This window comes from Vigna angularis, chromosome 8 (assembly GCF_016808095.1).
Source record: "Vigna angularis cultivar LongXiaoDou No.4 chromosome 8, ASM1680809v1, whole genome shotgun sequence".
Classification (NCBI taxonomy): Eukaryota; Viridiplantae; Streptophyta; class Magnoliopsida; order Fabales; family Fabaceae; genus Vigna; species Vigna angularis.
Window position 1 is genome coordinate 13,681,808 of NC_068977.1, and position 72,089 is coordinate 13,753,896.

A 72,089-nucleotide genomic window follows, 5' to 3' on the forward strand; every position below is an offset into this window, starting at 1 on the left:
GAAGGAGACGAGTATTGCACTTAAAGTCATCAAGAGACGCCCATCAAATCTCTTAAAATAAATGAATCCTCTGAGGAGTTTGATAATGAACAAGACTCCATGGAAGAAAATGAAGAAGAGGAGTTTTCATTCATATTAAGAAAGTTTCACTATATGTGGAGGAGAAAAAGAAGCACGATGTTAAAAGGCAGGCACATCAGGTTCAGCTCAAAGAACAAATCAAAGTATAGACGATTGGAGGAAATAAGCGTGATCGACAACGGTCCCCACTGTCTCCCCTCCTGACGACTTATCCAATGTCTCAGATATGAAGACCTCATTATTGAGGCATTCAATATGGCATTTTCTTTTGTTTTAGGATATCTGTGTTGGTTTTAACTTAGCTAAATTTTTTATTTTCTTTCAGTTATCATGGCATCCTAGAATCAAAGAAAAATGTCTTCATGGAGGATGCCAAAATATGTTCACCCCACCAGACGTCCAAGCCTGTTGAGGCGTCGACCAGGCCTCCGCTTTGGGGTGCCACTCCTGGCCAACCAGGCCTCCGCTTCAACCTCCTCAATTAGGCCACCTCCAAATTCTAAACAACAGGCCACTCGTCCCCCTCTGCAAACTGAGTCAGAGTAGGTTGTCCCCCTCACCGTCGTTTGTCCTCACGTGTAGGTGGACAAGGGAAGGAGGAAAACTAGCCGGGAGGGTGAAAAGTCATCCTCCTATAACAAGAGCCAAAAAGATTTTGGCCCATCTCGGCTGCTTGTTGGAGGGGTCCTCAACCCCGAGTTCTGCCTAAGACACAAGATCAACTTCCACCTGGCTGCTAATGACAACAACATGTTAGAACAAATGTTTTAACAATAGATGGCAGACGTAGCCCTCGAACTCAATGCCTGGTGTCACAACCGGGATCGCGACAGGGTGACTGGCAAAACCTTTAAAAATGATTAAAAAGGTTTGAAAATTAGAGTTTTGAGTCGCCACCGTAGTTTATTCTGGAAAAACTACGGAAAAACCATAACATAAAGACATGGTCTACGAAACAAGAAATTATGGATTCTGAAGCCGGTTACGCGTAAGGAAGGTATTAGCACCCTACAACGCCTGCCCTAAGGCAATACCTTTAATCAAATGTGCAAAGTTGATGTGGTTTTCGAAATGGTTATTTTCCCCAAAAATAACAATGCAAGACAATACAAATAAAAGAAATATATTTTTTTATTTTTAGGAAGCCCGACAAGGATTGACCTTGCTCCTACGTATTCTCATATGAGAAATCAGGGGTACGTAGTTCTTTTGAAAATAAGTTTGGAAAGATGTTTTAGAAATTGTTTGGAAAATTGTTTGGAAAATGACTAAGGATTTTTGGGAAGTGAACCTTATAAGGATTGACCTTGCTCCTACGTATCTCCACTCTTGATGGAGAATCAAGGATCACGTAGTTCTGGCATTCTTTTCATTTGGAAATTTGTTGATATTTTTTATTTTGGAATTTTATGATTTTTTTTGGGTTAAATATGTTTTTCGTCCCTTAAGTATCACACGAATTTGGTTTTAGTCACTACTCGAAACTTTGATGGTTTGTAGTCCTCATAGTTTTGAAACTCTTACTATTAGTCCTTAAAACTGGATGGCGTTAACTTTTAGTAAATGTTGCAAATGACGAGGCCACGTTTTATGTCAGCTGCCCTCTTCACTCTCTGCCGCGTTGGTTGTTTAAGTTTTGAAATGAGATTAAGTATGTTAACTGTGCATTTGGTTGAAGTGCACTTCGTCATCTCTTATAAATGAGATTTTAAGAAGTTGGGTTATTCTTCGTCATTGCAGTTGGGGGCAAAGAAAGTTGAGGAGGTACATTTCAAGGTTGGAGTTCGTCTTCTTGAGGAGGTAAGTTGATACGTTTTGTTTTGCTCTTCTTCGTGTGAATATAAGGATTGGGGATATATAGGTTTTGGGTGGGCACGAAAGCTGATGAAGGGATTTCTTTGTTGTAGTGAAATGAAAGGTGAGATTGGAGGAAATGGTTGGACGCAAAGGTCAATTGGTTCGGGAAAGTCGCAAAGTTGTGGATCATCTTCACGATTACCATCTAAATTGTGTGGTTGTGGTGAAACATTGTTGCTTTTGAAGGCAACTACTATGAAGAACAAACGAAGACTGTTTTATAGATGTAGAAATTGGGCAGTAACTGATTAAATCTTTCAGTTCATGTGCTGAATTTTGTATTAATCGTGTGTTATTTTGATTGCGGAGTAATTCAAGTTGTAATTACTTTGAATGGCATGATGAAGGAGTTTCTGAAATTGAAGGAAGCTTTGAAAGAAAATGTGAAGAACTTGAAATGTGTTTGGAAAATGAAAAACTTGTACTGGATCTAAGGAAGAAGAACGACAAGCTGAAAAGGAAATTAGAACAAGAGAAGAAAGTTGGGAAAATGTTGTTGTTGTTGTTTGTTTTGTCATGGGCGTTAACAATTTTCTTTTGTCTTATGTTTTTGTTGAAGATGAATTGTAATTAAGAATTGTGGTTGAATAAAATGAGGTACTTGAGTTTGTCTCCAAATTCTGCTTGACTAAATTCTCCAAATAATTTACTTATGTTGCCACTTGATGATTAACTTTTTTTCCCTTTAACATTCCACTGTTAATAGACTTTTGTTGTATGTTAATAAAGAAAACATTGGGCAGCATAAAACATCTGAATATAATAACATCTGAATTAAAATATCAAACAGAAAACAGAAACAAAGTTATCAGTATAAAACAAATTCATATTCATATAGATATTTAATATTGGAGCTTCATTGATCACCAAAATCAATCCTTGGAGAATCAAAGATAGTTCTTTAAGTAAATGAAAAAACTAGAAGCAGGCATTAAGAAACTACAGAGCCTTCACGCCTAACTAACATTAGCTGAAAACCTTCAGGAAATTTTCTATGCTTACAGAAGACATTAAGTCATCACTAAACATTTTTAAACAACCAATGGCAGATAGTTAACGCTTAATTTTTTCAGCTGTCTTCCACTTTGTACTTTTAAGAATTAACCAAAGGTAGCATTTTTAGCATTCTACTTTCAGTAATCCTATAGCTTTCTAAACATAATAATTTCACCCAAATAGCACTAGCAATGAATAGAAGAACATGGTCTCAACTCATAAAATTAATCATAAACAACTGCTCATGGTTCACCCACTTCCATCTCCCGGATCTACCTCCACTCAAAAATGCCACGTGAGTTTGCCTGCTAAAATTGACTAAGCAGAGTATCTGTAAATCTGAACTTGGAATAAATAAAGTTAACTTGGCATAATGCAAAGATGGAATACAACAAAAAGCATGATATAATATGAAGTGGTCCCATACTATTAAATAAGATAAGTAAGTTAAGTGGTCCTTTACCACTGACAAAAAATAGTAATAGCAGTACTAAAGTAAGTTAAGTGGTCCCTTACAATTACATATGATGGTAGATGTTAAAAGCAACCACTATACCCACTACTATTGTTCCCTAAGTGGGTGACTGTGACTTACAAAATACATTAAAATAAACGTTTGGCTACAATAAATCTTTAGTTGGTACTAGCTTGGGACCCTAGATGTTGTGTAGCCAGTAGTCGTGAGGATGTTCTTCTTCCACCTTGGTGACTTGATGCAGGTCCTGCTCCCCTGCAACTTGTTCCAGGTTGTGATGTTGTTTGAGGTCGTCCTAGTTGAGAAATCCCCCTTCTTGATGTTCCTTCACCTTGTGATGTTGATGGAGCTGGTTGTGCTTGAGAACCTCCTGTAGTGGAAGTTGCCCTTGTGCTGCCAGATCCTCCTACACTTGAAGTGCCCCTTGTGTTCTGTAAATGGAAGTAAGCGACATTGCACTTATCATAGTGTAAATAATTATGAATGTGTAAATAAGTGAAGTTGTAAAATAGTGATTTTGTACCTTTTTCTTTCCCCTTTTACATGTTCTTACATTATGACCAAATTCATTACAGCTGCTACACTTCACAACAAGATTCTTCTTTGACAATTTTGTATGACTCACATATTCATCAGTCTCCCTTCTTCTTAGTCTTTTAGGCCGCCTAGGGGGTGTTTTATAAATTGGAGGCAGTAGTGCACCAGATTCAGAAGTAGACCACAATTGTTTTCCATTGATTGGAACAATTTCAGGGCCATAACAAGTTTCATAAGCCTCTTTCTTGTAATAAGGATGTACATAGTCTTCAGGGTTTTCTACTTTGTAATTTATGGCAGCCATAGCGTTCCTGCAAGGTATTCCTACCAAATCCCAAAAGTAACAACTACATGAATGGTTACTTAAGTCAACTACAAACTTATCCATTGTAAACTCGTGAGTGACTTCAAATTTTGCAGCCTCTGTCCAAGTTGGAATCCAATTTCCACTCTTCTCTACTCCCCTATCAAGCCTATTTCGTGGTTTAGGCATCACAACTCCTGTATATGTTTTTGCTTTTTCTCTAAGTGTTGCAAACCTACTCATAATGTAAGTTCTAATCCATTCCATCATAGTTATGATAGGTTTGTCTCTAGCTTCCCTATCTTCACTCAATAATCTCACAATATTCACCAGCCTTTGTTTCAACCCCTTCCACCATAGTTTGAAGTCTGCATCATACTTAAATTCTTTAACTATTCCAATTGCTTCAAAATACGACCAACGATTTGGATCAAGTCCTTTGATCACGTGTATCTCTCCTTCAACATATTGTAGCCCCTTATTGGTAACAAACTTCCCCATGTGATGCAAACAAATGTCGAAAACCATTTCTAGACCTACATTCAAACATCAACGCTTTACGCACAAATTGGAACAACCATAACCGAAAAAGAAAAACAATAGCTTAGCTTACCTTTACGCTTGTCTTTCACACCCACCGTTTCTTTCACGAGCACCGCAAGGAGCACCACAAGGACCACCTTGATAGAATGCTTCGAGTGGAAGGTTTCGAGTACAATTCTTGGAGTACAATGCTTCGAGTAAAACTACTTTTCCCCAATTGAAAAAATAAACTTTGCCCAATTAAGAACCCTAATTGTTAATCTGATTTCAATCAACAACGTGTCAATCACTTAATCTCATTTCAAAACTTAAACAACCAACGTGGCAGAGAGTGAAGAGGGCAGCTGGCATAAAATGTGGCCTCGCCGTTTGCCACATCTACTAAAAGTTAACACCGTCCAATTTTAAGGACTAATAGTCAGAGTTTGAAAACTATGAGAACTAAAAATGATCAAAGTTTCGAGTAGGAACTAAAATCAAATTTGTGTGATACTTAAGGGACGAAAAACATATTTAACCCTTTTTTTGTATTTTTAAATTATGTAAAAAAAAGTGTCACGACATGGACAATAAGCTACATATGAATTAAATAGAAGATAAAATTATTTTTGTGATTTTGAAGAGTTTTGTATTTTTTTTATGATTTTTAACATGATTGATATAATCGAGAAAAATTAAGAGGACAAAAGAATCATACAAATGTTTACACTTATTTACAAGAAAACTATTTTTTAATTTTTTTATTTAATTATCAAGCAAATCCGAGACTTGACATGACAATCAAAATGATTATGAAAAATGTAATTATCGAGCAAGTCCGAGACTTGACATGAATATCAAAATTATTATTATGAAAGATGTAATTATCAAACAAGTCCGAGACTTGACATGACAATCAAAATTATTATTATGAAAGATGTAATTATCAAACAAGTCCGAGACTTGACATGACAATCGAAATTATTGTTATGAAAAAATCAATTATCAAGCAAATTCGAGACTTGACATGATAATCAATATTTTTGTGATTTTGTATTAAAGAAAAACGAAATGGTCTATAAATGAAAATGTAGAATAATAACCAGTAAACACAATTATGGAACAATAAAACAAATTTTAACAAGGTAATTCAAACAAAAAGAAGAAGATCTAAAGAGATAAGAACCTGGATGAGAAAACAAGAATAATCCAATCGAGATACAAGTGAAAAATGGAAGCTTTAGAAGGTGAAGATGTTGATATAAAGGAGAAGAGATGTGTTGAAGTGTTGGAGAAGAGATGTATTGTGTAAGAGAAGAATGAAGTAGAGTTTTGGAATGGAAATGAAGAGGTTTAGTGTGTGAGAGAAAATATGTATGAGGGTATTTATAAAGTTATTGATGGAGAAAGTTGATGAATAAAAATAATATAATAAGTGGTGAAAAAATTAGATGACATAAAATATAATAAAAAAAGTAAATAGTAAAAGTTATTTTTGAAAATAAGTGAAAGAAATAATATAAAAAGTGGGTGGAGAAATTAGGTGAAGAAAGTGGATGGAGGAAATAATAAAAAATGTTAATGGGGAAATTATATGGAGAAAGTTGATAAAGAAAAATAATATAAAATGTGAGTGGAAAGAATAGAGGAAGAAAATAGATGAAAGAAATAATAAAATATGGTTGATGGAGAAGGTGGTGGATAAAATATAATTTAGAAAAGTGATACAATAAATAAAAGTTAGTAAGAGAAATTAACATAAAAGAGGCGTGGAAAAGTAGATGGAGAAAATGGATAAAGGAAATAATAAAATATGTTGATGGAGAAGGTGGTGAATAAAATATGATATAGAAAAGTGAATGAAATAAATAAAAGTTAATAAGAGAAATTAATAAAAAAGTGGGGTGGAAAAGTAGATGAAGAAAATGAATGAAGAAAATAATAAAAAAAGGTTAGTGAAGAAGGTGGTTGATAAAATATAATTTAGAAAAGTGTTAGAATAAATAAAAGTTAGAAAGAGAAATTAATATAAAAGTGGGATGAAAAAGTAGATGGAGAAAATGGATGAAGGAAATAATAAAAAAAGGTTGGTGGGGAAGATATAATAAAAAAAAGGTAAGTGGAATAATTAGAAAATTTGGTATATAAAAATTAATATGAAAATGAGGTGGAAAAAGTAAATGAAAAAGGTAGATGATGTGGAATGTGATATGGAGGGTAATGTGGATGGTGATGTAGAGAGTGGGGTGTATGAAGAAAAATATGGTGATGAGAAAGTAAAAAAGTGTGGATTATTTTGGACCATTGGGCTAATGGTTAAAAAGTTAATTTGGGGTGCAAACAATAAAACAAATCAAATTTTTTTATTTTTTATTTTTTGTTCTTTTTTTTATTTATTTAATTTTGGGATAAACTTTATTTACCCGGACAAAATTGGGTGTTGACACCTAGGCTGTTGTACTGAACTAGCATCTCGTTTATGCCTCAGGGGTTCACCTGCTAAACTCCAATCTTAACTATGTGAGGCAAAAGACTTTATTAACTAGCTACATCTGGAGCTTAAAGGGACCACCGTGACTCATTCAGGTGGCAAGGCAAAATAAGAAGAGATCGCACAACTTCTTCTTAATGCCCGACAACTAATGGAGAACACTACCGAGGTTCACCATGTTCGTCAATAGAAGTATGATAACTTGAGTGAGGAAAATTACAAGTTAAGGACACATTTGACCAAGTTATCCACCTAAAATGTCAAGTTGACCGATCCTGGGGGCAAGATGGCTAAGGAGAGGGACTCATTTGCTGGCCGCATGAAAGAACTGATTGTCCATGTTAGGGAGATGAATGAGGCCATCTGTCCTAAGCACCAAGCAGGTTTGAGATGGTTATAATGGCAAACAACTTTTCTCTTCAACATCCCCTCCAAGAATGCCAGTTTTGACTTCATGAAGGATGTTTATAATGGCAACTTGATGCTAATAAGTGAGATCCCTAATGAGGACATTCATATGGGTGAGGTGGCGACAGGTACGAGCTCCGCCCAGGCTGAGGAACGAAAAGTTGAGGAGTTGGCCGAGGAGGCCATAGTCAACATTATAGACTAGGTCTTAGATTAGGTTTAAGTGTTTGTGCATTTTTTTATGATGGTCGGTTAGCAAACAATCCTTAGGAGATGTTTGCCCATGGGCGCCTAACACCAATTTTATACCTCTTTTAAACGCTTAATGAAATTGATCGGTTCGTTCTTGATCATGCGGTGATTACAATTTGTCATTCAACGACTTCTTTCATTGATTATGATTGGTGAGTATACGAGGAACGTTCCTCACTGCTCGGTTCATTCTAGGAGTTCACTTGGAACGTTCCCTAGGCTTACGCTTTTTAATGTGATGAGAGTTTACTAAGAACGTTCCTCCCCGATCGGTTGGGGCTAGGAGTTCACTTGGAACATTTCTTAAGCTTACAGTTTCTAATATGACGAGAGTTCACTAAGATCGTTTGTCGATCGGTTGGCGCTAAGAGTTTATTTGGAACGTTCCTTAGTGTTGATAGGGGGAGCTATGTAAAAGCTCAACCCAAACCCTTGTGTGTTTTTTATGATGACAACAACAAAAATGTTTCAACAAGTTACTTGCACAACAACAAAAATGTTTTCATATGCAAAGTTGTGTTATATGTTGGCTTGTGCTTGAATTGTTTGGTTTGCATACTTATTGTGGTTATACATGAGTTTATATCTGTGGTATGCATATTCATAGTGTTGAATGATAAAACTCTTTGCACAATGCATATCTGTATGAGTTAATTGATTACAGTGTTTATGTAATCAGTTAGATTCATGAGATATCAACATATGCTTAACTCTGGCAAACTGTAAGTTTTAATCGATTACATTATATGTTGAATCATTAAAACTTGTGTCTTTACTTACACCTGATTGCTGAGTGTAGTGATTATTTTCAGTTGAAAAAGATTTCAAATTTGCTTAAGTGTCATACTTAACCGATTACACGATTTTCTTAATCGGTTAAATCTCATGCACACTGAAAATTGTTTTCTTGATAAGTCTTAACTAACATAACAGTCATATTTTGAATTGTTTTGACTTATATTAATTGTGCAATCGATTACATTAAATGCATAATCTATTAAATTCATTTTAATGTAATTCTGGTATAATAGTGTTAATTATTACATTAATATTGTAAAAGATTAATATGCGTCAGACTTAAGACAACTATATTTGGAGTTGGAGAGGAGATTGCATTGAGAGATGGTCTCTGTTAATCTTGTTGTATAACTCAATCTTTCTAGTGAAGTGGTTCTCAATCTCAAGTTGATTGAAAGGGACTAGATGTAGGCATTGAGACTGAACCAGTATAAAAATCTTGGTGTTTATCTTTCTATCCCTTATCTCTTTTATTGTTTTGCAATCTTTATTTGCTTGTGTTTCAAGAAAAGGTTAAAGATTTTACAAAGGTTGTAAAAAGAACAATTTTTTATACAAAACCAATTCACCCCCTCTCTTGATTGGGAAATAAGGCCTATCTATTTCTACACTTAGGCTTATGCTTTTTTCTATAAACAACACCATTGGAATGAGTAACTTGTGCCAAGAGTTTGTTTAGAGACTCCTAATTTTATTAATCTTCACAATGCTTTACATTGGAGTTTTAACTGAAATAAAATTTAAGATGGGACACATTTCAAAGTATTGGCATCGATTTCTCATTCGGATGTTCTAACCAATATGCCCCGTTCCTTAAATCTTCAACAACTCTGAACCAGCATTCCCAATTTGTGACGAACTTCCCATATATATGGTTCCTTTTCGCTTTACACGTCTTTCTCCATACCAAATCTCCCTCTAAAAAGTTTTGTGGTCTAACCTTAATATTGTAGCTTCTAGCGATCATTCTCTCGTGGGCTTCTACTGGCACCGTTGCTTCCCCTCTTTCCGGCAGTGTTCATATAAGTATTTATTTCTCCTTTATTATTATACATTCTAAATCTTTCTCACTTTCTCGTTTTTATATCTCTTATATATATAAAGTTAATGTGGTGTTCAAAGTTCTAGAGAATGTTATAGTTATTTATTTGCTGTCATGTCATGAATAAAATAGTACCAATATCATTTTAAAAAAAAAAGTTGTGATAGTTCTATTAATTATTGATTTTTTTCACAAGTAAAACAAAATCATGAAGATTTAGATAGAAACTGACATTACTGGGCAACTCTAAATCTTTTTAACTTAAAATAAAATTTAGTGGAACTAAAGATCGTTCAATAATTTCTCCAATAAATCACATTAATAGAGCACAGAACACTTTCAATAATACCAACTTATGATAATTTTGAAAGATAAATATGATTAATATTATTATAAAAATAAAATACATATACAAGTTCCATAATCTAGTTTGGGTTAAAAGTAAAGAAAACAGAAAAACCCTCATCTTCAATTATTTCTTTCTTGTGCTGAGTTTTGAACGACCAATTAGATGCTATACTTTGGTTTGACTTCCAAAACCATGTGTTATGCTAGTTGATTTTGGATTCGTCCAAGAAGAAGAAGCACAAATCAAAATTTGGTACTTCGTACATTTAAACATGAAACACATTATATGGTTGAATATATTTCACTTTGAATCATATTTGATCCTTTTTCAATTTAAAATTAACAGTTTTGCTTTCAAATATGTGTAACTTCAAAAATAGTATAAGATGTTACACCTTTAATAAATTTATACAAAATAAATTTTATTAATTAAACTATACTTTCATATATTATAGTTGTTTATGTTAAGTTTTATTAAAATTAAAATACCACAATAATTTAAAAAATAATTTATAGTTTTAAAATATATGCTAAATTTATTTTAATTTTTATAAATAATTTTATTTTAATACAATTTTTTAATATCTATGTTTTAGAGAAATATAATTTAATCAAAATATATTAAATCATATAATAGTTAATAAAAAATATAAAAATGTAACTTGGCGTAACATACATATTGTTTTTGTCGGGGAAATGATTCCATTTTTTCAGTTGTTAATTTTGTTTTCAACAATGAGATTTATGGGAGTTATAGAATTTTTAGAAAAAACGTAATTTGGTAGTTAGAATTTTTCTTCGAAAAATTAAAAATTGTGTCTTGAAATGCGAGACAAATCACAACACCTTTTGAGAAAACTTATCCGGTGAAGGTTCATTATATGTAATTTTATATTGCATCCCACCCCCAACTTCTCTTATTTCTATTTTCAAATATTACACAATTTATATATTATTATAAATTTATGAAGGATATATGCTTATTTTTATTCATTTTACAATTTATTTCTATCTTAACATTTTTAATTTTTAATTTCCATAGGTATAGTATTTTTAATTGATCTCGTTTATACTTTTAAAAAATTTTATTTGGTATCATTCTAATGTAAGTTATAATCATACAATTATTACTTTTAACTTAAAATTATATAAAAAATTCTCTTTATTCACTAAAATTTTATAATACTAAATAATACGTCATTTTATTATAGGTTAAAACTTTCGAATAGTCTTCATATTTGTACTGGATTTTAAATTCAATCTTTATATTTTAATTAGTCTCAATTTGATATTTATTTGTGAAAATGTATATTAAATAAGCTTAAATTATTAATAGTGTATAAATGCTTAATGGTGGTGCATAGTGAACATGGTGATGTGGATTATTTCATTATATGGAATTAGAAGTTAATTTATGATGTGAAATTGTTTAATTGCATACCTTTGTTAGGACCAAAATTAAAAATTTGGTGCACAATGTTATTAGAGATTTAGAAATTTTGAAACTTGGAGATTTAGAGATTTCGAAACAGAGATTTGAACACGAAGAGAACAAAAGACGAACATAATCTGTTAGGGATATCGAAACACTGTGAAAGAGATTTCATGACCAACAGAACAGAAGACCAACACAATCAGTTGGGGATTTCGAAACAGTTAGGGAATAAAGGTTGAGTTTGATTTGGTAGGTGGTTGGGTGTTGCGTTTTCGTTTTGGGGATGGGAAATGAGTTTTATGTTGTATTGTTAAGGTATGAGTATTTATTTGCAATGCATTGTGCATTATGGTTCCTTATTTAATTTTTAAAAGTGTAGAACTTATGGTCCCTTATTTGGGTGTTTCAGTGGTAGGGATCGTAGTTTGTCCCTCATTTGCATCTTTCACTGGTAAGGAGTATAATATGTTGAATATTTTATGGACAAAATTTACAGGTTCAAAGAGGTGCAGAGATTTATATAGTACAAAATGAGTGACAAACATTTTGAAGTAGTGGTCCACTATAGTGGACACTTTGTAAGTGATGAAAATGGGAAATTGAATTTTGATTGGGAAATAACACATTGGTTTTGTAACCCAGATACATGGAACTATTTTTAGATCTTAATTGGAGTAAAAGATTTGGGACATATTGAAGTTAAGGAGCTTTTGCACTCTTTAGGAAGTAAGTTAGTGTTGACAGAAAGGTTAGAAGTATTGATTGATGATTGTGGTGCAATGCATATGTTTAACATAGCCACGTTAAAACCGGGTAGTTTATCTATATGTGGTTCATAATACCTTAGGACCTCAGATAATTAAAATGACTAAGTGGGCTGAGTTGAACGCAAGTGGTGAAGGTGGGTAGGTGGAGGTTAATGGTGAAAAAAGGATGGAGAAGGGTGGCTAGGAGGAAGGTGATGGTCATGGTGATGTTCATGGTCATGGTTATGCTCATGGTGAAGGTGCAGAAGAGGTGGAGGAGGGTGGTGGTGATGGTCAATTTCTGGATGAAGATGATTTTGAGTTAGAGGATGTAGATGAATGTTGATAGTGAATGTTCATTACAGGATGTACATATTAACAATAATAGCGATTATTAGTCTGTGAGTGAAGAAAGTTTCCTTGATGTCATCATTCATTGTGACATACGTTGCAGAATGGGATGGTAATATTGACTATGAGGTTGGAAGTGTTTTAAAAGACGTAATTGGGACGTCTACAACAAATGTCAAACGACAAGATGATAGTCCAGTAGGTGAGACTTCAAGGGAAACTGATAGTGATTCAATTCATGATATGTGTATGGACTGTCTAATATTCAATGACTATTAGATGAGCTGCTTAATGGTACAGACTATGAGGAAGAAACTGAAAAATACAAAAAATTATGGTAGGTTTGCCACATTTACAATGCCAAAAAGTATGGATGATTACAAATGGAAAGTAGGAACATTTTTCACTAAAACGAAGGAATTTACAGAAGCCATTAGGAGTTATGCACTCACAAATGGCAAAAACTTAAAATTTGTTAAGAATGACAAGAAGAGAGTGTTAGTAAAATGTTTTGGGGCAAATGGAAAATGCAAGTGGTATGTTTATTGCACGTATATGTCTGTTGTGAAGTCATGACAACTAAGAAAAGTTATTGATGTTCACAGTTGTAACAAAGATTTTAACATGTAGTTGATGAATGTCAAATTGTTGAGTAAGAAGATGGAGAAAATAGTGAGAGCAAACCCAACTATGAAGGTGATGGACATTTAGGACAAAGTAAGTAAGGAATGGAATGTTGGTAGATCTAGAAATATGGCTTTTAGGGTAAGAGTCATTGCAAAAGATAATGTTGATGGGTCAGACAAAGAACAATTTAGAAAAATCTATGATTACCGTCATGAACTTTTGAGAACAAATCCAGGTTCAACAGTGAAAATAAAAGTTGAGAGTAGTCAATATGAGTTAACCTTCAACAAATTCTATGCATATTTGATAGCATGAAAATATAGTTTCATTTGTTGTAGACTCATCATTGGGTTAGATGAATGCTTTCTAAAAGGAAAATATGGAGAGGACTTACTAACAACAGTTGGAAGAGATGGAAATGAACAAACTTTACTACTAGCATATGTTGTTATAGAGGGGGAAAACAAGGACTCATGGAGATTATTCTTGGAGCTTCTTATTGAGGACCTTGGTGGAGAAGTTGTATGTGCATCATGCATTTTTATTTCAGACCAACAGAAGGTTAGTTTTATCTATTTTCATTCAAATATTTTTTGACATTTACTTCAGTTGACTTAAGTGTTCATTTTTTTTAATACGTCAAGGTCTTCTACCAGCTATTTAAGAATTTCTACCTCGAGTAAAACAAAAATTTTGTGTTAGAAACTTGTATTCAAATTTTCGAAAAAAAATTCTAGAAATTAATCTTAAACGCCTCATGTGGAAGGAAACAACAACATATCCATAATATTAGGAAACTAAGATGAAGAACATTAAAGAGGTCAATTTGGACGCATTTAAATACTTTATTGTTATTCCAGTTAGGAATTCATTTACTGTTATAAATGTTTTATATACATTTGTGGACCCTACTTTTCATACTTATATACATTGTCATACATTAAATCAGGTTTTGGTCTAGATCTAGATTCACCCCTAGATCATAGTGTGAAATTTTTGTGAATAATATGTATTAGGGCTTCAATAGTGTATTAGATCATACTAGGTCTAAGTCCATTATTAGCATGTTAGAGGACAATAGAGTTTATAAAATGAGGAGATGGGCTATGAACAAAACAAAGACGACATCATATGAAGGTTCTATTTGTCCTAAAATTCTGAACAAACTTCAAAAGGAATCATGGTTAAACAGATATTGGATACCAATGTAACTTTCATGATAGTTACTAACATCCTTTTACATGATGACTACTTTAATGATAACTATGTTGTGGTTTTGTATACATGACAGGTTGTCAACAGATAAATTATTTGAAGTAAGACATGTATCTGAATTTGGGGAGCAATTTGTTGTCAAAGTTAATAGAATGGACTGCACGTGTAGAAAATGGAGCATTAGTGGAATTCCTTGTTGTCACGCCCTTGCTACAATAAAATTTATGAATTTAAATAGAGAATAATACATTATCCATTGGTTTAGGAATCAACAATGAATCAAGACACTGAATCAACACCATGTCTATCACAACAAATAGAAGCAATAATATATGCACCAAGAAAAACTAATTCAACAATTTCTCCAATACAATCAGTGCCACCAACAGATGCAACCCACCATACTCAACAATCATCTCATATTGTCATGATTCCAACTCAAAACCCCACAATAGACAGAAATTAAAGGTCGGACCCCGCAACAGCCATAACCCTAGGCTTGCAACGTTTAATATGTGGACTATCTTTGAACTTTTATTTTGTTGACTATTAGTGTTATGTATTTCGTTTGTGCATGTATTTGCTTTCTTAAACAAGATGCATTGTATTTTGATAGCTTTGGGACTTTGTTAAAATATATTACCAACTTCATTTTGATGTAATGATTAATTACAATAGTGAGAGATCTCTTTTTATTTAGTACACAATTATGCATGTATTTACTTTTTCAAACAGGATGCCATGTATTTTAATAACTTTGGGGCTTTGTTAAACTATTTTACCAGCTTCATTTTGATGTAATGATTAATTACACATTGAAATATGAACTACTTCTAGTTAGACACCAATTTGTATTACCTTTAACAGATTCTTAAACACTACTCAAATTATCTCATTAATTAAAACACATTACATCAAGTACATTAATATTACAATTACATTAAATACACATATGATACGCTGTCGTTGAAGCTATCAAATTAATACTACTTTTAAAAGGTAACTTCAATATTACCAACTTAGTAGTCAAGAAAGTAGATAGGGTTGAAGTAACGAATACAAAATTGTTTTTCAATACTTGACTCTTATGAAGACTCTGAAAAGGTTAGTAAATGCTATGCAGTTCCAATAAGAATGAAAATCTATCCTAATGAATTTAATGTTGAAGAATTTCATGAGTTTAATTGAAGAACAAATGAGAAACTTAGAAACAATTATAACAAAGTAGGCTAATTCCATTGTTTTTCCAAAATAGATTTATCATCGTTATCCACAGATTATTGTTCGATTAATCATTGTTCGGGTTTCAAATTAATTAAAGTATATTCTTAATTAACTTGAGGGTGATCTTACAATTAATCAAAGTAAATTCTCAATCAAAAGCAAGACCTTCCTAAATTATTCACAATAATTTCAACCAAAGTACATTCTCAATCGAATCCTATTGTGTTTAATCATATTTATTCTTATATGTCCTAACCAAATTACAAGTTAATTAATCAAAGTAAATTCTCAATTAATTATAGTTGAAATTCTTACCACCAATCAAAGTACATTCTCAATCAAACCTAGAAACCTTTGAACTCATATGATCAATATGCATGTAGATTCAAACACCTTATGATAAAAAAATCATTACTTTTAATGTGATTGAGAGACGAAAGCCATAGAAAAAGGACAACTCAAATCAATAATAAAAAGAAACAAATACATTAATTCAACTTGACCTCATAATCCATAATGAAATTACAGTGGAATAGCCCTAGAACCTTAGCCCTCCATGAATGGAGTAGAATACATGATAAAATAAAAGATGATAAAGTAAAAGTGAGATGAGTGGTGGATGATTGCTTCCAGTGGAGGAGTCTGAGTGAATGTGAGTTATGATTTTTCCTTCCTTGGGTCTCTTTATATAGGACTTGATTGGGCTTGGACTCTGAATATTTTGTTGATAAGATCTTTTATCTTTTATCTTGTATTGTAATATCTTCCAAATATTTAATATATCTTATCAGAATATTTGGTTAATATTTCTAGTTAATATTTTAAATTAATTATTTCAACAACTGAATTTTCTCTTTAAGCCCTTTTAAAATTTCCAAAATTGCACATAAGCCCTAAAAGTTTCAATATTTTCACTTTGGTCCCTCTTCTTTCTTTTCCACAATTTAACTTTACTCCCTTAGTTGACCAGACTTGACCTAACTTTGACCAGAGTTGACCCTTTGACCATATTCACTGTCCAATGGGGGTTTGCCATGTGGCAGACCCGTTTTCCCCCAAAAATTACGGTTCTGAAGGGAGACGCTGCTTTTGCCGTGAAGAAGAACATGCTTGCGGTTTTGTAAAAGGGAGGGAAAGCTTGTGGCACGAGAGTGTGGGGTAGCGTTGTTTATGTGTTTCTGGCTTGTCGATTCTGGGTTTGCTGCATTTTGGGTTTTTTGGGTAACAAATATGGTTGCATGCTTGTCGAGGTAGTGTTGCGTGATGACGATGAAGGATTCGTTGTGAAGACGTGAAACTGGTTCGATGGAGTTCAATAAGGATAGTGGAGAAATTTGCGATTTGGTGCAAATTGGGTTTTCTACAGGTTTGTGCGTGGTGAAGGGGTTGTGCAGGATGAACCTCGCAATGGCTGCCATGGTGGTTTCGTTTTCTAGTTGATGACTGACGGAGGAAAATTCATGGCGTTGATGGTGGTGATCTGGGTGGCGCAACTGCAATAGTGAAGACGAGCAGTTCTTGCGATGACGCTTGGTGGCCTGAGAGAGGATAGGTGGTGGCCAACGGTGTAGGAGGGTAATGATGTGGCAGGTTAATGAGGTGGCAGCATGTGGCACAATCTAGTTTGTTCACTGATGATTGTGAGGATCAATGACATGACATTACCTAATTGGCTACATGTGTTAGTGGTGGACTGCCACGTGGCACCATCTTAGGCAATCTAACTTAGGAGTGGTAGGAGGGGTGTGTATAGAGAATCAGGGGTGTAGGAGAAAAGGTTTACTGTTGGACTTACTATTTGCCCTATTTTAGAAAAGAGGGCTGTATGTAGGAAAATTTAGCAGGTACATCAATAAACATAGGGGTCGTTCAACTCCTTGTAATAAACTTTATTTTGCAACTTGGACCACTTATTTTGATGTTTTGAATCAATCAAATTTTAATTCCAACTACATCAATAAACATTAGACTATCCAAAATAATTTATGCAACTAATAATCATATTTTAAGCCTTTTTAATTCTCAAACCTAATAAAGCTAATTGTCACAAATCTTATTCAAATTAACCATTTAAGCACAACTATTTCACTAAAATTTTGAAATTAAATCTAAAATGTGGGCATAAATATGCACTCATCAACAGACAATAAACACATTAAGTACATTAATATTACAATTACACAATTAAATTACATCAACTTTTTACAACAAATCATGAAAGTTTCATCAACATTGATATTACAATTACATTAACAACACAAATAACAAACACCACCCCCATTAACATCTTCAACAACTTTTCCAACATAAAAACAAATTTCTCTAAATTTGATATTTTCATCTTACAACATTTATTTCTTCCATCTTCGTTGTAGTTCCAGCCATTTCTTTATTTTTTTGGACTTTCACGATCCCTTCCTTCTAGATTCATTACAATTCCACCAATTTCTTTATTTTTCATACTTGCTTCAATTCTTTGTTCACTACACCACTAAAAATAATTGTAGCCAACCAAATCTTCACTCCTACTTTGTTCAACAACACAACAACAACACACCTCAAAACAACAACACACTTCAAAATTCACTTCTATTCCCTACTCACAACACAAATAAAAATAATGATTTTTACCTTGAATTTAGGACAACCCCAACTTTTTTTCCCATATTCTTAGGGATTTTGGTAGTTCGAAACACTACATTCTCACCACAAAAGCAAATGGCTTTTACACCCAACCTCATTCCGATGTCATTACTATGTTGCATCCCCCAACCATTACATGTGTAAGACGAACAAGAACGAGACATGCCTCAACTGAACAATGTTCGAAGCCTTCCACCTTCCACAACCTCTTCTTTCACAAGCCCCACCTCTTCATTAACAACCCCAAGTTTAAATGTTAGAGCAAACACTACACGTGTAAAAGAGGATGAGTGAACACGTGAGCCACTGAAATTATTCAACAAAATGACACGTCCTCACTAAATATTACAGGTCACCACGTCTTGACATTATTTTTGTCAAGTTAACGAAAATGACCTATTTTATACACATTTTCAAAAATAAAGACCTAATTGAGACTACTTAAAATCTAAGGACCGAATTGAGATTCTAGTACAAATATAAAGACCATACGAGGTTTTTAACATTTATTATAAGGTTCACACTTAAAATTAAGTGATATAAAATAATATGTTTCTTGTGTTTTTTGATGTATTATTTTATAATAACGAAGAGTTTACTATAAAGATTTATCTATATCTTTGTCATTTAGAAAATAAATTACAATTTTAACACTTGTGACTTTTTCACACTAATTTTCGTACACATAAAGATTGTTGTTAGTTATATATGGTAACCTTATTTTTTGTATATATAAGTGATTTTTTATTTAGATGTCCAAATATGTTCATTGTGAGTTACATGTTTCAAACGATTTAGGTTCAAGCTTTTTTAGAGGGTGATTGCGACCTATTGATAGAACTAACACTATAAAGTTCAAGTTCTTTATCCATGAACAAAAGGGAAACTTTCACAATGAGAAACACTTAATCTGGTTAATTGAAAATTGTGCTTAGAAAATTATAAGACTTATTTATAGGTCAAGCTCTAAAGCCATTGAGACAAAAACTAATAAATTTTTACCAACCACTTTTCTTTGAATATTTTAGCATAATGACCCATTAAGTCCCATTAGTCACCATAATGACTTAGGAATTTTAGAAAACATTGATATTGACATCCACAATATGAAAAGACATATGGACTTATTCAATACAAATTAAAAATGAAAATTACATAAAAAAAAATAGGAAAAATATTTTAATTTAGCTCAATATTCCTCCATTTTTAAGAGTGGTCCATTGTGGTGTAGCCTCTAATCCACCTTAGATCTAGTCATGAGACCTCCAATGCCATACAACGTGTCCTTAGGTTGGTTTGTTAGATCTTTGTTAACCTTTATCAACATAACACCTTTCAATGTTGCCTTCTTTCCACCTATGCTTAGTGAAGAATTGTATTGAGCTATTAACATGTAAATCTTAGACCCCTTGTGTTTAAGGTCATCAATGTTAACAAAGTGTTCATTGTTTATTTGGATTAGGTCATATTTGGTCTTTCTAAATATACTCATCATCAAAGTGCTCATAACCATGGAAGTATAGAGTAATTTCTTACTATGAAAACTTTAACATATGTCTTTTAACACATTAAATGGTGTAAGAAAAAAATATAACCACCTTATTACATGGTTCATTATTTCATACTTATAGAGAATATGCCACCTATGATTGGATTTAAACTTTCGGTTTTAGCCCATTCAGTATGTTCCTTGAGCTCATAAATGTTTTGTATTCTTAACTTAATATCCACATGCAACACATGTATGTAGGTTAGAAGATTTGATGATAAGTCCTTAGATGCTTCATATAGATTATGCATGGGTATCTTTAACTAAGTTTCTTTCGTTGCATACAATTGGATTATATGGATTTTTCTGTCAACCAACTTTTCAAAATGACAGACTTAGAATATTTCTTAAATGAATTAATTTATCTTCTATAAGAGGTTTTATAAATATATTAACACGATGATATTTTGTGTATATAAATTGTGGCAACAAAATCTTTTTGGACGTGATATATTATAAAATGATGTTTAATTTCAATTTGACTCAACATAGAATCCTCAAAAAGAATAATGATAACTCGAAGTGTAGGAATATTAGTATTGTAAATATTGTAGTTTTTAGGTGATTTTTGATCACCTATACAACTAAATTCACACCCAAACAGTTGCATTTACTTGTGTTTTTCTATTTTTTTTGTCTTTAATGAAATCTGTATCACATTAATTAAAAGAAATTGAAATTTTCTCTATACTTAAAAGTTAAAAATTAAAATTAGACATTCCAATGAGTATTTCATCATAAATTATTTAGCAATTTTATAATAAAAAACAACCAAGTTAATTCAAATCAAACAATAAAATATTAGTTTAGATTTAATATTAATTTTAAATCAAATCGAATTAAAGCAAATACCTTTAACTTTTATGATCCATTCAAATAAAAAATTTAAAATCGAATAAAATAAAGTCACAAATACTCCTATCATTCTTATAAGTTTTTATTTAATGTAATGATGTTATAAAACTCACATTTTTCATTATTTTTATTTACAATAAATTATATTTTATTATATTTTGTTATGATGGAATTTCTCTTAATACTAAAATCTAAGGTTTTAAATTTAATATCTTCTTGATTCTGCATTGTATGCTCCAATAAAAATTTCTTAAAAATAATTTGTCTTAAACTTAACACTTATAATATCTAGTGGTAAAGTTATAAAAGAAAATAGAGACCTAATGCCTTGATAATAAATAAAATAGTTAGACTTGTATAAAACATGTTATATTCTACCCTTTGAGCAATATTCCACAGTTTATACTAAAAAAAATTGAAGATTTGGGTCTTCCCTACTATCCTTATTAATTTGAAATTGAGTTATATATATATATATATATATATATATATATATATATATATATATATATATATATATATATATATATATATATGAAGTTTGTTAACTTAAGTATGTGTTAAATTTTAATTAATAAAAAAATCTTTATTCATAAAAAAACATACTTTAAACAGATATTTTAATAATTTTTATTTTTAATTTAAAATAAAAAAATAAAAAAATCAGAAATTATTTAAAACTCTTAACCTTAAAACTTAGAATTTATAATATATAAGAGTATTTTTGTCATTTATAATTTAGTACACTTTAAAATATTATGTAAGTTAGTATATATATATATATATATATATAAAAATTAACTACAATAAAATTTTAAAAGATTTCTTTTTTAATTTAAAACCTTCCTAAGCAAAAAATAGTTTTTAAAAGCTAATTACAACTTATTAAAATTTTGATAGGAAATTTCTGATTTAGATTTCAATAATAATTGGGAAGAGAGTAAAGCCTTCTATAAATTAATTTTAATTTTGATATATAACTTTTAAAAATATAAGAACAAGCTTATTTTTTGAACGAAAAAATCACCCTAGACAAAATATAGTTCTTAGAAACTAAAAAGAAATTATGCTTTCAATTATGTTTTTAAACTTATAATTAACAATGAATTTAAAAGACATTAATCAATAAATTGAGAACACTTTAAATCAAGCTCTTAAAAAATCGAACATAGATTTTTTGTCGCATATGTGGAACACGTATATAAAACACATTTTGGACCCTTCATGCGTGGGGTGAGTGAGAAGACATAAATAAAAGAGGAGTGCCGCCAGAGTTGCCCCACAACTCTTCCTCTGTTTCGTTTTCTTTTCTCATTCTCAGTTCCAAAACTCTTCATTCTCTTCTTGCATTTCCACCTTCCAAAGCTCTTTCTCTTAAGGTTATCTCTTCGCTTTTCATTTACAATTTTGTCTCCATTCTTGTGAGGTTTTGTTGTTCCATAAGACGAAATAAACCAATGAGAATTGATTTGTTAATCATAATTTTGAGTACTTTACTGTTTCCCATGATGCTGTGACTAAATGGAATAAAGGGTGTTCTCCTTTTTTGTGCAGATCGAGCTTTGGAGAACTCGAGAAAGCATTTGGGTCTCAAGGCTTTTTCAGATCCCTGAAGGTTTGTGTTCATTTGTCGAAATAACTTGGTTGGAAAAGCATGGCAAGCGCGTTGCAGTTTCAAGGGGTTCACGGGAGCCTTGCTGTGAGGAGGAGCATTCATTACTGCAAGCCCCAAATTGGGTTTGCAGCATTTGGTGCTCCTGTTTGTGCAAGAAGAGTTTGGGGTGATAAGGTGACATTCAGTATTACGTGTAATGCCTCGGCAAGTGATGTGATTGAGAAGAGTGTAACTGAGTATGAAAAGGTGAGTAGTGAGGGTGAAACCAGTTTCACATGTGTCATGAAGTTTGGTGGCTCCTCAGTGGCTTCTGCTGAGAGGATGAAAGAGGTGGCTTCCCTTATATTGAGTTTCCCAGAGGAGAGACCTATAGTTGTTCTCTCTGCTATGGGAAAGACAACAAACAAGCTTTTGCTGGTATTTTTGAACCCACTGTTTTGTTTTCTTTATGTTGGTTTTCCACTGTTTTGTTTTGTGATAATCAAAGACTGTTGTTGAGTAAAAACTGTTTGCTTTCTGTCTTGTTAGGCTGGAGAGAAAGCTGTGAGTTGTGGTGTTACTAATGTGTCAATTATTGAGGAGCTCAGCTTTATAAAAGACCTGCACGAAAGGCAAGAGCAATGAGTATTCTGTTTTTGCTTTTTCTAGTGTGACATTATCTAAAGAATGAAAATTCTCTTTTTATACCAGAAGAAGAAAGCTATTTTCTCACTGCATGTTCTTACTTGTTTCTCAGGACTGTGGATCAGCTTGGAGTAGACAGATCTGTTATTGCAAGTAAGTTGCTTTGTGCACAGTGATTAAGGACCATTTGAATATTATTTTTTATTTGTGATAAAAAAGGTATTGACTGATCATTTCGCCTACCCAGTTGTTTGTATTCATTTGTATGCAGCAGTGGTACCACTTGGCTTATAAGGTTGTGGAACATGCATTTGGTTTATTCGCTAGATTGAACGATACCTGTTTGCACATTTGTCACTGTTTCACTCTGTAATTTAATAATTTTGTCTTACGTTGAGAAATATGATTCAAGATTCAAGTTTATTTTATATGATCATATTCCGAAGAAGTTTGTGAGTTGAATTTCTGGTCTTCTATCTTTGACTGTCTCGACATTAAATATGCGATGCCAGTCTGGATGTTTATGCTTTAGGTGTTAGAATTAACAAGTCTTTGGTGCAGTGGAAGACTGACACAGTTTGACACTCAGATGAATATTTAATGAGAAATCACATTATTTTTTCTCTGATTACTGCTGAACAATTACAAATCAAAGGCTTTAGATGAAATGCGTAAGAAAATGGTAACTAGTAAAAGTATCTTGGAAAAGGAAACTAATCAAGATAGAAAATAATTATCACATGCTGCATCATTTTATACATAACCTGAAGCAGTAGCTATATTGTATGTGCATCGATTTTACACTACAATTGTGATTTTGATACGCTGCGACAAGGAACAAAAAGGCATTTCGTTTTGTCATGCCCATGATGGCTTATGTTCAGAAAAAAAAAATACTGTCACTGCTTATCTCTCAAATTAAGAAAAAGCTGAGACTTTGTCATAGATTGTGCTTATAATTGTAACATTAACTGTGTTGTTTATTTTATAAATTCATAGTTGCTGCACTTTATTTTCATTTATTTTATCACCTTTTGGACTATACGAATTCTATCATATACCATCTTTCTTCTCAATATGATTGTTTGATAATTTTCATATGTTTTTGGCTCATTTTTGTGGTTGATTTCCTGTTGCATGTGGAAACATTTCCAGAGCATCTAGAAGAGTTGGAGCAACTTCTGAAGGGAATAGCTATGATGAAAGAGTTGACTAAAAGGACTCAGGACTATTTAGTTTCCTTTGGAGAGTGCATGTCCACAAGGATCTTTGCTGCTTATCTTAATAAAATAGGTGTCAAGGCCCGCCAAGTATGTGTTGTTATTTGCTTATTTAATACACAATATAACTGAAAGCTTGTTAGTTTTTTTATTGCTCATATGATGTCCCAACTTTGAGCAATATTTCAGATTTTGATTTGTTTTCTCTGATTATAGTGATTTTTCGCTAATTTAATTGTTTGACAGTATGATGCATTTGAGATTGGTTTTATAACTACTGATGATTTCACAAATGCGGACATTTTGGAAGCAACTTATCCGGCCGTTGCAAAAAGATTGAATGGCGATTGGCTCTCGGATCCTGCAATTGCAATTGTTACAGGCTTCCTTGGAAAGGTATTTGTTGTGTCTTGTTTTTTCAATGATTCTTTTCATTTCTTTTCTTTGACTTTGTTACTAAATGAAAGTTCTCTAACTAGAAAGGCTTTTGGCTTGTTTTTCTTCTTGAAGGCCCGGAAATCATGTGCAGTGACAACACTGGGAAGAGGGGGCAGTGATTTGACAGCTACTGCAATTGGGAAAGCACTTGGGTTGCCAGAGATTCAGGTTTGCAATTGTACATAAAACACATAAATGCATGTCAAAATGGATACGAAGAAAAACAATTAATTCAATCTCTTAAACAGGTTTGGAAGGATGTAGATGGTGTCCTAACATGCGATCCAAATATATACCCAAAAGCAGAACCTGTTCCTTTTTTGACATTTGATGAGGCTGCTGAACTAGCTTACTTTGGTGCTCAGGTATCATTACAAAATTTTCACTTATCCATTTCTTTTGACAATATACCATATGATTTCTCTATGGTTTGAAACAAATTATAGATTCCTGATGGAATATCTCACAACATCAATATTATGACCGTCTTAAACACACATCTGAACATCACGCTAACAAATTAATGGTACAAATGCTAGCATTGAGATAGTAGAAACAAGGAGGCATTGCTCCACATAACTAGTTAAACTAGGAGATTATGAATTTTGTGCATTGAGTAGGCAATGGGATACAGTAGAGACTGTACAGGGTAGAACTAGCCCTTTCCAATTGTACCACTGAAGACTAACAAAAGAATTGTGTGTCAACATTGCATGAGTTGAGAAAAAGGATTCATGTACTAGAGAGATGAGTTTCCAAGGGTTTGCATGAATGATATTGGCAATATTGTTACTTGTCATTCTGTGTGTTCTACTGTTGGCTGATTTGGTGTTCAAACTGCGGGATTGGGTGGCCCACTGTAACAAAATGGTTGAAGCAACATCTCTGTTGTTAATTGGATGCTTTTGCACCCTTTACTGCTTATTTGGTATATAATGGTTAACAAGATGACATTCTTTTGGCCACTAACCAGGCTCTTTAAGCAATCTCTGATTTGTTCTGTTAATGACTATATTCCAGTGATTGTGTTATTACCTAATCTATTATCAGGTCTAGACAAAAGCATGTTATTGCTCATCACATTACTGCAAAGTAGCACAATGTGGATCTAAAGATAGACTTGTGCAGTGGAATATGATGGAAATTAATAGAGTATGGAAGTATTACTTTTATAGACCAGAATAGAAAGATCAAGGAAAACAGTGATTGCAACTGGACAGAACATGAAAATACTAGGAAGTGAACATAAAAAATTACATAATATCTCTTGATTCCCAAAACTCAGAAAATCCTTAACTTTCTCTCTCCCCTATTATTCTCCTCTTTCTTGTGTAAAACTTATAAGACCTCCGCACATGACTACATTGGTCTACAAGTGGGTCCATTCTAATTTTCAGATGTAAGTTCTTATCAACAATCCCATCAAAGGTGAGTCTAAATCTCAGTTCTCTGATTCTCAGGTTCTGCATCCACAGTCTATGAGACCTGCTAGAGAAAGTGATATTCCTGTTAGGGTTAAAAATTCTTACAACCCCAAAGCTCCAGGTACTCTCATCACCAAGGCAAGAGATATGAGCAAGGTGTGTAGAGCTTAGTTTTGTCATAAATAGAAAATCCCATTATCTCAAGTAAGACTCTGACTGTGTTTAAGTTTTCCCTTTTCCACCTGCAGGCAATATTAACAAGCATTGTTTTGAAACGTAATGTGACCATGTTGGATATAGTGAGCACTCGCATGCTTGGTCAATATGGTTTCCTCGCTAAGGTGAGAGCTAATACTCATCAGATATGTTCTCCATGTGGTTGAATCTCTTCCACTTTTCATATTCCATGTGTATATAGGTATTTTCAATCTTTGAAGATTTAGGCATATCAGTTGATGTTGTAGCTACAAGTGAAGTCAGTGTTTCCTTGACACTGGATCCATCAAAGCTATGGAGCAGAGAGCTAATTCAGCAGGCAAGTGTAAGCATACATATTCTTGTAATTATTTTTTAAATTCATAATATTTTGTGATGCTTTAAATGTTTTGCCTTCCTTTGTGTTGACTGTGTTGTCATCTGTCTGGTTGCATATCACCCAGTTTTTTACTAATACTTGAAAAATTAATCTAACTCTTAGTGAGATATTCAATGTTATTTGAGCAGGAGCTTGATCACGTTGTTGAAGAACTAGAGAAAATTGCTGTGGTGAATCTCCTGCAGAATAGATCCATAATCTCTCTCATTGGAAATGTTCAGAAGTCATCACTAATATTGGAGAAGGTTCACTTTTAATCTATATTTGAATGTAGTTCCTACATATGTTTAATTTTTATATGGAGATTTAATTGCTTCATTTCCATATAACTATCTGGCCCTTCCTCCTTTTTTCTGGGTGAGGAATGTAGCTTTTTTCTTTTCCGTGGGAAACCTTGGGCATTTATTTATTTATTTTTTTTTGGAAAAGGAAAAACCAGAGGTTTTTATGATGTGATTTTAGGCACAAGTTAATTCATGTCCACATGCAAGATTATGTTATTTAATTTTTCCATGTTTACCTTCTTCTGCTGGTGGCATAATGATAGAAATCATTTCAGTCAATAGTCCTTTGCCCAAGAATAAGTAGGATTGATTGTTAATGGTATTCTGTTAGAGTTAGGTTAGAATAGGAGGAGTATTTGGGGAATGACTGATTTTGTTAAGAGGGAGTGGGGTTGGTTATATATTTTCCTTTTGTAAGAATATGGAGGGTTATCGGGTGAATCCTTGGAATACATATTTGGGGCAGAGAGAATCCTCCCTTGCTTGGGAGAGCTACACTTTGGAGACTCGCCCTGCCTTTGAATTATGTTGTTTTAATTTTCTGATTGCAATGCACCTTTGATACATAGTGTATAGAGAAGCTTTTCATTTGGTGTGTGAGTACAAGAATGACTTTGCAGCATCTCGACATCATTGAAACTGACCTTGTTGCTATTAAGTTCATACTCCAGTCCCATGGAGCCTTCATTACCACCCAATCCACAATGATGGTGTCATACTCATCGAAGCTAGACTCCTTACTCTCCATTGGAGCTTACCTCTCGCTCTTTGTTTGAACCATTGTTGACGACTGAGCGAAGTGCAACTCTTGGCTCTCACTTCCTGTCAAAGCTCTGGAACAAGAATCGTCCCTCCTCCGATGGAACTTTGGCAGTGAAATGCATGGACCTTCCCTCCTCTAGAGAGGATCCTGTGTGATGGCTTGCAAGGGCTGAGTTGTACTTCTCCATTCAGAATATGCCCCCAAAAATGTGTATGTCCCTCATCCAAATTTGCTTGGTGGAAATGACCTAGCATTGGTTCAAATTCCTTTCCAACATGGAACTTGATTTGCTTTGGGAAACATTCAAATGAGCCCTCTTGGACATATATGGTGACCACCAATTAGGCTATCCATTCTCACAGCTCAATCACCTCTATCAATCCACGTTTGTTGATGAGTACGTGGAGCCATTCTAAGTGCTTATTGCATAGGTTACCCCCTTGATAGAGGACTAGTATATGGGTTTTTTCTTGTGTGGTGTTTATGATGGCATACACACCAAGATGTTGGCATTCATGCCCCCAAATTGAAGCTGTATTATTTTGGCAGCCTGTCTTAGAGTGGGAGTTGGACTGCCTTCCCCTGCCTCGAGTACTTAGTTGATGTCTCGCATCACAACCAAAGTCATCATCCTTAGGGAGGTGTCACAATTAGGGTCACAACGGGATGATGGAAATTTGTTTTAAAAGAACAAAGGAGTCATTACCGTAGTTTATTATGAAACCAAATTTAGGTTTGGGAGTTGGTTACATGAAGGACGTATTAACATCCTACGATTTTTGTCCTAAGATCCTTTAAAGTGTACAAAATAAATATAATTTTTAACATATTTGTTTCCCCCTAAAAATCAACCAAAAACCATTTTTAGTTACTAATTTTCTTAAAACTAAGAAAATATTTATTTGGGTCCAACAAGGGTTGACTTTACTCTTACGTATTCTATTCACAATGTAAAAATTTAGGATTACGTAGTATGTGTAAAAGATTTTGTTGGTTGGTATTTTTATTTTTTTTAATGGGTATTTGATATTGAAAATCTTAATTATCAAGTATTAGACTTAACATGATAATCAATGGTTTTGAAAATTATTTTGAGAATTTTAATTATCAATTAAATCCAAGATTTTACCAACTGGGGTCATGTAGCGTTTGGATCAAATTGTGTTTCTCAAAACTTGTCCTACTTGAAGCTCCTTGATAGAAGTTGAGGTCTATGCTTCAAATGTGGAAGCCATTGGGACTCGATCCACGTATGCTCAATTGACATTACGAGAACTACCTAACATCAACAAGTCACTCTCACTTGATTGTGAAGAGGGCAATGTCAAATCCTGGACTATTGTGAGTTGGAACAAGGGATCTAGGTCAAGTAAAAACTATCAAGTTTTGAAAGAGAAATGAAGGAATATTCTGTTGAATATAATGAAAATTATATATGGGATTAATCTCCTTTGTGTTAAATATACACATAGGGTCCTCTATTTATAATAGAAAAAATATGGGCTAAGCCCAAAATACAAATAACAAACTAACTAAAGATAAGAGATAAAGATAAAAGATAAATATAAAATAAAGATAATATATCTAACACTCCTCTTAAGCTGGTGCATACAAATCATATGTACCAAGCTTGTAACTAATATAATCCATAAAAACTTAGTGAAAATATTTACTTCTGCACTCGAGTGACACCAAATTACTAATGATTTGCAAGACGACATAGAAGACGAAGTACACCCTGGTCAACAAATCTGGGAGGTTGCTTCATGTAAATCTCTTATTGCAAATCGCCCTTGAGGAATGCCACTAGTGGTTAAAGAGGTAATTGTTGGAGAGCTACCACGACTATAAATAAACTAACAAAAACCATCTTTTCCATGTGAAAAAAAGCATATATGGATGGGTCAAACACAATGGTGACAAAAAAATGAGGTTAGAAGAGACAGCAGCGGAAGAAGCCATGGATGAACAGGAGAGGAAAACTATAAAAGTCAAAGATTCTCCAATCAAGGCACCTGAAAAAGGAAAAAGAGCAACCTCGATGCTCTGAATAACTGCCTGAGAGGAGACAAGACGTGCAACAACACATGATGAACGCGACCTCGATGCTCTAAATTACTACTAGACATGTCACCATGCACGACGAAAAAGAAAGCAAATCCATAACTTCAAAAGGTGCTGAGAACGCGTAGGAGCTTCGATGAAGGCGTCGTTAATAACATGGTGGTTGCCTGACTGAGACAATAAAAACCATGTGATCGGCGATCGAAACTTAAACTTTGATAGTGGCAGCGGTAGACGACGACAACAGTAGATAGCGCCACTGCCGACAACGGCAGATGTAGTGACAGAGGCACCAAAAACTTTTTCCTTAAAAGAACCTGACTCTAGATACCATGTTGAATATAATGAAATTTATATACGGGATTAATATACCATTTGTAGGGAGGGACAACACACACATAGATCTCCACACTGGTAAGATATTGTCTGCTTTGGGTCAAGCCCTCACGGATTTGCTTTTGGTACCACTCCAAAAGGCCTCTTACCAATGGAGGTATCTAATGTGTATATAAACCCATGTTCATCTCTTATTTTATTTGATGTGAAACTTTGTACCTAACAATCCTCTCCTCAAACAAAGGACTATGGCCTCCTACCTCCCCTACAGCGAAAGTCTTTTTTGTTATCCTCGAGTACACCATGGTCAACACTAAGCATCTCTTTGCTCTCTTTCACAATCCATGGTCACACAACACTGAGCTTCTTTTGCTCTCCACCTCCCATGATTCATCTGACTATCTGTCACTAGCCACCTGCCAGGACTTCACCTTATCATGGAGGGACGTACTCGTCTGAGCCCTCCAGACCTGAACCGTGGGCTCTGATACCATGTTGAATATAATGAAAATTATATACGGAATTAATCTCCCTTGTGTTAAATATACACACACGGTCTTCTATTTATAATAGAAAAATTATGGACTAAGCCCAAAATACAAATAATAACAAACTAACTAAAGATAAGAGATAAAGATAAAAGATAAATATAAAATAAAGATAATATATCTAACATATTCAATTCTTCTTTTAATTCATAATGGTGCCATTTAGGGATGTAAAGGAAAAACTTGTATCAGTGAGTATTCGTTGATAAAATCCACAATGGATAGAAAATAGATATTATAAATGGAGACTCGGGAGTAACGGCTACAAGTACTTTTTATACTCGCATATTAACAGGGTGGGTATGGATATCATAGTATCCATACTTGTAGATACTCCTGTTAATTTTTAATTTACCAAAATACCCCCACATATATTTACTTTTGTGATTTTAATTGGACTTGTATTAATTTGAGTTTATTTGGACTTCGTTTAAAATTTATGATAGTAATGTATTGTATTTTATTTGAATTTGTTTGGACGTTGTTATCTTTGATTGAATATTTAAAATTCAGTTTTATATATAGATCTTTTATAGATTTTTATGGATTGAATATTTATAAATATTTAAATTTTTAAAATTTTCATAACTATACAATTTTTTATAACTTTATACCATTTTTATATAATTTTCTTAGAGATTTTTATGGGTAAACTATTTTGCTAAATATTTTTAGATGTTTTTTTGTAAATATTCGTGGTATCCACGGATTTTTGCAAAGATTAAAAATATATGTGGATACTTGCCTAATGGATACCCACACGGATATGGGATGAGTGCGTGGCATATATTTATCTAGTGGGGAGGGTAGTGGGGAGCTATTACTCGTCTCGTCCCGTCCGTTGACATCTCTAAGTGTCACCCACAATTTTGTGGCCTCTCCAACCTTGTAGTGTCCATTTTGCATAAGACTAAGCTATTAATTAAAGTGCTTAAGGGCTATACAAAGCCATTCAAGTCAAGGTTGGTCAACACTTCCTCTTTTTGTAGAAGCTTATGTGCTAGACCTTCGACGCGTTGACATCATCTTGAGCATGATGTGGTTGGAGAGCCATTGATTGGTATCAAAGGACAATGTGCTTCCAAGATAAGGGCGAAGTTATCACTTTACAAGGGTATCACCTCCTTGGCTTATCAATTACTCAAACTCTCCAAGGAGTTATTTAGAAAATGGTCATCGGTGAAGATTATATTATTTCAAGTGAAATCTTTTACCAAATTTATGTGAAGTCTTGAGCACGTTTGAGATTGTCTTCCAATTTAGCCAAGGGCTTTCGTCCAAGCAAGCCTTGGACCATGTTGTCACCTTGTTTAAAGGACCAAGCTAGTCAATGACTAGCTGTATGGATATGTCTATCACCGTAAGGACGAGATAGAATGTAAAGTGCGTGCGTTTTCCAGTTTGATAATTATGGTTAAAAGGACAAATCTTGGAGGATGTGTGTATATTTTCGTGCCCTGAACAGGTGACCGTAGATAAATATCTTGTTCCAACTATTAATGAGTTGATTGATCAGCTTCATTGATCTTACCAAATTCGAATGTAAGGTGGGATGTTTGCAAGACCACTTTTGAACCCACAAAGGGCACACTACGAATGCCTCGTTATGCCTTGCAGGTTTGTCAATGCTTTGGCGACATTCCAGTCAACCATGATCATGGTATTTTAGACTTTTTTGTGTCGTTCTCTTTTTCGATTATATCCTTGTGTTAAAGTCTAGATTGGAGCACACATTTGTCCCATTTGTGTGAAGTCTTGTCTTTGCTGAAAACACATCCATTTGTAGCAAATGGGAAGAAAGCTCATTCGGTTTGTCCTCTATAAACTATCAAGGACATGTGATCACTAATGGAGTTCAAATGAATCCCAATCCAAGCTATTGTAGTGTGGCAATTGACCACTACTACTAAGGAGGTACGAGGATTATTAGCCCTTGCTAGTTATTATCGTAGGTTCATTCGGGATTATGGAAAAAGTGCCCAATGTCTTACTATCTAACTAAGAAGGATGAGTTTCATTGGGGAGTCAAACCATACGAGGCATTCTTTTGATTGAAACAATTCCTAGCGTCCTTTCTTGTTTTGGGGTTACTGGATTTCCAACAGGAGTTCAACATTGAATGTGATACATAAGGAAGGGGATTTGGAGTAGTCTTGATGCAGCAAAAACAACCAATTGCTTATTTTAGTGAGGTACTCCTTCCAGCTAACCAAGCTAAGTCTTTTTAAGGATGCTTGCGTTGGCAGTGGAACACTGGTGCATTATTTGTTGGGAAGAAGCTTCAAGGTGTTTACTGACCATAACATTCTCCACCATCTTCTTCAAGAACGTTTGATCACCACAAATCAACAATGCCAGCTCGTGAAGCTCATGGGGTTCCAGTTTGAAGTAATATATAAGCCCGGTCCAAAAAATAAAGTCCTGGATGCTTTGTCTCGAGAAAAGGGCCTGCTGAAGTACCATCTCCATCAAGCTCAACAGACCATGAAGAAGAACGCTGACAAGCATTGTCAGCAACTTGAGTTCAACATTGGTGATTGGGTCTATGTCAAGCTTCGACCCCATCACCAGCTGTCAGTGGCTCGCTGCATCAATCCCAAGCTCTCTCTCTCTGCTTCTATGTAGCATTTCAAATCCTGTAAAGGTTGGAGTCATAGCTACAAGTTACAGTTACCTGACCAGGCTCAAATTCACCCAGTTTTGCATGTGTCCCAGCTGTAGCTATCTGTCACCAAGGAATCTCCTTTATCTGCCATCAGCCCAGCCTTATATCTGCTGAGCCCGAGCTTCCAACACTAGAGGTAGTGTTATCCGTGCAAGACAACAAAGGCTCAACCTATTCTGCAGAATAACTCGTCCTTCGGAAGTCAGAACCTGTCAAGGAAGCCACCTCAGAGTTTGCAGCAACCATTCGTGCCAAGATTCCAAATTTCAGCCTTGAGGTGATGGCTAATTCTATTAGACAGGGTATTGATAGAAACCATTCCTCCAGGTGGAATAAGCTGTCTATAGTCACAGACTCAAGAATAAGAAGCAGGATTGATTGTTAATGGTATTTTGTCAGAGTTGGGTTAGTTAGTTATATATTTTCGTTTTGTAAGAATATGGAGGATTAATTGATGAATCTTTGGAATAGATATTTAGGGCAGAGAGATTCCTCTCTTGCTTCGGAGAAATCTGCTCTGGAAACTTGCCTTGCCTTTAAATTCTGTTATTTTAATTTTCTGATTGCATGCACCTTTGATACACACTGCATCACATAAGGAAATCACTGATTGATCCTACTGCAGGCTTTTCGTGTTCTTCGAACCCTTGGAGTCACTGTGCAAATGATCTCTCAGGGTGCATCTAAGGTATCCCCTTATCCACTTTATATCATTCATCATATTTGATGGAACGAATAAAAGCCTTTTTCATCCCAGGCAAAGGCTTGAATCAACAGTCATTGTGTGCACTTTGCATGTGCTAGAGGATTCCAAACCTTAGGCACTTGGGAATATATGATTATATTAATGAGAAACATATTTCACATAAACACTTTTCTTTGAAAAGGGAGGGAGAATGATCAAGCTTTTTCATATTATTCATGGCACAAAGATTCCTCATCCACAATCCCCCACTGCAAAATGATTTGACTTTCTCAACTTTGTGTGTGTGGTATTCATCCTGAGTATATCAAAGTAGAGACATTGATTTTGCATGCATGTCAAGACCCTTAAATGGTTTGATTTTCATGTATTATGTCTGTTCTTTTGCAGGTGAACATTTCATTGGTTGTAAATGACAGTGAAGCAGAGCAGTGTGTGAGAGCTCTCCACTCAGTCTTCTTTGAGAGTGAGTTGTCTGAGTTAGAGTCTTAGAGGAGTATTACAAAAGTGGGAAAGGTTATGTTGCTGAATTATCTTAGTGGACACTTGAATGTGTCAATTCTTTGTTCTAAGATATGTATCCCAGTGTTATATGGTAAGGTATGAAGAAAGCAATTTTCACTAGTAGATTCTTGTTAGGAGGAATGGCAAAGCATCAGTCTTGGTAGTGCTGGTAGTTGGTATTACTATAGTGAACCTTTTTATTCTTTTACAGCTGCTTCCAAAGGGTTAATAACAGGCTGCAAAGCAATTATTGTTGACTAAATTATTGGAAATCATGTTTTTGTCTCATTTTGTTCATCATTTATGCCTCAGAAATAGAGAATGCATATAGCAAAGACAAAGTTAAGAAAAAAAGAAATAGGTAAAATATAAAATAAAATTTTAATTATTTCACAAAGTATGAATAGATGAGAAATAGGATATTTTTTAAGAGTTGTGTAATTTGATTGATTTTATTAAAGATGAAACAGGTAGATAATATAGCACCTTCTATATCTCTATTTTCATAAACACAATCAACACAAATAGTATGAAAATATAATTTTAACATATAGGAGTAAAATAATAATTTTAACGTTTTTAATTTTTATTCATTTTTCAGTTTTTTTCCAAATTTTTAACAAAATCAAAAGTAAAGCTCCTCTTCATTTTCCTGTTCTCTCCACCAAACAAAGAGTTAAGATAGTGTATGTACTAAGAAAATAAATAATAAAATCAAATTCCCGTAGAAAATAATTAATAACATCCATATAAAATAATATAATATAGAAATGATAGAAACAGCTTTTATTACACTCTTGCATATACTCTACTCAATTTACTAAGATCCGAAATTTTGTTTGGGTTTATTTGGTTAATTGTAAGGGCTTGTTACCACCCCTTAAAACAAGTTGAATAAAATGGGCTTATTTCTTTCACTATTGGACCAGAGATAGTAAAATGATTCAAATAAGGCTTTTACTTCCCACCACGCCAATAATTTCTTTTTTCACCCTATAAATTTTTAAAATAACCATTATATATATGTTTCGGAAACTTGTTGGAACATACTTTCCAAATTTTCAAAATAAGATTTTCCAAATTGAATTTTTGGAATCAGATTTTCGGAACAAAATTTTCGAAATCATATTTTTATATATATGAAATACATTTTGAAAAAAAATTCTGTAACAGGATCTTCCGAAACAAAATTACGAGTTTTTTTTTTCGCATTTTCTCTTCTTACTCTGCAACATTCTCTTCCTCTATAACATTTTCAAAAGCTTAAATAAATGATAATAAAATATAATACACGTGTGAGAATTTTTAATTGTCAAAATATAAAAAATGAAAATGACAATGTACTTTGTAATGATTTTGAACTGCTAATTTATTTCTTCTTTTATAGCAAAAATACTAGCGGTTAAAACATTTATGTTACAAATTGACATGTAAATGTGATTGTTATTTTTATTGTCAAAAATATTATTTGTGGCAACATTGAACCTTTATTAATGATGGGACACATGCTTAAGGAAACTAAGTTTGTTTAGACGGAAAATTTCTTCACTTTCTTTACATGTCAAATTGTAGAGTTTTCTTGTACTTGTTTCAATGCTTAATATGTTTGATAAAATTCTTATCTTAGTGTGCATGTATCTTGATTTGATTGGTTGAGCTAAGTGTTCATAAACATCTAGCAACCAGTCAACAATTTTAAAACTGTTTTTGATGGCTAATTTGAGTTTGGTTATGATCTTTTAAATGTTAAGACAAGATCATTTAACGTTATGAGTTAAGACAAGATCGTCTAAACAAACTTTGGTTTGAAATTTAACAAAACATCTAAACGAAATAGGGTTTAATAAAACATAAACCTTCTAGAATAAAAGCACAAAGCGTTAAATGCTATACAAAAACTTATCCTAAACGCTATGTGTTACTCAAATAGACAGTGTCTAAACACTTACCTTTATATAATGTCTAAACGCTTAGGATCCTCCAATGCTTTAATGCATGTACGTAGTAGTACTCTTTTGCTTATACGAATTAAAATAAACTGAGCAAATAATGTAGATTAAATAGTGATTAAGGACAAATTGGCTACTAGTTAGATTGCAATGCCTCAAATCCCGGATTAACAATGAATCATGTGTTCCTCTCACCCCCAATCCAACAAAAATCAATCAACTAAGCGGAGATTAATATGATTTTCATGACTACGAATTAAGCAAACACACACACACACATATTTAATCACTTTCGCACGACAAATTAAGCAACTGTAACTTTAAATGTATACAAATTAGACCACTAAGTGTGAACCAAATTGTAACGCACACAACCAGATGATGCAGATGAAAGAGGAGTAGAAAAACAATGGTGCAATAATCTCAAGGAAACATTACAATCTACCTAGTTACCAACCCAACAAATTTAGCCTTCCATTAAAACAAATTGCAACCAACAAAAATAAATTAAAAACATCAACACAAAGTAACAACAAAGGCAAGAAAAACGAAATTGGAATGAAACTGGAAAATGAATTGCCAAAACCTAAGACTGACTAACTCCAACATCCCCTGCTGAATGCTCAAAAGTTAGGCTGCATGGGTCCTGAAACCTAGGTAAGTATGCCCTCCCCGTTCTAACAATGGGCCCAAGTCATAAATCTAGCCCAAAATTACAAGGAAATGAAACACAAATGAAATAAAAAATGTTGAGGTGGACAATGGTGTTGTGCTGACGTGGCAGATGACGTGCAGATGACGTGGCAGAGGACGTGACAATTCCTCTTGAAGTTTAAAATAAAATTTCAAAACTATCCTGAAAATTATAACGAGAATAATTAAGCTCAAAAAATTCAAATTAATTAAAATATGAATTACTAATCGAATTAAACCCAAATAGAAAAATTGATAAAATAATAGACAGTTAAGTATAATTCAATGATTAAATTTGGTATAGAAAGACAAGTAAATAGGAGAAAATTATGATTCATCAAATTAGACCACACTTAGTCTTTTGCACTCCTGAGCAAAATCAAGACGCAAATCAAAGAACAATTAGAAATGTATCAAGAAAGTGACACAACAGAAGGAAACAAAAACAAAAAACACACATACGTAAACAAACAGATTTACACAATCCTCAATGAATCCTAGAAAAAAAGGAGTAGACAACATCCAACACACAAAGAGTCAAAGATACCAAATACTCATGGAAATCATCCAAGCATTTCAAGACTGTTAGCATAAAGCTAAAGAACAAAATTTTTGATGATGTCTTAAAGTCAAGTCTCAAGTGCTCTTATTGTAGGAAGATCTTCATGAAGACTTGTTTTTATATTAAAGCTTTTATAATTTAGTAGATTTATGTATAGGATGTGGTTTATATTTGATTCTCTGTATTGTTTGCCTTAGGTTGCGTTAAAATTTATTTTGAATCCGAAAACCTCATTTAAGACTTAAGATAATTGATTATCAATTTATAGTAATCAATTATTAGTAATCAATTATGACTTGCCATAATTGATTATAATGAGCAATTATGAGAATTTTTAAGCAAGCTTTTTTATCGTTGTGCATTCATTAAATGCATAATTAATTACCATAATCGGATAATTGATTATCACACGTTAATTAGTTGACAACGAAATTTTGGAGATATCCTTGAGTGAGATCTCTATAAATTAGATTGGGACTCTCATTCTAATATACGAAATACAAAATACAAAATAAGTGTATTGAAAAATCTTATTTGCAGTGTGCGATGATAAGTGTTCTAGGGTTTGCTGAACCCTTGTGCTGTGGCTTTGAGAACTTGGTGTGTTGGCATAAAGCGAGAACTTTCACATGGAGTGTGATTGAGTGATGTTGCTATTGCTGAGTTAAAATCCTATCATCCTTCATGAAGCATTCGAAGGAGGTGTTCATCCTTTGTGAAGATTCAGAGGAGGTGTTCATCCCTTGTGGGTTACAAGGGAAGTGACTTTCATCTCTTGGGGGTAACAAGAGAGGTGGTTTCTAAACTTTTACAAATTGTTTCTTTGTGATTGTAATTTGTAATTTTTTTTGTGAGTAGTGAACTGTTTATCTTGATTTGAGATAAACGACTGGATGTAGGATTGGTAAGTTTTGAAGCAGGATAAAATTATCTGTGCAAATTTCTCTCAACCTTACTCTCTTTACTTGTCTTTATTATTTGCTTGGTAAGTTTAATTGAGTAGAAATTAAAAGGCACACGTTCGTATTAAAAACTCTCTTGCTTTGTTATTCCACGCTAACCATTCCACTACAACCGCTTTGAAAATTGGTATCAGAGCTTGATTTGGTAGTTATTGAAATGATAGGATCATATCAAACATTTGCAGAGGGTGCTTCTATCAATAGACCACCCCTATTCACAAGTGAAAATTATGCATTCTGGAAGGTTAGAATGCAAATATTTATTGAGTCTATTGATGTTGATATTTGGGAAGGTATTGCATTTGGCCCTTTTGTTCCTACTAACAATATGCAGGAACCAAAGCCCCGTGTTCAGTGGACTACTGAAGATAAGAAGAGATTTCAAAATGATGTGAAAGCTCGAAACATTATTTCATCTGCTTTAACCGTTGACGAGTTTTATAGGATCTTTGTGTGTAAGACCGCTCAAGAGATGTGGGAAGTGTTGAGAGTGACCCACGAATGTACAAATGACGTAAAGAGAGCAAGAAAGAATACCCTAATTCAAGAATACAAAATGTTCAGAATGAAGCAAGGAGAAACAATTTCAGACGTTCAGAAATGCTTCACCAACATCGTTAATCTTCTCATTGGACTAGGTAAGTCTTTCAAAAATGATGAACTTAATATAAAAATTTTGAAATCTTTAGACAGGTCGTGGCAACCAAAGGTGATTGCAATCTCTAAGTCACAAAACCTCAATGCAATGACTATGGTAACACTTTTTGGAAAGTTAAGAGAGCATGAGCTTGATCTTGGAAGACTGGATGAAGAAGAAGCAAAAAACTAATAAAAAAACGCTAGCTTTCAAATCCGAGGTCGAGAGGAGCAAAAGCAGGATAAAAGATGAAGACTCAGATGATGAAGAAAATTTGAGTCTTGTGATTAAAAGGCTCAACAGGTTCATGAAATCAAAAGACAAAGGAAGAGTCAAATACGAAAAGAGAGAAAATCAAGGATCTTCCTCAAACGATAGATGTTATGGTTGCGGAGAAAGCTGGCATTTAAAAGCTGATTGCCCAAATTAAAAGAAGGGCGAAGAAAAGAAAGAAAAGAAAACCTGCAACAAAAAGAAAGCCTACATCGCATGGGACGATGACAACGGAACAGTTTTTGACTTGAGCAATTCTAACGAAGAAGCAAACATCTGTTTAATGGTGGACGACGACACTACTGGAAGCTAAGTTATTTCAAAATTAAGGAAGAAGTTTTTGGGTGTGCACCAAGACTTGGTAAAGTATGGTTTGTCAAATTAAGGGGGAGTTTTTAACTTGAAAAGAAAATTTTGATAATTTTTTTTAACTACTTCTCTTTCTTCCTTAAAGAATCAAATGCAATTTAATTATGTTTAAGTTACTAAATAAAGAGGAGTATTTCTTTATCCTGTTTTTATTTATTTATTATGATTTCTAAATTTATTGTATTTTCTATGTTTTGAATTATGCCTCCTGTTTCCCTTTAATAAAATTTATGATTTATATGTTTATGACTTATATTCAAGGGGAGTTCTTATATTTAGGGGGAAATTTTTTTTATATCTTACATAACGTCTTTTAATAATGATAAAAAAAGGGAAGAAATATGTTTAAAGGCTTAATTATATTTATCTTTTGTCTACTAATCCCTCTTCTTTAATTTATGTATGAGTTACAGATTAGTATAGGTTACAAAAAGCTTTAAATTAAAATATTTTTGATCATCATCAAAAAGAGGGAGATTGTTGGCATAAAGCTAAAGAGCAGAAATTTTGATGATGTCTCAAAGTCAAGTCTCAAGTGCTCTTATTGCAGGAAGATCTTCATGAAGACTTGTTTTTATATTAAATCTTTTATAATTTAGTAGATTTATGTATAGGATGTGGTTTATATTTGATTGTATGTATTATTTGCCTTAGGTTGCGTTAAAATTTATTTTAAATAAGAAAACCTCATTTTATACTCAAGATAATTGATTATCAATTTATAATAATCGATTATTAGTAATCAATTATGACTTGGCATAATTGATTATAATGAGTAATTATGAGAATTTTTAAGCAAGCTTTCTTACCGTTGTGCATTCATTAAATGCATAATTAATTACCATAATTGGATAATAGATTATCACACATTAATTAGTTGACAACGAAATTTTGGAGCTATCCTTGAGTGAGATCTCTATAAATTAGATTGGGACTCTCATTCTAATATACGAAATACAAAATACAAAATACAAAATAAGTGTAATTTGAAAAATCTTATCTGTAGTGTGCGGTGATAAGTGTTCTAGGGTTTGCTAAACCCTTGTGCTGTGGCTTTCAGAACTTGGCGTGTTGGCATAGAGCGAGAATTTTCACTAGGAGTGTGATTGAGTGATGTTGCTGTTGCTGAGTTAAAAGCCTATCATCCTTCATAAAGCATTCAGAGGAGGTATTCATCCTTTGTGAAGATTCAGAGGTGGTGTTCATCCCTTATGGGTTACAAGGGAAGTGACTTTCATCTCTTGGGGGTAACTAGAGAGGTGGTTTCTAAACTTTTACAAATTTTTTCTTTGTGATTGTAATTTGTAATTGTTCTATGAGTAGTAAACTATTTATCTTGATTTGAGATAAGCGACTATATGTAGGATTGGTAAGATCCGAACCAGGATAAAATTATTTGTGAAAATTTGTCTCAACCTTACTCTCTTTATTTGTTATTATTATATGCTTGGTAAGTTTAATTGAGTAGAAATTAAAAGGTACACGTTCGTATTAAAAACCCTCTTGGTTTGTTATTCCACGCTAACCATTCCGTTAAAACATGGAAAAATAATCAATAAGCTGAAGAGGTGAAGCAAAAGCAACAAAACCTCACATGATGCACTATATCGCTATATCTCTCAAGTGTATAAGGTAAACAATTTCAACTCAATACACTCAAGAAAGCAAGCGACAAACATACTAGACAAGCCTTTAATATCAACACTCAATACATATGCATGTTCAGGTCAAAAGGTCTTTTCAAGGTTGTAATGAGGCAAAGGACAAGAGAGGATAAACTATAGATGAGAAGCTACAAACCAAAAGGAATAAAGGAGCAATGGGGAACAAGTGAAAATATAATAAAAGCACACCCAAAACCTCTAATTTCAATCCTCTTCTTGACTTCACCATTATTTTTTTCTTTTTTCTTTTGTTTTTTTAATCATATAGTAAGAGACAAGATACATAACATATTTACACAACAAACAATAAGAGGAACCAAGAAAACCAACTATCCAATTCATAAGAATCCAATAAACGCACACACACACCTCCACACTTGTTCTCAAAACAATACTAAAGCTCCAAAATTCCCTAAGGTTAAGGTAATAATGGTTTTTCACTTAAGGCTAATTTATGAGCTTCAAAAAAAAGTAAAGGGAAAAGCATAGGTTCAAAGAGGTTTTCAAAGGATTAAATCAAGGTAGGCTTATTTGGCTTGAGGCTCAAGAACAAAAAATGCCTTTATCACTTCCAAACATGCATATTAGTCAAGAATCATCAGAAAAAGTCAAGCCAAGGCACACGTCTAAGCAATTAAGAAAATATAACACACACAAGAAAGAACATAAACTGGCTCAAATCCTCACACAGGGTATTTCTGTCACACTTAAATCATCCTTTCAAACCTCATATAATCATTTTTCCAAGCGGAGAAAAGCAGGACTTTCAAATCATACAATATCAATCAACTCCTATGCAAGAGTGAAGTAAGAGCCTAAAACTTAAACAAAACCCAAAAATCGAGAGAAGCATGCAAAGTTGTACACCAGACACAAGGTTAAAATAAAAACAACCTAGAAAAACCTAAACAAAGAATAGTCTCTCCTTAGACCATACTTAAACTACACATTGTCCCAATGTGTCATAAACAAAATAATTGAACAATAAGAACAATCAAAAGATCTAGAAAAGTGCAATAAAAGTGAAGAAGGAGAAAGAAAATTCCCTAAGTCAGGGGGGAAGAGAAGCTGGATCGAGCAGAGAAGTCTCCTCCACAACTGTGTCCAGATAGGAAGGATTGTTGAGGAAAGGCTTCAGTTGGTGCCCATTGACTTTGAAGCTTTTGTCTGTGGATTTTTTTTTGATTTCAATTGTAACATAAGGATAAATATTAGTAACAACAAAATGTCCAATCCACTTTGAACGTAACTTACCATCCATGAGTCTGAGCCTAGAATTATATAACAACACTTTCTGCCCAACCATGAAGTCCTTGCTAACTATCAAGCTTGCATGGAACTTCTTGGTTTTTTCCTTGTAGAACTTAGATTTCTCAGAGGCTACAAGGTAGATCTCATCGAGTTCATTTAGTTGCAACTTCCTTTCCCCTACATCCTAATCCATAGAGAAGTTGCAAGTCTTCACAGCCTACTAGGCTCAATGCTCTATCTCTACAAGTAAATTACATGGCTTTCCAAAGACAACCTGATAGAGAGACATTCCTATGGATGCTTTAAAGGTAGCCTTATGCACCCAAAGAACATCATCCAACTTGTTAATCCAATCGTTTCTATTTTGTTTGACAATCTTCTCTAAGATTCTCTTGATTTCCCTGTTTGAAATCTCGGTTTGCTCATTGGTTTGGGGGTGGTATGGTGTAAAGACTTTGTGCATTACCCCATACTTCTTGAGCAAAGCCTGCATGGCTCTGTTACAAAAATGGGTGTGTTGACCACTAATAATGGCTCTTGGTATTCCAAACCTGCAAAATAGGTGAGATCTAACAAAATCGATAACAACCCGAGCATCATTAGTTCTAATGGCTCTTGCTTCCACCCATTTCGAAACATAATAAATAACTAAGAGAATATAGGAGAAACCAGAAGAGACAGACAAAGGACTCATGAAATCATTACCCCAAACATCGAACACCTCACAAAATAACATGAGCTATTGAGGCATTTGTTGTCTCCAAGAAAGGGATCCTCCTAGTCTCTAACATGGCTCATAGGTGCTACAAATCCTCCACGCATCTTTAAAGTTGGTGGGCCAGCAGAATCCAAAGTCAAGCACCCTGCGAGTTGTCCTTTATATGCCTAGATGGACACCAGGTCCGAAAGAATGACAAAACTACAGGACCGAGTTGACCTCATGATCTGGTATGCATCTCCTGGTTACCTAGTCACTGCACAACTTCCACAAATAAGGGTCATCCCATATATAATACTTAGCGTCACTCTTAATTTTATCAATCTAAGCTCAAGATGCTAAGGGAGGAGAAACAAAAGCAACTAAAAAATTCACAATATTAGCACACCACGGGGTAGAGTAAGAAAGAGAAACAATCAACAAATTTTCATTTGGATAATTATCCTGGATGGGTAACACATCTACATTATCCTCAACTCTCTCAATTCTGTTAAGATGATCTGCTACAAAATTTTGTACTCCACTCTTGTCATGGATGTGCAAATCAAACTCTTGGAGTGAGAGCATCCATTAAATTAGTCTAGGCTTTGACTCAGCCTTCTTCAACAAGAACTTCAGAGCTGCATGGTCTGTAAAGACAATAACACGTGAACCAAGCAATAATGATCTAAATTTATCAAGAGCAAAAACTATAGCTAAAAGCTCCTACTCGGTGGTGCTGTAGTTTGCTTGGGCAACATCCAAAGTCTTGGAAGTATGATAGATCACTCTAGGCAGCTTGTCAACCCTCTAAGTCAAGACAACCCTTAGTGATAATTAGATGCGTCACACATCAACTCAAATGGGACTGTCCAGTGAGATGCCTTAATGATAGGAGTGGTGGTTTATACTTCCTTCAGGTAATCAAATGCATGCTTACACCTGTCATCAAATTGAAATTCAAGATCTTTATAAAGCAGATTGGATAGTGGAAGGGCCTTCTTGCTAAAGTCTTTAGTGAAGCGCCTATAGAAACCTGTATGACCAAGAAAAGATCGCACCTCTCACATGCAAGATGGATAAGGCAATTGTGACATAATAGAGATTTTTGTGGGATCTACTTCAATGCCCTTACAGGAAATGATATGCACGAAAACTATACCTTGTTCTACCATGAAATGACATTTTTCAAAATTAAGAATTAGATTAGTTTCATTGCATCTATGTAACACTATCCAAACTATCCAAACATGTGTCAAAAGAGGATCCATAAATAGTAAAATCATCCATAAACTTCGCTATGCAATTTTCAAGAAAATCATTGAAAATGCTAAGCATGCACCGCTAGAGTGTACCATGGGTTTGTATAGGCCAAAGGGCATCCTCCTATATTAAAAGTGCCAAAGGGATAGGTGAATGTGGTTTTCTCTTGATCCTTAAGGGCAATATGATTTTGAAAGTAACGAAAAAACCATCAAGAAAGAAATAATGCGATTTACCTGCCAGACGCTCAAGCATCTGGTCAATGAAGGGCAGCGAAAAATGACCTTTCTGTTTTGCTTGGTTCACTCTTCGATAATCAATGCAGACTCTCCAACTGTTTAATATGCAATTAAAGTGCAGTATATACTAGGAAATGACTCCTAGGTCGTCTCTCAAGAACCAAATATGGTTCATGCAATAGGTCAAACACGTAGTGGACATGGGGTTTTGAACAATTTGTGTTGACTAAAATAAATATATTAAAACACGAATTCAAACACTAATGAAAGACGATTGGTCATTAGTTCAATTACAATGCTTCTAATCCTTGATTAGCAATAAATTAAACACTATCCTCACCCTAATCCAACATCAATCAACCAACTAAGCGAAAATTAATTAAGCAACCAAATTGCACAAGATTAAACGATTATGCACCACACAAGTTAATAAACTAAGTGAAGATTAAACTCTTAATTAGTCTACTAAGCGTCTACTAATTGCAAGTGCACAAACAACTTAAACATGATGTGAGGCAAGGCAACACAATTACAATGACATTTCAGAAATCTCATGGAAACATTGCAACCTCACTAATCACCTACCCAGCATAATTAAGCTTCCATTAGAACTAAATTCAACACAACAACACAAATAACAAACATTATTAAGCCTGGAAAACAAAATTGCATAAACCAACAATAGTAACGAAAATGGAAGCAATGCTGGAAAATACAAAGTCACCATAAAACATACGGAAGAAAATGCAATGCAAACGAAAATTGAAATGGAAGAGCAAAGCAAAACGCAATAGTAATACAAGATGAAATGCAAAATGTAATTTCAAATGAGTAGACGAAATTGAAATGCAAAATCAAATTCTAATTAATACTACAAAATGAATTCAGTACATAGAAATAGCAAAGAACGAAAATAAGAGATTAAAGGAGAGAAACTAAGGGTGGTGACTGCTAGGCATTAAAACCTAGGTCAGCCTCCATTTTGGGCCTATTCTAAAATGACCAAAAATGGCCCAAAACCTAAATCTGGTCCAATAATTAAAAGGGTTAAATATGTTTCTAGTCCCTCAACTATCAAGCGATTTTGGATTTAGTCCATCTTCCAATGTTTGCTTCATTTTCATCCCTCTCTTTAATGAAATTGTAATATTTAGTCCTTGAGCACCAACGACGTTAATTTTTAAATGAGTTGGCTAACGGTAAGCCACATCACTTTTCTTTTTTCTAAAAAGTGTCAACCTGCATCTTCCGGTTGAGGTTTCTCTCCCTCCCTTATTCATCTTCAACATCCTCCCAACTTTCTTCAACCCGCAGGTCCCACCCCTCTTAACCCTCTCTTCCTCTAAGCGATTCAAGGGGTCTTGGAATTTGTGAAGCTCAAATATCACATGGGGCCGGTGTTGTCTTCTCCGATCAACATCTACCTCATCTGGTACGACAAGTGGCCCAAATCATAAAACCTTCCCCATCGATAATCGTAACAGGATCTACCTTATGCCACGCTGTTTGTGACTTCCACTACTTTACCTTCCCCTCCAATGTCGGCTACAACCTCCCCTACTGGGTTGGGAAATCCGATAAATAGTGCTTGGAGGTGAACGCCTGCCAAAATAATTGAATGACAATAAACAATATTTGCTTTAGATTGAATTCATAGTGGATCTCTTGAACCTTCATTGCTTAAACTGATAAAATAAATGAATGACAATAAAACAATGAAAATGAAAATATCAAGAGCAGCAATTGTATCCATTGTCATTCTCCTAATTACTGGATGCGAAGCCCAGGGTTCCATAAAATGCTCCATAGTTATTGAGGATGTTACACCTTATGTTAGCTTCCTCAAATCAAACACAAAACACCCCTCTGAGTAGTGTTCCCAAGGTATCAAGACACTGAATGATGAGGCTGGAAGCCACAAAAATAGAGAAGCTATATATGTGTGCCCAACGTATACCTTTAGTTCCCAAAAAGTGTGGACTCTCTGTTAAGCTTCCTCCTATTGACGACAAAACTGATTGCAAAAAGTAAACTTCTCTTCTCTTTTTCAAATTCAATTTTTTATTATGCTTCCAACTTAACTTTGACCATGACAGGGAAATGATGATGACTATTTTTTATATTTGGTAATGCAGACCAATCTTTGTCATGTGAGGTTCATTTAGGTTGCTGCAAAAATGCAAGATTATCAGATCAATATATTATAAAGGAAGTAGAAAAATAAATTAATAATGACCTTGTACTAACTCATGAATAAATAAAATATTGATTTGTCAACTATACTAAATAAGAATGCAGCTTCCTCTACTGCACAAGCACGACATATGTTAACTAAAGTTGATCTAATTAATCTTTATATTTGTTTTTAATATAAGAATATTATAGATAAATTTTCTTATAACTAACCACTTGAAAAGGAAAAATAATGACATAAACTTTCTTACAAAATGATCAAATGAATAACGAATGAACTATACATGTCTGAAAATAATCAGCATAGTTTAAAAATTTAAGACTAGAATATGCATTATGGATAAGGTTGTATTTTGAAATGACGAGATTTGCTATTTAACAAATTGTAATTCAATCATCTTGTTTGTATTCTGCATAGATATTGTTAAATTTAAATACATCATATGACAGGCTTTGGCTATGACATATACATTGATTTATTAAATGAATTCTTAAGCAACCTTCCCAAAATATGCACACACAACAACTATGCAGTATGGATAACATGTCCTTAATCCTATATCCAAGTTAGTGTTTCAGAGAAGTGAAGTTTGGCTCGGTTGGCTTTGGAGGTAGCAGAGGCAGTAGTCTCTATTGCATTCTCTTCTGTCTGTTGTTTTCTCTCAGGTTTCATAGTGCATTGGCAGCAAACCTTGATGCATATATTGCAAGCGAATCAAGTTGGGTAGGGAGCAAGCCACTAAAACGTATTGGGGAAATGTCCGATGCTCTATCAATTGCTACTGATCTTGGTTTCTCCATGTCCCCTCCCCATCACAGGTACCATATTGTCTTTCCAAAATTTTTGCAAACACTTATAGTTTAAATTTATTGAAAATCATAAAATTCTATGGGTGTTACTAATCTAATGAACCTTACTGATGCTTCGTAGTTTTCAATAAATATTAACTAGTAGAAGGGTGCATTGCTAGCACTCGTCTAGTTTTGTCATCCAATGTGAATTCAATCTAAAGCATTAGGACTAGCACAAGCCTTCAAAATAGGGCTCCAAATCCACTGAACCAGAAACTTTCTTCCAGAGTTCACCTCCGACACTGTTTGTAGGAGTTCCCAACCTAGACATAGGAGAGGTTGTAGTCAACATTGGAGGGGAAGGTGAAGTAATGGAAGCCGTAGACGACATGGCAGAAGGTAGATCCCATTACGATGATCAACGAGGAAGGTTTTGCGATTAGGGCCATTTGCTGTACCAGAAAAGGTAGATGTTGATCGGAGAAGACAACACCAACCCCATGTGATATTTAAGCTTCACGAATTCCGAGACCCCTTGAATCGCTTGGAGGAAGAGAGGGTTCAAAGGGGTGGGACTTGTGGGTTGAAGAGAGTTGGGAGGATGATGGAGATGAGTACGGGAGGGAGAGAAACCACATCGTGAAGATGCAGGTTGACACTTTTCAGAAAAAGGAAAAGTGATGTGGCACACCGTTAGCCAGCTCATTTAAAAATTAATGTCGTTGGTGTTCGAGGACTAAATATTACAGTTTCATTAAGGAGAGGGATGGAAATGAAGCAAACTTTGGAAGAGGGACTAAATCCAAAATCGCTTGATAGTTGAGAGACTAAAAACATATTTAACCCTAATTAAAATATGGTACGAAAATACATTAAAACAAAATAAAAACTGGATAAACAAATCTAAGGTGGATAAATGACATGGCCACTCTCTTTATGTCCCAAAATGCATTTCCTAAAATTGCCCAGAAAATAATAATGGAAATAAATAAATCCAAATAATTCAAGTTAATTAAAGGTTTAATCATTCGTCAGGTGTCTATTTTTTGTGGGAATCTCAAATTGGACCTTTTCTTTTTCGGTGTCTCAATTGTGTCCTTATTTTGTGAAAATTGCAACAATTACACCCATGCCGTTAAATTGGGTCTAACATCGTTAATGTTAGGTTGACGTGACATGTTGTGCTGAATTTTTAAATGATGTGGTTTCTTATTTGGTATACATGATTCTGACGTGTCTTTCTGAATTCTTTTAATAAAAGAAATTAGGAAAATGAATTAAACATTGAATGCTTTGTTCCAATTAGGGATTGGAAAAAAGGAAGATAAATTTTAGGGTTTATATAATCAATTTCAGAAATTGGGAATTTAATTTGGGAAATTATGATTGATTGATGGTAGACACTAAAGAGAGTCACGATCAGGTGGGGCATGATACGCTGGTGCAACTCTACGCCGACATGATTCTGTTGCTCGGAAGAAACAAGAAAATCAACATGCGGAGCAGTTGTTCTCTAAAGTTTTGGAGAAATTATTGAAACCGGACACGAGGATGTGCGATGAGATGATTGGGCCATATTTGCAAGCCGGGATGATGGAGGAGTCGATGGAGATGTACGAGTTCATGAAGGAATGGGGTTGTTCCCAACAAGTTCATTTTGACTGTACTAATTACAAACTTAGCGACATTGGGTTTACTTTAAAAAAAATTCAAATCGCAAGTAACGTAGGTAACTGATAACGGTTGAATTTACCGTTATTTGATACCTAATTTTGATACTAAAAACACCCTTTTGACTTAGAAACTAGCTTGAAATAATAAGTTTGTGTTAATAAGAGAGTTGAAGGTGAATTTAATGATTCTATGCTAGATTTCCTTGTTTTCAACAAGAAATGAGATGATTTGGAAGAAGAGTTGAAGTAGTAAGGAGTTGGAACTCAGGAAGAGCTTGAAGAGCATCAGAATGGAGGAACGTAGCAACGGTGAGCGCCGTTTTAGGGACCCTCAGCGTCGAATTATACTGTCTCATGCTTGGCTACCCTTTTTCTGGAGCCCTCAGCGTAGGAAGTCCTTGTCTCGCGCCTGGGCACCCTTTTTGGGGCGCTGAGCGCTACTTCTTCGAGTCGCACCATGGTTGCTTGCCTTTTGAGCTGACCCCTGAGCGTCATATGTGTTACCAATGAGGAGCATTGGTATCTTGAAGCTACTGTGAAGTTTTGATGATGATAAAAGCTGAAGAATTGAATACTCTAAGTGCATTTTTATTAAACACATTTTGTAGAAAGAAATGTATAGGATAAATTGTAATGATGTAAAAACTCTTAGAAGTTTTCGTATTTAGTGATTCATTGCGCAAATAATCGATTATCAAGAGCAATAATCAATTATCACGAGCCAGTTTTAGAAAAGAGTTGATCGTGCAAATAATCGATTATTACACAAAATAATCGATTATCACTGTTTCATTTAATATTGTCCAAGTCTCTGGAATAATCGATTATTCCTCAGGATAATCGATTATCACATTTTGAAAACCCCATAACACAAATAATCGATTATCACTTACGATAATAGATTATTTGTGGTAGTTGGGAGATGTCTTTTCAGTTTCTGACCTTGAGCTTATAAATAGATTTTTCCACAACTCTTAGAACAAAACTTTTCAATTGAGAGTATTAGAGCTTTGTGCCTAAGGGAAGCTCTCTGTGAGTGAAAATTATCTATGCCATTTTGAGAATACAGTTTGTCTGAGGAAGTTCTCAAAGTGATAGTGTGCTCTTGCCTGGTCTTGTGAATAGGAGAAGCTCGCACTTTGTGTGTCAAAGGTCGGAGCGATTCTCTTCAAGTGGCAGAGCTGTTGCTTCCGGTTCGTGCGTAAAAGGAAGCTCTTTCGGTTTGTTTGTTGAAGGAAGGTGTTTTCTATTCTTTGCTCATTTCATTATCTTGTAATCTGTACAACTATATTTTTAGTGAAAAAGGTTAATCACTATTTATAGTGATTAACGACTGGACGTAGAATCTTTTGATTCGAACTAGGATAAAATTTCTGATGGAAACCCATTTAGGGCATTCCATTCAAAGGAGTATCAACTTAAGCTAAGGCTAAGAAAGGGAAGTAAAGAAGGACTGTTAAAGACTCTTTCTTAATTTTCTTTCTCTAAGTCTTAGTAGGATTCTCTTTAATATGTTTATATATGTTTTATAGGGTCTAATAAAGCTAAAAGATCATGGATCAACTAGCCAAGAAACTTGATAAATCAAGAAGCAAGGAAACATCAAGAATGAAGAAGCAAGCTAAATCTTCACTTAGAGGAATGTTGGAATCTTCACTTGGATGCATAGTAAGCTGCTTTGGAAGCCCACATGAGTCACATTCGAACCAGTAGCTTGGTTGAAGTTGAAGAAAGCCTAGTGCTTAGCAGATGAGGGTTTGCGCCCAGCGTCAACAAATGCACCAGTGGCCACTCACGTTTCTTCGCCAGCTTCTTGTTTGATAGGCCACGTAGCCACTCACATTTTCTTTCCACTTGCACAACTGACCCTTGCAACATAGCTAACGTAGCTAAGTGTAGGCGTGAACCAGGAGCTTTGTTTCTCCTTTAAATACCTTGCTCCATTGCTTGTAACCGACACCTTTGATTTGAATGAAGAATTGTTTTCTGTTGATGCTGTCTAGAACTTTCTTCTTATTGAAGGTCACCGAGAGAGAGCTTAAGAGTTTCCTCTAGCCTCTCTCCCTAGCTAGGCTCCATTACTAGCATATCTCCACCCATCCGCATCATATTTCAACATCCAAATCTCTGCCTCCATTTCACTTCCCAATTCACAGCACACCACCGTTTAAAATTGTGCTTCAGTTTCTCCATCACCGAACCACTATTTCATTTCACTTTCCTTTTACTTCAACCTTATCTTCATCACCGACTCATTACATCTTCTCCAATTTAGCCACCAAACACCTCTTCAGAGTGGCTTCCATACTTTTCTGTTTCCTCCAGTCATCTTCAACCCATTCCGCTGCATTGCCGAAGCACCTCTTCCATTGTTGGGTGCTTCTATGGTCCAAGTCAGAGGTGAGCTTGGTTGATTTGTTCCTCCGCCCGAATCAGCCAATTCGTTCTTCCATCAATTTCTATGTTGATTTTCTTGATCTCTACACTCTTTACATTTTGCGCATATCAACTATTCGATAAATTTTCTCTAAGAAAATTGATTTTCTAAAACGGACTATCTTAATACGAGTTTGACTGAACACACTTTCCGCTATCTTAATTTATTCTGCTGCGCGACTCTATAACGGTACCGATTGTTCCGACAATACGATCCCGTACACCGCCTAAGCGCCCTAACTGGGGTGCGGAGCGCCAATTTTGTGGGCTTGAACCTGTTTTATGTTATTTTTATGTTCTATTTAAGGACTTGGCTGTCCTAGGGATTGTATCTTTGGACGGGAGAGCTGCAGAAACACACCCTTTGAGCCCCCGGAGGCGAATTTGGATGCGAAAGCTCTTATTTTCAACTTCTAGGGTTTTATCTTTCATTCTTTTTCCATTCTTCATCTAGTTTCACCATTTCAATGGTGAACTAAACTCTATTTGTTGTTGGGGAATATGATGTAAACCTTTGTGAACTCTCATTTATTGAATTGATTCTTAATTATATATGCTTCTTTTATTAATTGTTAGGATAATTCTTCTTCGCTCATTGCTTGCTTTGTTTAACTCATTCATTAGCATGATGTATGATTTGCATGAGTATCGAAAGGTATCTTACAATTCAGGTTCTGGAGTAATTATTCCCAAAAGTAGTATTGCTCAAAAATGGGGGTATGAGTTCTGGTTGTCTTAAGCTTCTGTGCATATGTAATGCAGAATTAATTGTTAGGGATGAAAGGAATTGTGACCTAGTAATTAAGGATAGACTTTCTTTGCCGAGGAATCGGGTTTTAAGTAATTTAGATTGTGACATTGACATTAATGAAGAAGTAGAATTCGTTTATACATGAGAGCAAACTAGGTGAAATCTAACCCCAACAACATATTCATTCCATAATATCAAATTCATCCGTTCATCTCTGCACTTTTGTCCAATTGATCAAGTTGCATGCATATTTACTTTTCCGTATTTACATTTTAAACCAAAAGATTGTGTTTTCACGTCTTATTTAATCAAGAAATCACATAATTATTTAGGTCGTGAGTCTCTAGGGACACTAGTGCAGAATTGGCTTATAACGTCACCCATTAGACGTCAGTTAGAGGGGGCCGCGACGTAAATTGTTGACCGGTGGCGATTTCGTAAATAAGTCAAGCATATAGACGTCTGTTAGGGGGGGGGGGGGGGGCGACGTCTATAATATTATAGACGTCAGTGCCCCTAGAAACTGACATCTATATGTCTGACAGGTAAGTGAAAAGTTATTTCTTTCTGTCATATAGACGTCGATGCCCCTCTTAACCGACGTTTAGAATATTATAAACGTCAGTACCCCTAGAAACTGACGTCTATATGTCTGACAGGTAAGTGAAAAGTCATTTCTTTCCGTCATACAAACGTCGGTTCCCCGCTTACCAAACGTCTATATGTCTGACAGGTAGGTGAAAAGTTAATTTTTTCTGTCATCTAGACGTCTGATCCCGCCACTTGACGTCTATATGCGATTATAGACGTTCGGGACCCTCCGAACCGACGTCTATAGTCTGACCAGGTATGTGAAAAGTCATTCGTTTCCGCCAACTAGACGTCTAATCCCGCCACCCCGACGTCTGTATATAACATAAAATATTAATTTTAAAATCGAATGGACGTCACATTAGTGAGGTACCCGACGTATATGCGATTCTAGACGTCGGGTTTGGGGGCAATGGACGTCTAATTTCTTGTTAAATAATCAGTGCGAACCAGCAGTTTGATCGTCTTCCTTCGCCTTTTCTCTCCGCTGCACTGCATTTCTAGGTGCGTTTGATCTCCCGTGAACCATTTAAAGTTGTTTTTACTCCGATTAAAGTAATCTTTGATGTAATATCTTTCATTTGAACAGATTAAAATGACTTTTTGTTGTGATTTGGTGCAGTTTTTCTTGTGACTTTGGGTACCGTAGTGCACCTTCTCCCTTTGCTAGTTTCCTTGTAAGAAAAACTTGCTTTTTTTGGATCTCTTATGGCATTCCAACCTGAAGACGAACCTGGGTCCTTGCCTAGTCCCACTCCAACCGACAAAGAAAAAGAATACGGTGACACCGTATTCTCACCGTATTGTTTTTCATTAGTGGTCGGAATGGACCTAGGCAACAACCAGGTTCGTCTTTGGGTTGAAATGCCATAAGAGATGCAAAAGACGCAATTTTTTCTTACGAAGAAACTAGCAAAGGAAGGAGGTGGTACTACGCTACCCAAAGACACGAGGAAAGCTGCACCAAAACACAACGAACACGTTATAGACGTCGGTTAATGCACTGACCGACGTCTATAGTGCCCTTAGACGTCGGTTAGTGCTTGGTTTGACATCTTTATATTGCCCTTAGACGTCGGTTAGTGCCTGGTCTGACGTCTTTATAGACGTCGCACATGTCACTCAACCGATGTCTATAGCGACGTCGGACCTGCAGAAATCCGACGTCGGTTCGGAAGGAGACGTTAAAAGCCCAAAATAACTAACGTCTAAAGCCCTTTCTGCACTAGTGGGAAACGATACTTGGTCTTACCATGTTTATTACTTGATACAATTCGGTAGACTTGTCGGAGTCTTAACAGTAACAGGAATTAAAACCTCTCAAAATAGCTCAATATAAACTCAAGTAAAAATAGATTTTCTTGTTGTTGATAATATATTAATATTAATTTTAAAAATAAATTGAATATTCATTGCACGGAAGGAAGAAAATTACATGTAGTATATATAAGAAAGTCAACTGTGTGTAAGTTTCAAAGATGTGATTTCAATATATTAATTGCAAATTAAGTTCCACTTGTATTGCTTGAGTGAGATAAATCTTGAACTTGTTACTTTTATAGATTATTAATAGTAAACTTTAGGAGTGTCACAGGTCATAGGTATAAGGAGTGTTTTCTGTTTGAGTATTATCTTCAACTGTGTCATTTCTAATTCCATCTGCGGATGTTTGTGTACCTTTCCCTATATCTCCCTTGTAATTCTCTTTTTCCTAGTCTCCTGAATCACTCTCTTTTGTTTCCTCTTCGACGTGTACAATTGTGTCTTATAAACGCACGAGAAAGTACCATCTCGAGCTCCTGGTGCGTCCAGTTCTTAGTTAGGAAAAGCATAATTACAATGTGTGTTTCGAAGAGAAACCAGAGAATATATTTATTTAACTAAACGTCTCCTACAATATGGCTTGAAAAAGGATCTAGTGGAACCAAAAATTTAGTATCAGATTCAATTTGAGATGTTTAAATCATAATATACTCCCACATTTCAATTGTCAGTTATCTTTTAAAAGTGAATGAAATTAATTAATCATGTGTACCACAACCACAAGTTTAAAACTCCAAAAACTCCAAGAACATATTAAACAGGAAGTTTAAAACTTCAAAAAATTATAGAATTATAAATTACCAAACATTTTTAATCTTCATTTTACATCTAAAGTTCTTATATTTTAACTTTCAGTTTGTAGTATCTTTAAGCTCAAATAAAATCTAGTCAGATGCTACCTAAATATAGTGAAAGCTTAAAGCCTTATTTCACCTCAAAAAAATTCACAACAAAAAACACTAGCTCAAAATGAAATCAGACATATAGAAACATGATATCAGTAGTATCTAATCTAACCATGTGTAAAAAATACATTCCAATGATTTTTGAACTTGTTGCTGTTGAAAGAATGACACTTCAGGTACAGTTCTCGGACAATCAACAACAATCTAAAATCATAAAAATGAAGAACCTTATTGCTGCCACTAACCCAGTCAGGAATATGTTATAATCGGGAATATCTGGCGAAGCATATTGATCTCATCATCCCAGCGTTCTGCATCAGGAATATCATTATACTGAGAAATATAGTCAAGAAATTCAAGGCACTTTCTTCTCAAAACTCCTTCCCTTCTATTTGTACTTCTTAACAAATCATAGGGTAAATACTCATTTTTTTTTGTGTCGCCTCTTCCGCGATTCCACCCAAAGAAGGTCCCACATGCCTCCAACGATCACCTAATGGATACTTCGCGACTCTATTAATGTCAACTGAACCCTAATTTCCCAAATTGAATCCCCATTTTCTGAAATTGATTCTAAGTTTGCACGACCCTACAATGTCAGAACGAAGTTCTCCCAATCCTAATCCCTAATTCGATCAAATTGAATCCCCAATTAATTCACAATATTTCATTCCTTCTTTCCAAAACTTTAGAGAACAACTCCTCTGCATCCTTGTGTCCGGCTTCAATCATTTCTCTGAAACTTCAGAGAACAACTCCTCCGCATGTTGATTTTCTTGTTTCTTCTGAGCAACATAATCATGTCGGTGTAGAGTTGCACCAGCGTATCATGCCCCACCTCTTCGTGAATGTCTACTGTGAATCAACCTAAATTTTCCAAATTGAATTCCCAATTTATAAAATTGATTCTCAGTTTGTATGAACCCTAAAATTTATCTACCTTTTTTTCCAATCCCTAATTCGAACAAAGTATTCAATGTTTAATTCATTTTCCTAATTTCTTTTATTAAAAAAAATATAAAAAAGACACGCCAGAATCATGTATACAAAATAAGAAACCACATCGTTTAAAAACCCAGCTCAGCATGCCATGTCAACCTAACATTAATGCTGTTAGACCCAATTTAATGATAGGAGTATAATTGTTGCAATTTTCACAAAATAAGGACTCAATTGAGACACCGAAAAAGAAAAAGTCTAATTTGAGATTCCCACCAAAAATAGGGACCTAATGAATGATTAAACCTTAATTAAAATATGAATTACTGGTCAAATAAATCCCAAATATCAAAAGTGAGGAAATATTGGTCAAATTAAGCACAATTTCCTAATTAAATCTATTACAAGAAGCTAAGTAAATAGGAGAAAATATTGACTCATCAAAATAGACCACACTTAGTTTTTTGCACTCTTGGGAAAAATCAAGACGCAGATCAAGGAACAAATCAAAAGACAACAAGAGAGTGACACAACCTCAAGACACAGAAACAAAAAGACACACAAGTAAACTAACACATTTACGCAATCCTCAATGAATCTGGAAATAGAAAATGAGTAGACAACATCCAACATGTTAGAAATGATGAGCTTTGTTTCTCAACACCAAGAGGAGGAGGGTGAATTGGTGTTTTATAAAAATACTCGCTTTTTAAATATTTTTCGCAAATAGGATTAATCTTTAAACCTTTCTTGAATAGCAAGTAATGTGTATGCAATATAACAATATGCGTATTTGAATGATGACAATATGTAATCAATTAATGCAGAGAGATAGGGACAAGAAAAATCAAACTCTGAGTTTTATATTGGTTCGACCTCAATGCCTACATCTAGTGTCCTTTCAATCAATCTGAGATTGAAAGCCAATTTACACTATAGAGATCTGAGTTTTTACAACAAGGGCTTTACAACGACCACACTGTCAAAATGTAAATCACCTCTCTAACTCACTAATCTAATATAGCCAAATACAAAAACCCTGCAGCAAGAACAATCCCCTCCTGCACTACCCCTTTGTGAACCCTCTCAAAGTATAAGAACTTCTCGTTCTTCTTCATGGCAACACGCATAGGGAAACAACAACACGCAACTTGCCAAACTTCTGCTGATCACACAACAACTACCTCAATTGTGCAGAAAGATCATAATCTTCAAATCAGTCGAGCTTGTCTCTCAACAAATCTTCAAGAATAGTCCACCACTTCAATTTCTTGTTTCTTAAAGCGTTTGATTACTCTGTAAAATTTTTTAGCACAATCTAAATCAGATATGAAAATGTTAATCTCAATTGTCTTACAGAAATCCAATCAATGCGTCTATATATAGTTTAGTCAATTTAGACGCAATTTAATCAATTACCCTTTTAATCTAATCGGTTACATTAAATACTTGTAACAGATTTATAACCAATTAAGCTCTTTAACTGAATACACAATTAATGCAATCGATTTCCATTTAATGCTTAGTTAACACATTTAAAAATATGACCATTGAAACAGTTATGACAAACATGAAACAATTTTCAAATCAATAACAGACTTAATTGAATACAATCCATGTAATCGATTAAACTTCAACACTTAGCACATTTTTTAAAACTTTTTCTTTCTAATTGACAACACATCACATTTGAAAATGATGTGTGCAAACACACGTGTTTTAATCGATTCACCAATTAATGTAATCGATTCAAAATAAGTTGTTTTGCCTCAGTTTAAAAACACAAGCTGTCTGATGACCTGAATTGATTATCACACCTCTGTAATCGATTTAGTCATTCAAATATGCTTTTGTGCATATGATTTCCCTATTACCAAAACATATAGTATGCATACACAGATATGATCACTTTACCGACACAGTATGCAACAATGAACATATTATATGTTCAACACATGTGACAATCACAATATGTGCATATTTTTCACAATGATCATAAACACATATAACATATGACATATACCACAATACATATTCATGTGTTTTTATTATCAATGTATTGTCATCATCAAAAACCACTATCACAGGAATTGGGTTCAACTATCATAGTGTTCCCCCTATCAACACAACACACAAAGAATAAAAGAAAATAGATACATATGGAAATCATCCAAGCAATTCAAGATATGGTAAAATAATTAATCAGCTCGAAAGGTGAATCAAAAGCAATAGAACCTCACAAATGCGCTATCACTGTATCTCTCAAGTGTCTTGGGTAAAAAATTTCAACTTAATGCACTCAAGAAAGCAAGTAACAAATAGACTTGACAAACCTCTAATATCAACACTCAAAACATATGCTTGTTTAAATCAAAAGGTCTTTTCATGGTTGTAATGAGGCTAAGGACAAGGGAGGACAAGAGATAGATGAGAAGCTACAAACCAAAAGAAATAAAAGAGTAATGGGGGAACAAGTGAAAATACAATAAAATCACACCCAAAACCTCTAATTCAATCCTCTTCTTGACTCCATTATTCATTTTTTTTTCTGATTTTTTCTATCTTTTCTTGTCTCTTTACTTCTCTCTCTTTTTTTAGACAAAACTATAAGAGACAAGATACACAACATATTTGCAAAACAACCAAGAAGAGGAACCGACTAGCCCATTCATAAGAATCTCAGGAACACCTCACCTGTTCCCAAAACAATTCCAAAGCTCCAAAATTCCCTAAGGTTAAGGTAATCATGGTTTTTCCACTTAAGGCTGATGTATGAGCTTCAAAACAAAGAAAAAGGAATAACATAGGCTCAAAGCAATGTGACTGAGCTAATGACCAATCTATCTTTTAATTAGTGTTCTAGTACGTTAATTTAGTTAGTAAAACTGTCCACATAATCACCCCTCGTCACGTGTTCGACCTAATTTCTGAACTACATTTGGTTCTTGAGAGATGACCAAGGAGTCACTTCCTAGTTTATACTACATTTAATTACTCATCAATTTGATTCGGGTACGGCCTCAATCATCAGAAGTGGCAAAGCATATTGTACAACTAAGAGTAGGTGAAACTCAACTAGGTGGTATCATGGATATTAGGATGCCTAGGGATATTAGGAGTGATGCGAATACTAAATGAACTCTCGACAGTGTTGTTGAGTACCAAAAGTGGTGTGAATACTCAACTTATCTAGGGTAACTAGAGGTTATTCATTGATCAAGCACTAGTGCAATGAAGGGAAACGACAACAGTTGTTTTTTACAATACGCTTTGGTTTTCGAACCGAGACCTACATAGGCGAGGTAAAAAGGTGGGGGACTTTTGGCCTCGATCCCAACCGAGGTAATATCCTAATGGATACTTCATCGATTCGAGCAAGGTAATAACGTGGGCCTATGGCAATTGTTCAAGCTAGAAGCGATGCCAAAGCCCTTTAATTGTTTTTTAAATCATGTGTACCCTATGGCACCAGTTGTGGTTGAACGTAGGCCATAAACAAACTTTTTACCTCGGTTTTGGCCACAATTGAGGCCTATTCTTCTGGAATAATTTTTAATAACAGGTCTGTTTTTGTGATAATAATTAGGGTATATGAATTTCAAATGATGGATAAAATCAAAATTCATTAAATTTAAATATTACTATTTCTCAACCACTTCTAATATGGGTACGAATAGTGTATGCCATCCAATACATTACGTAATATCTACACTCATATGACCCATTTTGTTTGTGACACTACAATATATCATCACAATTATAAAAATTTAGTGAAAATCATTAAAACAAAAAACACTATAAGTATGACTTTAGCATATGTGAAACCTTGAGAGTCAACCATACAAACCTTTTACCGTTAGCAGTTGATCTCCCAAACAACATCATACGTACTACAATGGAACTATTAAAAACAAAAAGGCTTTAACATTTATTTATATAACAAAGAAAGTCCAAACATTGAGATTCTTACCAATTACTTGTCTGAGATGTTTGGGAGGAGACTTATGGAATGAGCACAACCACACAGCATAATCCTTCGGTATGGAAACAATAAGTAGCTGTCAATGGCGTCTGAAATTGATAATAACTTAATTATTATATATTAAAATCATATATGATACTTTGAAGTTAACAAACTTCACTTACCCAGATATATGAGGGATAAAGAATATCTCCTTCCCACTTTCAAATCTGCTGGTGAGCTATGTTTGGATGTCATTAAATTTATTTGCTTTGTGAGTGACTTATGGATCTTTGAACCCATAGACATTATTGTACCCCAAGTTGTTACTAACAACAAACATATACCTAAAATCAAAAGTTACATTTAATATAAGTATACTTGATATATAAATCAATTTGATATAAATAATTGCACATAGACTTACATCATTCATAGATGAATTAATGTAAAATTCAACTCTTCTCTTCCTAATGCAAGCTCCTTGACATCTTGACTATGTGATAACAGTTGAAAAACTGTTATTTTTATACTTAAAATTGACCTTAAAGACAACCTTTATGACATAGAAACTAGCTTGGAATCATGCTTTTGCTTATGTTTTTGAAATAAGAGAGTTGGATGGGTTTTATGTTTGGTTTCCTTTGTTTTTGCAGGTTTTAAGATGAATTAGATGAATTAGATGAAAGAAGTGAAGTAGTAAGGAGTTGGATTCAGAAAAGGAAGTCAAAAGTGCACAAAAAGAGAAGACGCAAGCACCGCTCAATGGAAATTACCGCTGAGCGGTGTTCTTAAAGTCCCGTTGGCACCGTTGAGGGGCAAAAATGCAGCTGAGGGGCACAATTGATGACGCGCACTTACCGTTGAGCGGTATTTATCGCTAAGCGCCATTTTAATGGGCCTTGGGCCACTTTTCTGTAATTTTTAGAAAGCTATATAAGGTTTTAGGCGACCTAGGTTAGACATCTTTGGCTGGAACGAAGCAAAAACACACTTCTTCACCCGTTGGAGGAGGATTTTGGATTCTCAAGCTCTCCTATTCAACTTCTAGAGTTCTATCTTTCATTCTTTCATTGTATTTCATCTAGTTTCACCATGAATATGGTGAACTAAACCTTTATTATTGTTGGGGAATCAATGTAATCCTTTGAAACTCTCATGTATTGAATTTGTTCTTTAATTTGTATGCTTTCTTTCATTAATTGTTAGGGTTTTTCTTCTATACTCTATGCATGCTTTGTTTAACTCATTCAATTGCATGATCATTGATTCTATTTGTATGGACACATATAGATAGGTCTAGACATGAAGAAATTCTCCCAAAAGTAGTATTGCCTGAACATAGGGATATGATGGTTGGTTGCCTTTAAACTTTTGTGCGATTGTAATGCATGAATAATTACTAGGGAGATAAGACATTGTAAACTAGTGATTAGATTAGGCTTTCTTCGCCGAGACATCGAATTTAAGGTAAATTAGAAAGTGGCATTAACATTAATGAAGAAAGGTGAATTCTTGAATAGGATGAATTGATAAACCCCAACAACATAATCATCAATATATTTCAATCACGTTTTTTGCTTCTTCTTTCCAATTGATCAATACATGCATTCATATTTACTTTTTAGTATTTTGCATTAAAATCTTAAAGAATTGGTTTTACAAGTCTTAGATAATCAACAAATCACATAACTGTTTAGGCCGTGAGTCCTTTGGGAAAATGATACTTGGTCTTACCATTTTATATTACTTGATACGATTCGATTACACTTGCCGAGGGTTAACAAGTTTTTGGTGCCATTGCTGGGGACTCGTGGTTTAGCTGTTCTATTTGTGTGATTATTGATTAACTTTGACTTGATTTTTGAATTTCTATCTTTTTATCTTTTTGTTTTTATTTCTTATCTTTCTATCTTTATCTTTTTATCTTTTTGTTTTTGTTTTTATTTATTTTATTTCTATCTTTCTATCTTTTATCTTATCTTTTTGTTCTTTTAAATCTTCTTATCTTTTTTTTCTATCTTTGTATCTTTTCTATCTTTTTGTGCTAACAATTGTTTCTAGGGATTTGTTTTCTTGTGTATGCAGGATACAATTCGAACTAGGAGCAAAATAACTTCAGAACCTCTTCTTGAAGGCTTGGACGAAAGTATAAGGAGGAGGAGAGTTCGAACTTCAACATAATTATTCCCTCCTCCGGAGATACTTTTGCAACCTTCACCACAAGGGTCTAACCAAAGCACTAAAGAGATGGCGGAGGAGAACAATGGTAGACGCACTCTTGCGGATTACACCACTGTGGTTGGCCCTCAACACTTTAATAGTATAGCAAGGCCGATATTCAATGCCACAAACATGGAGGTAAAACCGGAGTTGATACAATTGGTGAAGAGCAATCAATTTAATGGGCTATCACATGAAAGTCCATATGAGCATCTCACCACATTCAATGAGATTTGCAACATTGTGAAGATTAATGGGGTGCCAGATGAAGCAATAAAGCTTAGTTTGTTTCCTTTCTCATTGGGAGGCAATGCTAAGTTATGGTTGAACTCTTTTCTAGAGGGAAGCTTTATTGAGTGGGAACCCGTGGTTGCAAAGTTCTTAAACAAATACTTCCCACAATCTAAATTCAACAAAGGGAAGCAAGAGATTTCTTCTTTTAGACAAGGCATGGAGGAGACATTAGGTCAAGCATGGGATAGGTATAAAAGTTTGTTGAGAAAGACACCCACGCATGGCTTTGATGAAGCAGCAGTAGTCCTTCTTTTCCTTGGAGGTCTTGGTTCACAAACCAAGTTGATGCTAGGTGCCTCAGCTGGAGGTAATATCAAGTGGAAGACTCTAGAGAAAGCAACTGAGTTGATAGATAATATGGATACTAATGATAATGAGTTGCACAATGAAAGAGGAGCTCCAATTCAACAAAAAGGGGTTTTACAATTTGATGGGGAAGTGCATGCCTAGAGAGACGTATACTAATGACATTTAAAAGAATGAATGGAAAATAAAAGCGAAAAAGAGAAAGGAGGAGGAAACTTATGACTCGTAGACACGCCACTTGAGAGAGGACTCCAAGATAAGTGTCGAAGAAGGACCGCCACTCGCTTTGCACAAGATAAGGTCTGCCCAAAATGGACTAGAGACAGAAAACTATGTCAAGAGGAATGAAAATTTGCAATTCAACTCAAAGAATTCATTCAATTTCAAAGTTAATCCAAAAGGAGACCCTAAGCCTTCTTATATAGCCCTTGGAGTGAGTTTGGAGAGTGGAATTAAGAGATGTGGGACTTCTAGTCTCAAGGCTGGCCAACAGCTCCTAAGGTGCTTTAAGTCCCACATTGCTTAATTCCCTTCATCCTGAAGGGTTTATAAGCCAACTAGTTCTCCTAAAGTTCAAAACAAAGAAGAAAAGCTGTACTACCTTGCACTTCCATCTAAGACGCCTTTCTTCCTCTTCTTTTCTTTTAAGACCAAGCCATGAGAGTCCCACATTGCTTGTGCTTAAAGGAAAAGAAGGGTTTATAAGCGTTTATTCTACTAGAACTAATGAAAAGAAATCAAAGAGGCAAATACAAGCCTTTGAAACCTATTCTACTCTTTTTGTGTTTTTGTCACTTTGAAACTCTTGATTGTTGCCCCATTTATGATCATATCACAATTGCAATCAAATGATGCCTTGCTTGTTAAGAATAAGATCATCTCTCAACAGTTCGAAGTAATTAAGAAACTTTCTCAATTACCACAGGAGATACAAAATGTTGTAATGGTTCAATGGCAGCAGCAAAGGTGGCAACCACAGCCTACTCCATCTGGGAAAACCACAAAACTTGAAGAAACTTCCTAGCAATTCATGAAGATGAGTGCATCTTATTGTCAAAATGTGGAAGATGCATTTAAAAATATGAAAATGCAAATCGGGCAAGGGGTCAATAAGATGGAGAGTTGTGAAAGGAATGCAAAATGTAATCTCAGAGAAGAATGTAAGACCATTGTTACTAGAAGTGGTAAAGTGTTTGAAGAGAGAAAACTAGAGAGAAAAGAGAAAGAAAATGAGAGTGAAAAAGAAACATTTGAGTGGAAAGAGAGGGTTGAGAGAGAAAAAAAGAAAGAAAAAGAGGACGAGCGGAAAAAGAAAGAGAGAGAAGAGAGAGATGAGAGAAAAAAAGAAAGAGATTTTGAAAAACCACTTCCTTATCCAAAGAATTATTCAAGGAAGGAGAAAGAAAAACAGCTTGAGAGGTTCATGGAGCTGTTTAAAAAACTGGAGATTACCATACCTTTTCTGAAGCATTGCAATAGATGCCATGATATGAACATTTTTTGAAGGAACTCCTTACAAAGAAAAGAAAATATATTGAGAAGGAGACCATTGAAGTGCAAGGTAACTACAGTGCAATCATACAAAAATTACCTCCTAAGTTTAAGGATCCATGAAGCTTCACTATTCCATGCACCATAGGAGAGTTGGAAGTTGGAAGGGTGTTGGTTGATTTGGGAGCTAGCATTAATTTAATGTCGCTATCGATGTTCATCAGAATTGAGGGTTTGGAACTCAAACCTACCAGAATGGCTCTTCAATTGGCGGATAGGTCTCTTAAATATTCGTATGGAGTGGTTGAAGATGTGTTAGTAAAGGTTGACAAATTTGTATTTCCAGTGGATTTTTTTATAATGGAGATGGAGGGGAATGGAGATGTACCTCTCATTCTTGGGAGACCATTTATGAAGACTGCTAGAGTTTTAATTGATGTGGAGAATGGTAAGCTTAAAGTGAGAGTTCAAGATGAAGAAGTGAATTTTGATGTATTTAAAGCCATGACACATCCTAAAGATGATAAAGCATGTTTTCAACTTGATATACTTGATGAAGTTTGTATGGTGCAAGAAAGGATGATACATTATTCTTCTCCATTAGAGAAAACTCTTATTGACGCTTATGAAGACTTGAATGAAGAAGAAGAGAAATTAATTGATGAATGTATGACGAATTTGGAGACATTGAAGGAGATTCTAGTGGAGGATGCTAAGTTTGAGACAATTGATACCAAAGAAGAGGTCAAAGCAAAGAAGTTAGAATTAAAGATGTTACCATCACATTTGAAGTATTATTTTCTAGAAGAAGATGGAACAAAGCCAGTCATCAGTAATTCTTTGCTTCCTGAAGAAGAAGAAGAAAAGTTGGTAGAAATATTCAAAGCCAACAAAGAAGCTATTGGATGGTCAATCTCAGATCTTAAAGGCATAAGTCCAACTTATTGCATGCACAAGATCTTTATGGAAGATGACTATAGGCCGAGTGCTCAACCACAAAGAAGGCTTAATCCTTTCATGAAGGAGGTGGTTAGAAAAGAAGTATTGAAACTCTTAGAAGCTGGCATTATTTATCCAATCTCTGACAGTGAATGAGTGAGTCCAGTACAGGTAGTTCCTAAGAAAGGTGGGATGACAGTGATCTATAATGAGAAGAATGAGCTTATTCCTACTCCGATTGTTACTGGATGGCGAATGTGTATTGATTATAGGAAGCTGAATAAAGCCACTAGGAAGGATCATTTTCCTCTTTCTTTCATGGACCAGATGCTGGAGAGATTAGCAGGTTAGGCTTTTAGCAGGTCATTTTCCTCTGCCCTAAGCTTCACCCTAATTTTTACTGAGATCTCTTGCTTCATCCTTTGTTCATAATCTTCGTTGTATGTGTATGAAGTCTGACACGAAGAACTCCCAAAATAATCTCTAATTCCTACTCTAGTACTAGTAGCACACACTCATACAAAGTGCTCAGGTCGTCCAATTGCAGTTTTGACACCCGGGCACTGAGGGCGGGGAGTGATCACTAGTGCAAGAGGCACGAAGTGCAAAGGGCACAAACAAGGAGCGGCTCCTGGCAGGCTTCCAGTGGAAGGGGCACATGGACGAATCGAACATACACCGGAATGAGAGGGATCCAGAGACTGTATAGGTATGGGACTATACAGTTGAAGGATAGCTTAAAGGAATTGATTTGGCTACTCATATCACCAAATGCATTTTCTTTTCGGTAGCCTAACCCATAAGAACTCCATGGTTAAGCATGCTTAGCCTGGAGTAATTGAAGGATCGATGACTTTACTAGAAATTGAAGAGAAAAATGAACATAACCGAGTTATGGTTTGCCTAATATTTTTGGGCAAGATTCCACGAATAGCCACCAGTAATAATTGTTGCATTAAACATGACAATCATGAGACTTCATGACAACAAGCTTTAAGTCCTACATAGACACTAAACTCTTAGTATTTGAAGCATATCCTTGTGGTACCTTGATACTCTTTAAAAAAAGGCAAAAACTTATCTTCTCTTGTCTAGACATTGTGTAACATGTAGGGGACAAATAAGTACGTTTACTAATCACCCTAGGTGCCAACTCTTCTTGAATCTTCATGTCAACCAAATCCAAACGGGCATTCACTCCATCTTTTGTCTTTCCCTAAATATTGAGTAGTGTACCAATCAAGCTATCACACACATTTTTCTCCACATGCATCACCTATATGCAATGTCAAAATCTTACTTTGACCAGTATGGAAGATCAAAGAATATTGATTTCTTCTTCCAAGGGGTTATTAGAGATGACTTCTTGGATGTTTTCCCAAATACATGATGTGTTTTATTAACTTTTTCAAGAATTTGAAGGCTAGTAAGTGCATTTGGTGATTCGTCTCTCTCTTGATATCCATCGAATGTTTTTTTAACCTTCGATATGAATGATTACATTTAAAAAATCTTCCATGATGCAGATAAACTGGCTTCTTTCCATGTTTCAATTGACAAGTTGTAGTGTTTTCTTTACATATAAGACATGCTTTATGAACCTCAACATTGTATCTTGACAAATTAACGTAAGTTGGGAAGTCATTAATGGTGCAAAATAACTTTGCATGCATCACAAAAGTTTTAGAACTGAATGCATCAAATATTTCAACCTCATCAACCCACACCAACTTCAAGTCTTCAACTAGTGGGCTTATGCAAACATTTATGTCATTTCCAGGCTGCTTTGGACTAGATATTATCATAGACAACATCTTGTACTTTCTCTTCATGCATAATGCAAGAGATAGGTTGTAAATTATTAATATAACTGGCCGACAACTGTGATTGGTACTTAAATTACCAAATGGGTTCATTCCATCTGTGGCTAAACCAAACCTAAGATTTCTACATTCTTGACCAAATTGGGGAAATTGTTGACCAATATTTTTCCATTGCTTTGAATCACCTAGATGACGAAGCAACCCATCAATTTTTCTCTCATCTGGATGCCATCTAAGGTTTTTAGCATCATTTGGACTCGTAAAAAAAGGCTTAAGTCTGGGCATAATTGCAAGGTACCAAACTACTTTCAAAGCAAATCCATTTTTTTCTATCTGACCATTATCTTGACTATTATTTTTTGACCTGTATCGTGATAACCCACATTTTGAACACTTTTTCAAAAATTCAAACTCTTTTCTATATAAAATGTAGTCATTGGGACAAGCATGTATTCTTATATACTCCATACCCATCAGACATAATTTTTTTCGCATCATAAGTACGAGTGGGTAATGTATTTCCATCTGGCAACATTTATATAATTTATACAATTAGTGTTGAGTACGAGAGAGGGGTAAAGGAATTTATACAATTTGTGCAACGTAATGAGGGTAGAAATGATGATTAAGTGAAGTTTTGATAGCCTTGTGTTAACTGTTTGAATGGAAAAAAGTTGAACGCAACACAAATTAAGGAACATCTTATCTGTGATGGTTTCCTACGATGCTATACAACATGGATATGGCACGACAAAGAAATACACTTTCCTACTCTCTCCCAAATTGATAATGTTATTGATTCCACCATGGAAGAAGATCTACTGGATGAAGACAAATTAGAGGACATGATTCACGATGTTGGCGCAGAAAATTTTGCCAAAGCTCTTATGTATGAGTTGATGTTGACTGATGCGAAAACACCTTTGTATGTCGATTCAACTAAGTTCACACAGTTGTCAGCGGTGTTAAGGATCATGAATTTGAAGGCGACCAATGGATGGATTGATAAGAGTTTCACAGAATTGTTGACGTTGTTAAATGAAATGCTGCCAGATGGAAATACACTACCCACTTGTACTTATGATGCGAAGAAAATTCTTTGTCCAATGGGTATGGGGTATAAAAGAATACATGTTTGTCCCAATGACTGCATTTTATATAGAAAAGAGTTTGAATTTTTGAAAAAGTTCCCAAAATGTGGGTTATCACGATACAAGTCAAAAAACAATAGTGAAGATAATGGTCAGATAGAAAAAAACGGATCTGCTTTGAAATTAGTTTGGTACCTTCCAATTGTGGCCAAACTTAAGCTTTTTTTATGAATCCAAACGATGCTAAAAACCTTAGATGGCATGCAGATGAGAGAAAAATTGATGGGCTGCTTCGTCATCTAGTTGATTCAAAGCAATGGAAAAATATTGGTCAACAATTCTCCCAATTTGGCCAAGAATGTAGAAATCTTAGGTTTAGTTTATCCATTGATGGAAAGAACCCATTTGGTAATTTAAGTATCAATCATAGTTGTTGGCCAATTATATTAATAATTTACAACTTAGCTCCTGCATTATGCATGAAGAGGAAGTACATGAAGTTGCTTATGATAATATCTAGTCCAAAACAGTTTGGAAATGACATAAATGTTTACCTAAGCCCACTAGTTGAAGACTTGAAGTTGGTGTGGGTTGATGGGGTTAAAATATTTGATGCATTCACTTCTAAAACTTTTGTGATGCATGCAATGTTATTTTGCACCATTAATGACTTTCCAGCTTACGGTAATTTGTTAGGATACAGTGTCGAGGGTCATAAAGCATGTCTTATATGTAAAGAAAACACTACAACTTGTCAATTGAAACGCGGAAGGAAGACATTGTATCTGCATCATCAAAGATTTTTAAAATGTAATCATACATATCGAAGGTTAAAAACCACATTCAATGAATATCAAGAGAGAGACGAAACACCAAATGCACTTATTGGCCTTTAAATTCTTGAAAAAGTTAATAAAACACATCATTTATTTGGGAAAACATCCAAGAAGTCATCTATAATGACCCTTTGGAAGAAGAAATCAATATCCTTTGATCTTCCATACTGGTCAAAGTTAGATGTTAGACATTGCATAAATATGATGCATGTAGAGAAGAATGTGTGTGATAAATTGATTGGTACACTACTCAACATTGAGGGAAAGACAAAAGATGGAGTGAATGCTCGTTTGGATTTGGTTGACATGAAGATCCGAGAAGAGTTGGCACCTAGGGTGATTGGTAAACGTACTTATTTTCCCCCTACATGTTACACAATGTCCAGACAAGAGAAGATAAGTTTTTGCCTTTGTTTAAAGAGTATCAAGGTACCACAAGGATACTCTTCAAATATGAAGAGTTTAGTGTCTATGCAGGACTTAAAGCTTGTTGGCATGAAGTCTCACGATTGTCATGTCATAATGCAACAATCGGTGGCTATTCGTGGAATCTTGCCAAAAAATATTAGGCAAACCATAACTCGGTTGTGTTTATTTTTCTCGTCAATTTGTAGTAAAGTCATCGATCCTACAAAGTTAAATGAACTTGAAGACGAGATAGTTATCATCTTGTGTCAAGTAAAGATGTTTTTACCTCCATCTTTTTTTGACATCATGCTACTTTTACTTGTTCATTTGGTTAGAGAAATCAAGTTGTGCGGACTAGTATACTTAAGATGGATGTATCCTATTGAGCGTTATATGAAGATTTTGAAAGGATATGTTAACAATTCATATTGTTCTGAAGGTTCAATCATTGAAAAGTATATTTTTGAAGAAAGTATCGAGGTTTGTTCAGATTACATGAATTCAACAAATCCAATAGGAGTTCCTTGCACGTCATGGTAGAATAAATGTTCTACAACTAAAAGCATCTGAGGTGTAAATATGGTGACGAAAGATCGCGAAGAATTGTTGCAAGCACATCTTTATATATTGAACAACACAGATGAAGTGATCCCTTTTTTGCAAGAACACAAAATCATTGCGAAGGATAAAAATCCAAGACAATCTACAGTTGATGGAGCATAACAGAAAATTTATGTCTTGGTTCAAATCTAAAGTTGACAAAGAGTCATATTCTTCTCAGACTTTGTTGTAGCTTGCAAATGGTTTAAAGTTTGATGTTGTATGTGGTACAAGTTATGAAATCAACAATTACACATTCAATACGAAGACTTTGGATGATAAAAGCACAATAAAAATAATGGAGTCAGTATAAAAGCACGTTCTATATCATATGAACTAATTCCTTATATGTGACAGGAAACAAGAACCAAAGCACAAGGAATAAGTGTTCAAAATAAAAAAAAAAACAAACCCAACTATTATCTCGTGGTGGGTATAAGAAGCTTGAGGAAAAAAATCATCAAACAAAAGGCAAAAGGTAGAGCCTCATTTGAGGGTGGTAGCCCTCAGCCTCCTTCTCCACCTTCTCGGCATGAGAAGTGGAAGTTGGCTTGTTTAAGATCATCGGGCGCCTACTCTTCTAAGACTATAGGAAAAATATCTAAAAGAATTGTAAGTTATCACTATTCCTAAAATAATAATAGTTTCATTATACATACTACATTGAACTTTTTAAATGAATAATGGTTTTTTGTTATGTTACAGGACTCCTTGGTTGAGCAAAGCTTCCAAGGTCAATTTACTCCAGAGGGTGGCCAGGATATTCTTATCACTGCAATTGAATGACCTGAGCACTCTAGATGAGTGCGTGTTGTTGGTACTAGAGTAGGAATTAGAGATTATTTTGGGAGTTATTCGTGTCAGACTTCATATGCATACAATGAAGATTAGGAACAAAGGCTAAAGCAAGAGATTTTAAAAAAGCTTAGGGTGGAGCTTAGGGCATAATTGTATGATGAAGTCACTACAGAAGTGACTGAAAGAGTTATGCGCCAATTCATGCAGCAATTTGAGAGTTATTGGATGCATCCACAGTCATCTCCTGTACAAGAACATGTTGTGCCTCCCATAGGTAAAATTAATAAACATTTTTGTTGAATAATTTATTATTTGTATAATCTAAAATTTACTTTGACAGGAAGAAGTGAGAAAGAAAGTTGTTTAGCACCAGCCCTCCCAGCGGATGACATGGACAACGCTAGTCCATGTTTGCTATACATTTAGATGGTATCGGGACAATGTTGGTAGCTCATGGAACAATGTTTCAGGCAGCGACAATTATTCATGGTATGGAGCTATCAGAGCATGAGGTCAAGGTGTCTGTAGACGACATTATCATACCAAATGCCTCAATTCCTTGGTCCACAAATGAGATTTTCACTGTGGCACAGACATTCGAGTCTTTTATCGCTTGGC

General features: G+C 34.6%; 1 protein-coding gene across 2 annotated transcripts; it reads left to right on the plus strand.

Moving 5' to 3' along the window:
- Window positions 1-21,930: 21,930 nt before the first annotated feature.
- On the plus strand, window positions 21,931-34,827 carry LOC108345624 (aspartokinase 1, chloroplastic). Of its 2 annotated transcripts, none has more exons than XM_017584251.2 (14): window positions 21,931-22,135; window positions 22,311-22,788; window positions 22,900-22,982; window positions 23,108-23,148; window positions 24,151-24,305; window positions 24,462-24,611; window positions 24,726-24,821; window positions 24,902-25,018; window positions 26,114-26,233; window positions 26,326-26,418; window positions 26,496-26,618; window positions 26,801-26,917; window positions 33,958-34,020; window positions 34,426-34,827. In XM_017584251.2, the coding sequence occupies exons 2-14, from the start codon at window positions 22,411-22,413 to the stop codon at window positions 34,525-34,527; spliced, it is 1,638 nt and encodes a 545-aa protein (XP_017439740.1). In that variant the 5' UTR covers window positions 21,931-22,135; window positions 22,311-22,410; the 3' UTR covers window positions 34,528-34,827. The 2 variants fall into 2 exon arrangements, with proteins under 2 accessions (XP_017439740.1, XP_017439741.1); XM_017584252.2 differs by having other exon boundaries at window positions 21,932-22,135; window positions 26,496-26,612.
- The last annotated feature ends 37,262 nt before the right edge of the window (window positions 34,828-72,089 follow it).

Excerpts from the sequence above, each read along its gene's own strand:
- LOC108345624 (XM_017584251.2), top strand. The coding sequence starts at position 22,411 with ATGGCAAGCGCGTTGCAGTTTCAAGGGGTTCACGGGAGCCTTGCTGTG. Across the intron at positions 22,983-23,107 it reads ATAAAAGACCTGCACGAAAG|GACTGTGGATCAGCTTGGAG; the intron begins GCAAGAGCAATG and ends CTTGTTTCTCAG. Across the intron at positions 24,306-24,461 it reads TAGGTGTCAAGGCCCGCCAA|TATGATGCATTTGAGATTGG; the intron begins GTATGTGTTGTT and ends ATTGTTTGACAG.